The sequence below is a fragment of the Mandrillus leucophaeus genome, unplaced genomic scaffold (assembly GCF_000951045.1).
Source record: "Mandrillus leucophaeus isolate KB7577 unplaced genomic scaffold, Mleu.le_1.0 Scaffold255, whole genome shotgun sequence".
Classification (NCBI taxonomy): domain Eukaryota; kingdom Metazoa; phylum Chordata; class Mammalia; order Primates; family Cercopithecidae; genus Mandrillus; species Mandrillus leucophaeus.
The window spans coordinates 2510325-2580433 of NW_012102643.1; the positions used below are offsets into that span (position 1 = coordinate 2510325).

At 39.2% G+C, this 70109-nt stretch overlaps 3 protein-coding genes across 5 annotated transcripts in view; 2 read left to right on the forward strand and 1 right to left on the reverse strand.

Moving 5' to 3' along the window:
• Window positions 1-10963, forward strand: part of WFDC11 (WAP four-disulfide core domain 11) — a 17169-nt gene extending 6206 nt beyond the window's left edge. For both annotated transcript variants that reach the window (XM_011983809.1, XM_011983808.1), the window contains exons 3-5: window positions 8784-8934; window positions 10119-10261; window positions 10788-10963. In XM_011983809.1, the coding sequence (XP_011839199.1) occupies window positions 8835-8934; window positions 10119-10261; window positions 10788-10808 (264 nt within the window). In that variant the 5' untranslated portion in view covers window positions 8784-8834 and the 3' untranslated portion in view covers window positions 10809-10963. The remainder of the gene's footprint in view (window positions 1-8783; window positions 8935-10118; window positions 10262-10787) is intronic.
• A 13426-nt stretch (window positions 10964-24389) lies between these two features.
• WFDC9 (WAP four-disulfide core domain 9) lies at window positions 24390-47776 on the forward strand. 2 transcript variants are annotated; one of them, XR_001006449.1, is made up of 5 exons: window positions 24390-24455; window positions 41003-41096; window positions 45464-45612; window positions 46907-47054; window positions 47576-47776. XR_001006449.1 is itself a non-coding variant. In XM_011983810.1 (4 exons), exons 2-4 carry the CDS (start codon window positions 45522-45524, stop codon window positions 47619-47621), a joined length of 285 nt encoding a protein of 94 aa, XP_011839200.1. In that variant the 5' UTR covers window positions 41052-41096; window positions 45464-45521; the 3' UTR covers window positions 47622-47776. The 2 variants fall into 2 exon arrangements, 1 of the variants encoding a protein (XP_011839200.1); XM_011983810.1 differs by lacking the exon at window positions 24390-24455 and having other exon boundaries at window positions 41052-41096.
• On the reverse strand, window positions 24470-25898 carry WFDC10A (WAP four-disulfide core domain 10A). Its single transcript, XM_011983812.1, has 2 exons — window positions 25748-25898; window positions 24470-24788 (listed from the first exon to the last, which is right to left on the reverse strand). Exons 1-2 carry the CDS (start codon window positions 25836-25838, stop codon window positions 24640-24642), a joined length of 240 nt encoding a protein of 79 aa, XP_011839202.1. The 5' UTR covers window positions 25839-25898; the 3' UTR covers window positions 24470-24639.
• Window positions 47777-70109: the final 22333 nt, after the last annotated feature.

The following is a 70109-nucleotide window of genomic DNA, read 5'->3' on the forward strand; positions in this document are numbered from 1 at the left end:
AAAGACTTAAATGTTAGACCTAAAACCATAAAACCCTAGAAGAAAACCCAGGCAATACCATTCAAGACACAGGCATGGGCAAGGACTTCATGACTAAAACACGAAAAGCAATGGCAATGAAAGCCAAAATTGACAAATGGGATCTAATTAATCTAAAGAGCTTCTGCACAGCAAAGGAAACTACCATCAGGGTAAACAGGCAACCTACAGAATTGGAGAAAATTTTTGCAATCTGCCCATCTGACAAAGGGCTAATATCCAGAATCTACAAAGAACTCAAACAAATTTATAAGAAAAAAGTAAACAACCCCATGAAAAAGAGGGCAAAGAATATGAACAGACACTTCTCAAAAAAAGACATTTATGCAGCCAACAGACACATGAAAAAATGCTCATCATCATTAGTCATCAGGGAAATGCAAATCAAAACCACAATGAGATACCATCTCACACCACTTAGAATGGAGATCATTAAAATATTAGGAAACAACAGATGCTGGAGAGGATGAGGAGAAATAGGAATGCTTTTACACTATTGGTGGGAGTGTAAATTAGTTCAACCATTGTGGAAGACAGTGTGACGATTCCTCAAGGATCCAGAACTAGCAATGCCATTTGACCCAGCAATCCCATTACTAGGTATATACCCAAAGTATTATAAATCATGCTACTATAAAGACACATGCACATGTATGTTTATTGTGGCATTATTCATAATAGCAAAGACTTGGAACCAACCCAAATATCCCTCAATGATAGACTTGATTAAGAAAATGTGGCACATATACACTATGGAGTACTATGCAGCCATAAAAAAGGATGAATTCATGTCCTTTGTAGGGTCATGGATGAAGCTGGAAACCATAATTCTCAGCAAACTATCACAAGGACAGAAAACCAAACACCGCATGTTATCACTCATAGGTGGGAATTGAACAATGAGAACACTAGGAGACAGGGCGGGGAGCATCACACACTGGAGCCTGTCGGGGGTGGGGAGCTGGGGGAGGGATAGCATTAGGAGAAATACCTAATGTAAATGACGAGTTGATGGGTGCAGCAAACCAACATATCTCATGTATACCTATGTATTAAACCAGCACATTGTGCACATGTACCCTAGAACTTAAAGTATTAAAAAAAATACTCACGGAAGTATTTAAAAATGAGGGCCATGACAAATGAAACTTGCTCTCAAATTGCTCAAAAAATAAGAGAAGGAGAGAGAGGGAGAGAGAAAGTGAGGGAGAGAGGGAGAGAGGGAAAGGAAATAGGTGAATCTGGGTAAACGGTATGCAGATGATCTTTGTACTATTCTTACCCCTGTAAGTTTGAAATTATTTCCAAATAATAGCTTAAAGTGAGTTAAAGGCAACCCATTTTATGGCCCATGTGCCTCAATTTTTTTATTTTTCTGTTTTATAATTTTTCATATGTGCCAAGAGGAGAATAAATTTAGTCCTTCTCAAAGGCTTTGTACCTTTTAAAATGTCTGTAGGTACTATTCCTAATTTTGAGCCTTTGAAGGATTTCAACTGATTCATGCATATTTTCTTCTGCTTGGTTGAAAACATTGAAGCAAAAATGGGACTTTCAGGGAAAATTGGTTACTTGCAGGAAAGGGTCAATATCTCCCCCATGATGGTGCAATTCATAGTATCCTATCCAGACTTCTCCTTTGTATCTGTTTCTCTCCTCTTTCTTTTTGTTTGGATTCAGGAGAGTGAAGGAGCAGGCTGGGAGTGAGAAAGGAGTGAAGAAAAAATTGATGAATTTTTTTTTTGAACAGTACTTAACCCCCTCTTTCCAAGCCCTAACTCCCATCACCAATGAGCTGCCTGAAATAATAGCCAGCACTTACTTTGCATTTTTTGTGTTCTGAGTCCTAGAACCTTAAAAAATTTATTTTGTTCTCCTTTACACCAATCTCTGTATAGCATATTGTATCTTTCTTTTATATACCTTATTTATTGCCTCTCCCTTGACTATAAAGCAAACTTTATGAGGGCAGGGATTTTTGTCAGCTTTGTCCTCTACTGTATCCTCATTGCTTATAATAGTGCCAGGCTTACAGTAGTCATTTAATATTTGTGGGATGAATGAATTTATGACAGATGAATGAAGGCTAGGACTTCAGTCAATCAGTAGAATTAATTCCAAGTAGGTTAAATAATTGAAAGTTTTAAGAAGACCACTACGAAGTCAATGAAATTAAATAACTTCCACCCCTCTGGAGGAGAAAAGAGAGTTTAATAATAATAATAATAATAGCCAACATTTATTTGCATGATCTGTGTGCCAGGCCCTATGCTCAGGGCTTCATGCATTCACAATGTGAATGTGATACTAATATAACTCTCATATTATATATTGGAAACTGAGGCCCTAAACTAAATGTGTTGGGATTGGGATTCATTTGGGCCCAGGTCTCTCTGATTCTAGTGTTCAGGATTTGTTCTCTGTTCCATGCTATGCCAACAATTTTGTGTGGTGACAAATGAGGGATAATTTATCTCTTATAGTAAGACAACACGTGTATTCTATTGGTAAAATAAACCAATCCTGGTGGAGAAAAAGATAGAAACAACTATCCAGGTTATAAAATAGACAGTATACTTTACCTAGAATCTACAAATTTTAGATCTATAAATTTGTGATCTGAAGTTAATAATGAATTTAATAAAATTCCAATTGAAAGAATATCATCAATGACACTTTTTTCTAAAGAGAAGAAATTACAAATATTCAGCTGTCTTATGATGAATAGGAGCCCAGAGCCTGGTAGACTTGCTGGGTGACTATTCCCAGAGGACAGATAACAATCACTACACCTCAGCTCTCAGGAAGCCATATCCATAAGAAAAGGGGAAGAGTACTACATCAAAGGAACACCTGGTGAGACAAAAGAATCTGAACAACAGCCTTCAGCTCTAGACCTTCCTTCTGACAGAGCCTACCCAAATGAGAAGGAACCAGAAAACCAACTCTGGTAATATGATGAAACAAGGTTCTTTAACACCCCCCCCCCCAAATCACACTAGATCACCAGCAATGGATCCAAACCAAGAAGAAATTCCTGATTTACCTGAAGAAGAATTCGGGAGGTTAGTTATCAAGCTAATCAGGAAGGCACCAGAGAAAGGTAAAACCCAACGCAAGGAAAAAAAAAAAAAAAAGGAAAAAAAAAAAAAAAAAAAAAAAGAAATATTCAAGGAAATAGAAAGCATAAAGAAAAAACAACACAAACTTTAGAAAACTTTGGACACACTTACAGAAATGCAAAATACTCTAGAAAGTCTCAGCAATAGAATTGAACAAGTAGAAGAAAAATTCAGAGCTTGAAGACAAGGTTTAATTAACCCAATCCAACAAAGACAAAGAAAAAAGAATAAGAAAATATGAACAAAGGCTCCAAGAAATCTGGGATTGTGTTAAACAACCAAACCTAAAATAATCAGTGTTCCTGAGGAAGAAGAGAAATCAAAGTTTGGAAAACATATGTGGGGGAATAATTGAGGAAAACTTCCCCAGCCTTGCTAGAGACCTAGACATCCAAATACAAGAAACACAAAGAACACCTGGGAAATTAATCACAAAAAGATCATTGCTTAGGCACATTGTCATCAGGTTATCTAAAGTTAAGATGAAGGAAAGAATCTTAAGAGCTGTGAACAAAAGCACCAGGTAGCATATATAGGAAAACCTATCAGATTAATAGGAGATTTCTCAGTAGAAACCCTACAAGCTAGAAGGGATTGGGGCCATATCTTCAGCCTTCTCAAATAAAACAATTATCAGTCAAGAGTTTTGTATCCAGTGAAACTAAGCATCATATATGAAGGAAAGATAGTCTTTTTCAGACAAATGAATGCTGAGAGAATTCACCCCTATCAAACCACCACTACAAGAACTGCTAAAAGGAGCACTAAATCTTGCAACAAATTCTGGAAACACATGTAAATGGCCTAAGTGCTCTACTGAAAAGATACAGACTGCAGAATGGAAAAATAATTCACAAACCAACTATCTGCTGACTTCAAGAGACTCACCTAACACATAAGGATTCACAACAAATTAAAGGGGTAGAAAGGGCATTTCATGCAAATGAACACCAAAAGTGAGCAGGGGTAGCTATTCTTATATCAGGCAAAATAAACTTTAAAGCAATGACAGTTAAAAAAGACAAAGAGGGACATTATGTAATGGTAAAAGACCTTGTCCAACAGGAAAATATCACAATCCTAAACAAATATGCACCTGACACTGAAGCTCCCAAATTTATAAAACAATTACTAATAGACATAAGAAATGAGATAGACAGCAACACAAAATAGTGGGGGACTTCAATATTCCACTGAAAGCACTAGACAGATCATCAAGACAGAAAGTCGGCAAATAAACAATGGATTAAAACTATATCTTGGAACAAATGGACTTAACAGATAGATACAGAACATTCTATCCAATAACCGGATAATACGCATTCTATTCAACAATGCATGGAACTTTCTGCAAGATAGATCATATGATAGGGCACAAAACGAGCCTCAATAAATTTAAGAAAATTGGTCCAGGCGTGGTGGCTCATGCCTGTAATCCCAGCACTTTGGGAGGCTGAGGGGGGTGGATCACCTGAGGTCAAGAGTTCAAGACCAGCCTGGCCAACATGGTGGGACTCCATCTCTATTAAAAATATAAAAATTAGCCAGGAAAGGCCTGTAGTCCCAGCTACTCAGGAGGCTGAGGCATGATAATTGCTTGAACCTGGGAGGCAGAGGTTGTAGTGAGTCGAGATTGCACCACTGCACTCCAGCCTGGGTGACAGAGTGAGACTCTGTTTCCAAAAATTAAAAATAAAAAAAAAAAATGAATTTAAGAAAATTGAAATGATATCAAGCACTCTCTTATACCACAGTGGAATAAAACTGGAAATCAATTCCAAAAAGAGCTACAAAACCATGCAATTATATGGAAATTAAATAACCTGCTCCTGAATGATCATTGGGTCAAAAATGAAATCAAGATGGAAATTAAAAAATTATTTGAACTGAACAACAATAGTGACACAACCTATCAAAACCTCTGGGATAAAGCAAAGGCGGTGCTAAGAGGAAAGCTCATACCCCTAAATGCCTACATCAAAAAGACTGAAAGAGCCCAAATTGACATGCTAATGTCACACTTCAAGGGACTACAGAAACAAGAACAAACCAAATCCAAACCCAGCAGAAGAAACCTCAGAAATAACATCACACATCTACAACCATCTGATCTTTGACAAACCTGAAAAAAGCAACCAATGGGGAAAGGATTCCCTGTTTAATAAATGGTGTTGGGAAAACTGGCTAGCCATATGCAGAAAGTTGAAACTGGATCCCGTCCTTAACCTTATACAGAAATCAACTCAAGATGGATTAAAGACTTAAACACAAGACGTAAAACCATAAAAACCCTAGAAGAAAACCTACGCAATACCATTCAGGAAATAGGAATGAGCAAAGGTTTCATGACTAAAACACCAAAAGCAATGGCAACAAAAGCCAAAATTGACAAATGGAATCTCATTAAACTAAAGAGCTTCTGCACAGCAAAAGAAACTGTCATCAGAGTGAACAGGCAACCTACAGAATCAGAGAAAATGTTTGCAATCTATCCATCTGGCAAAGGGCTAATATCCAGAATCTACAAAGAACTTAAACACATTTACAAGAAAACGCCAAACAACCCCATCAAAAAGTGGGCAAAGGATGTGAACAAACACTTCTTAGAAGAAGACATTTATGCAGCCAACAAACATATGAAAAAAAGCTCATCATCACTGGTCATTAGAGAAATGCAAATCAAAACCACAATGAGATACCATCTCACACCAGTTAGAATGGCGATCATTAAAAAGTCAGGAAACGACAGGTGCTAGAGAGGATGTGGAGAAATAGGAACACTTTTACAGTGTTGGTGGGACTGTAAACTAGTTCAACTATTGTGGAAGACAGTGTGGTGATTCCTCAAGGATCTAGAACTAGAAATACTATTTGACCCAGCGATCCCATTACTGGGTATATACCCAAAGGATTATAACTCATGCTGCTATAAAGATGCATGCACACATATGTTTATTGCACCCCTATTAACAATAGCAAAGACTTGGAACTGACCCAAATGTCCATCAATGATAGATTGGATTAAGAAAGTGTGGCACATATACACCATGGAGTACTATGCAGCCATAAAAAAGGATGAGTTCATGTCCTTTGTAGGAACATGGATGAAGCTGGAAACCATCATTCTCAGCAAACTAACACAAGAACAGAAAACCAAACACCGCATGTTCTCATAAGTGGAAGTTGAACAATGAGAACACATGGACACAGGGGGCGGGCATCACACACCAGGGCCTGTTGAGGGGGTGAGGGGCTGGGGGCGGGATAGCATTAGGAGAAATACGGGTATCGCAAACTACCATGGCACGTGTATACCTATGTAACAAACTTGCATGTTTTGCACATGTACTCCAGAACTTAAAGTGTAATAAAAAAAGAAAATAGCTAAGATCAGAGCAGAATTAAATGAAATTGAAACAAAAAAAATACAAAACATAAATGAAACAAAAAGCTGGTTCTTTGAAAAGATAAATAAAATTGATATACCATTGGCCAGATTAACCAAGAAAATAAGAGAGAAAATCCAAATAAGCTCATTAAGAAATGAAACGGGAGATATTACAACTGACACCACAGAAATACAAACGATCATGTAAGGCTACTATGAACACCTTTACACATATACACTAGAAAACCTAGAAGAGATGGATAAATTCCTGGAAAAATAGAACTCTCCTAACTTAAATCAGGAAGAATTAGATACCCTGGACAGACCAAATAACAAGCAGAGAGATTGGAGATATTAGTCAAAGGGCACAAAGTTTCAGTTATACAAGATGGATACATCTCAGAGACCTGTTGTACAGCATAGTGTCCATAGTTAGCAATACTGTATTGCAAAGTTAAAAATTTGTTAAGATGACAGATCTTATTTTTACCGCAGACACACACACCAAATAATAAGTAAGGAGGCCAGTGGAAACTTTTGGAGGCGATGGATATGTTTATGGCCTAGATTGTGGTGATGATTACATGGGTGTATACTTGTCTTCAAACTCATTATAGTTGTATACACTAAAGATGTCTTTTTTTTTTTGAGACGGAGTCTTGCTCTGTCGCCCAGGCTGGAGTGCAGTGGCCGGATCTCAGCTCACTGCAAAACGCCATTCTCCTGCCTCAGCCTCCCGAGTAGCTGGGACTACAGGCACCGGCCACTTCGCCCGGCTAGGTTTTTTTTTTTTGTATTTTTTAGTAGAGACGGGGTTTCACCGTGTTAGCCAAGATGGTCTTGATCTCCTGACCTCGTGATCCGCCCGTCTGGGCCTCCCAAAGTGCTGGAATTACAGGCTTGAGCCACCGCGCCCGGCCAAGATGTCTTATAAATAGCTTTTTATATGTCAGTTATATCTTAATGAAGTAGTTTTTAAAAAGTCATTATATAACAGCAAGCTTATATAATTTTGTTTTATAAAAAATCTATATATCTATGCAAATATGAAAGAATATTGTACATCGATATAGTGGAATAACTAGAAATATTTTCACTTTCTTCTATGTGTTTTTTTATGTTTTAAGAATTTTGTAAGCTAACACTTTAAATGTGCTCAGAACACTTAACATTAGCTTACTGTTGGGCAAAATTATCTAATACAAAGCTTATTTTATAATAAAGTGTTGAATAGCTCATGTAATGTATTTAATACTGTGCTGAAAATAAAAAAACATTAAAGAGAAAAATTAAGCATGGATGGAAAGGGGAAAAATTCTCATTCATGTGTAGGAGAATAGTATATTTGTTCATGACTGCTTTAGTTTTATGGTTTCAACAGTGAAACCACTGCAGACAACCTGAATGTTCATTTTCATGAAGATGAATACATATTGTGTGACATATTCACAGAATGGAATATTATGTAACAGCAAAAACAAAAGCAAAAACAAAAACAAAAAAAACAAGCAAAAAACCTCCAGAATGGTTGATGGGTACTTAAAGTACGATTTCTACTGGATGTATATTGCTTTTGCACCATCATAAAGTTGAAAAGTTGTATGTCAAACCGTCACAAGTTAAGGATCCTCTCTCTATGTATGGTGTATAATAGTACCTGTCACACAGTAGGTGTCCAATAAATGTTGAACACATTTTCAAAAAGAATTTGTTCAAACCAAATACTACATATTCTCACTTATAAGTGGGAGCTAAATGATGAGAACTCATGAACACAAAGAAGGAACAATAGACACTGGGGTCTACTTGAGGGTGAAGGGTGGGAGGAGGGAGAGGAGCAGAAAAGATGGCTGTTGGGTACTGGGCTTAGTACCTGGGTGATGAAGTAATCTGCACAACAAACTCTCACGACGTGAGTTTTCCTATGTAACAAACCTTCACATGGAGCCCAAACCTAAAACAAAAGATCAAAATTTTTTTCTGTAAGCTGAATTTGAATTATGTTTTAATCAAAATAAGGCAACACATTACATTTTTTTCCAGTAAAAGGAAAACATGAGGTGTGAGACGGAGAGATTCGTTTTGGCAAAGCTAACGCTCAGCTTAGGTGTGCCAGTTGTTGGGTAGGCAGAGGGCAAGGGGGAATAGTGAGAAGATAGAGAATGAAGAAATTCGACAAGCACTTTCTCTTGCTTCACACCTCTCTTTCCCTATTTATATGTCTTGATCTCTAGCAGCAGCTGGGAAGAAAACCAATCCTTCCAACAACATATATTCAGACACATATGGTCAGCCTCATGAAGCTGTGGATACTCATGCTTATGACATTCGTCTGTACGGTGCTACTGTCTGTGCTGGGAGAAATGAGGAAGAAAAAATATTCCAGTAGGTGGTGAGGCTGGATTAAGGGCCACAGGAGTGGGATGAGCTTGTTTCTGAACAAGGGAGGGGGTTTCATGTCTGCTGTATCTGACTCAGGACCCACCTTCATAGGATCACCCATCAGAGAATCAGACAACTTTGTATGCACAGAGATTCAAGAAATCCCTAAGCTGAGGTCCTTTAATGCTTCCTCTTTTAACCTTGAAAATAGCAATATCTGTCTATCTCTCTCTCTCTCCATCTCTCTCTCTATCTATGTATCTATCTATCTATATTTAAATATATATGAATATTTACATATATTCATATATATGAATATATATCATATATAAGATATATATTTAAATATATATATATTTACACACACATATGTGTGTGTATATATACCATAAGCTATAAACATAAAAACATTTTCCAATGTTAGACTGTCTTTGAGGGTGAGATGTCAGTATAGAGCTAATTCTGCGGCTCTATACTGGTATCTCTGTGAGCTAGCTGCGTATACTTTGTCACATGAGTACCAAATGGGCATTTCTTAATACATATCCTTAGTTTCAGTGGCAAGGCTTTCAGAATGTGAAAAGTTAGGAAAGAGGCTTGAGATAGGTTCTCAGTGGGGCAACCTCTCATATGATGAGAAAATGGGATGAATGGAGGGGCTAAGAAAACTGAGTGAGAGAGATAAGAATTTGAAGAGAGGCTGAGTTATTAAACACAGAGTCAGCAAGTAGGGAAAGAAAAAGGGACAGAATCTGTTTCTTACTTGACCTGGCCTAGCTTCCCACACTGTGAAATTAGGCATTGCAATGAGGCTACAAGATATGCCAGGCCCTGAGATCTCCTGTTATGTAAATGTAGATTTCATAGGAGGGCACATGAATGCTGGGGATTGACTGAATTGTATCGTTGAGATGCTCAGAGAGGACCCAGAGGCCTGCAACACTGGTAAAGCCTGCAGAGGTCGAGAAGGAAAAGAGGTCAGTGAAGACGCAATGGGGTCAGTGAAGGTATAATGACAGGAATTTGAGGAGGCTCATGAAGGCAATTCCCTTAAAAGGCAAATAGATACCTTGGTTGGGATTTGGGGCCCAGATTCCAGGAGGAACTGTTAAACATATGAAGGGCTTTTCTTTCCATGCTTGGCTGAAACGTACTATCAACCTTTGACCATCTCATCTAAATTTCAGGGAAGGAATTGTTACTTGAAGAGTGCTGGGGAAAGCCAAAGGTCAAAGAATGTACCAAGAAGTGTTCTAAAGCCTTTAGATGTAAAGACAAAAATTACACCTGCTGCTGGACCTATTGTGGAAACATCTGCTGGATAAACGTCGTGAGTTGGGAGATGTTTACTTGGGTGTATATCTTCACTGATTCTCATTCCCTTCCCAGAGGCTATTATTCCTAAACGGAAGACTGAGGTACCCCAAATTCTAGGTACAAAAATAACGGAAGACAATGTCCCTTTAACTTGGAAAGCAATTCACTGGCAAGTAAATCAAGACACCAGGTTAGACCCCATTGCTTCTTTTATTATATAATCAATACCTGTCTGTGTTGTCTTCTTTGTATTACACCATAGTTTCCTATTTTTTCCTAAATTTGTCCAGATTTCTAACCACTGCTTCCATAGTCAGACTTCTCCATGGGCCATTTGGCTCAGCCAGGCCCAAAGTCTCCACCTTTTTTTGTTCAATAGACCAATACCTCACCTACTCAGAAGTGGGCAACTCCTGTTGTTACGTTGAAGTATTCTTGTCCCATTGTCTGGTGAACATGGATACTATTAAGCGGGGGGAATGAATGCTTGTTTCTCAGAGTTCTCTAGCTTCTAAAAATCTAATCTTTTTCTTTTACAGAAAACCGATGAATATTACTAAAACCCTAGCTTCCCACCAGGCTGCCACCTGTGTGGGCGGGAAATGTTTAAGAGGTCTCATAGTAGTACCATGTGGCTACTTTTAGGAACACCAGTCTATTTTTACTGACAGCTGGACAAGAGCAAACACTTGACGAATAAACTCATTTACCAGTAGTGGCCTTGCCTTTTTTCAGATCATCCCACCACCCGTGAGTACCCTTATTACAAATCCCCAGTATTGTTCCTCTCCTACATTGTAGACGAGCTTCCAACTTTTGCCGTCCCATCTGATAAGCTTAGAACTGATAGGCTAATTTCATGGGCTTCACAGAACAGAATTTTATTTCTGTCCCATTTTTAATGTGGGGAATTTTCAGTAGCACTTTCACTCAGTTGGTTAGAGAGCAGGTCTTTGGTAAATGGTTTCTCACAGAGATATGGATAAACACATCTTTCCATATATATGGAAAACTACTTTCCATATATACAAGTTTAAACAAATAAGTAAATAACTGGAAGATAATTTGAGTAAGGTTTCTAATTGTCAGACAAAAGAAATTACAAATAGGCTGAACTCAGCAGCCCCAGGCTCCAGGTCTGCCTAGCAGACTTGATCTCTGGGTCTGCTCTAGTGCCAGGTCAACTCTAGCGGCCCCAGTGGCAGACAGGCCCCAGCAGTCCTAGCTTCAGGCTAACCCCAACAGAATCATGTTCCAAGCCCATCCCAGGGCCAGGCAGACCCCAAGGCCCTAGTCTCTGGACCTTCTCCAGCACTGGGCTGGCCCTCATAGCTTCAGTCTTCAAGTCTACCTCAGCACCAGGTTGATTCCCACAGCCCTACTCCTCAGACCAGCACGTGCAGACTCAGCCTCCAGGCCAGGCCCTACAAATACAAGATCCAGGACCACTCAGTACTAAGTCAACCCCCGTGGCCTCAGGCTTCCCACCCATTCCAGTGCCAGATCAGCATCCCTGGCCTTAAACACCAGGAATATACTCACAGACACAAGCTCAGGCCTGCACAGTGCCAGGCCAGTCTTCATAGCACCACCCCCCACACTTGACTGGAGGTTCGAGAGTCTCAGCAGACTTCAGAACTGGACCAGCCTTCCTGGCTCTAGGCTCCAGGACAGCTCCAGTGACTCTAGGCACCAGGTCAGTGCCCATGATCTGAGGCTCCAGACCAGCCCTTGTGGACCAAACTTCACACTAGCCCTAGTACCAGGCTGGCTGTAGGCTCCAGGCCAGTCCATGTGCACCCAAGCTCCAGTGAACCCAGAGTCCAGACCTGATACAGCAGATCCAGGGTCCAGGCCCACCCCAGTAGAATTCAGTTCTAGGCCAGATCCCATAGACTAGGCTCCAAGAATACCCCTGCAGACATAAGCTCCAGGACAGCCCTGATGTACTCAGGCTCCGGACCCATCTCAATAGTCCCAGGTGCCATCTCCCTCCCAGAACTTGGCCAGACTGTGTAGATTCAGGCTTATGGCCCACCCCAGAGCCAGGTTAGCTCCTGTGTACCCAGGCATGAGGCTGGCCTTCAATGATACAAGGTCCAGGCCTGCCTTCATGAACCCTGGCTCCAACACCATTCCTGCAGACCCAATCAACAAATTCACCCCAGTGGATCCAGGCTTCAGGCCCAACCCTGTGGACTCAAGCACCAGGCCCACCCATCTCCTGACCCAGGAACCAGGCCAGCCTGCCTGAGGACTCCAGCAGCAAGTATGACCTTGGATCATGCCAGATGGCCTCTCCTGAACCTCTAGATGACTGATGAAGCGCTTCCCCAGAAAAGAACTAGTCTTCAAAGACTGAAATGTCCTTATTTCTTCAGATGCACACACATTAATGTAAGGCAATAAGAAAAAAACCAAAAAACCAAAAAAGCCAAAAACACAAGGAGAACACCAAAAGAATACAGTGATCTCTTAGTAGCTGATACCAAAGGAATGGAGATACATGAACTACCTGACAGACAATTCAAAATAATTGTTTTAAGGAAACTCAGTGAACTTCAAGAAAATACAGAGAAACAATTCAATCAAATCAAGCAAACAAAAATGACCAAAATGATAAATTTAATGAGAGATTGAAATTATAAAACATATCAAACAGAAATCAAATATCAATCAAACTGGAGCTAAAAAATACAATGAAATGAAAAATGGAATAGATGAGAAATTGAGCAGAAGAAAACACTTGTGAACTTGAAGATAGGTTATTTGAAAATATACAGTCAGAGAAGAAAAAGAGAATGAAAGGAATAAAGAAAACTTACAAGATTGCTGGGTGTAGTGGCCCATACCTGTAATCCCAGCACTTTGTGAGGCTGAGGTGGGAGTATCACTTGAGCCCAGGAGTTTGAGACTAGCCTGGGCAACAAATTAAGACCCCTACCCTCTACAAAAAAAATTAGCTGGGCATGGTGGCATGCATCTGTAGTCCCAGCTTCAGCTACATGGGGGGCTGAGGTGGGAGTGTCACTTGAGCTTGGGAGGTCAAGGGTGCAGTGAGCCATGATTGTGCCACTGCACTCCACCCTGGGTGACAGAACTGAGGCCCTGTCTCAAAAACAAGCAAGTCCCAAGCAAACAAACAAGCAAACAAACAAATAAACATAAAACTCAACAACAACAAAAAAGAAAGCTTACAGGGTTTGTGGAACAGCATCAAAAGATCAAATATTCAAGTTATGGGAGTTCATGAAGGAGAAGAGAAAGACAAAGGGGTAGAAAGTTAGTTAAAGAAATATTAGCAGAAAAATTTCCAAATTGGGAGACAAATATAAATATCCAGGTACAGGAAGGTCAAAATTGTCCGATGAAATTCAATCTAAACGAGACTACACCAGGACACATGATAACCAAACTGTCAAAAATTAAGGAGAAAGAGAGGATCCTGAAAGCAGCAAGAGAAAATAAACAAATCTCATATAATAAAGTTCCAATAAGGTTAGTAGCAGATTTCTTGGCAGATACTTTACACGCCAGGAGCGAGAGAGATGATATATTATATTTAAAATGTTGGAGGAAAAAAACTATCAAGACCAAATACTATACCCTGCAAAGCTGTCCTTCAGAAATGAAGGAGAGATAAAGACTTTCCCAGACAAACAAAAGCTGAGGGAGTTCACCATCACCAGACTGATTTTACAAGAAATACTAAAGGGAATATTCAAGCTTAATGTAAAATATACTAATTAGCAACACAAAACATATAAAACTCAATGGTCAAAGTAAGCACACAGTCAAATTCAGAATACTCTAATACTGAATGGTGGTATGCAAATCACAAATATCTTTAGTATGAAGGTTGAAAGACAAAGTTATTAAAATTAATAGCCATAATAATTTTTCAGGGACACACAATATAAAAAGATGTAAATTGTGATACCAAAAATTTAAAATGCAGGGCATGGTGGCAGCAGAGAAAAAGTGTATAGTTTTTTTTTTTTGAGACAGAGTCTTGCTCTGCTGCCCAGGCTGGAGCGCAGTGGAATGATCTCAGCTCACTGCCACCTCTGCCTTCTGGTTTCCAGTGATTCTTGTGTACCTCAACCTCCTGAGTAGCTGGGATTACAGGCGTGTGCAACCATGCCCAACTAACTTTTTGTATTTTTAGTAGAGGTTTTGCTATGTTGGCCAGACTGGCCTCAAGTGATCCACCTGCCTTGGCCTCCAAAGTGCTGGGATTACAGGCATAAGCCACTGCACCCAGCGCCTCCCACTGCCTCCAAAAAGAAAAAAAGCTTATAGTTTTTTATGTTATCAAAGTTAAATTGTTATCAGTTTAAAATAGTCTATTATAACTCTAAGATTTTTTTGAAAGCCTCATGGTAAACACAAAGTGAAAACCAATAGCCGACATACATAAGATTGAAAGAACAGATTCAAATCACACCACTACAGAAAACCATCAAACCACAATGGAAGACAGTAAGAGAGGAAGAACAAAGGATCTGCAAAATAACCAGAAAACAACTAACAAAATGGCAGTAGGAAGCCCTTCCTTCTCAACAATTGCTTTGAATGTAATAGATTAAATTCTCCAATCAAAAGGCATGGAGTGACTGAATACATAAAAAACAAGGCCCAATTATATGAAAGAGACTCACTTCACCTTTAAGGACACACATAGACTGAAGGTAAAGAGGTGGAAAAAGGTATTCTTTTTCCTTTTTCCAAAAGAGAAAACAAAAGAGCTCAAGGGTAGCTATGTTTATATTGACAAAATAAACTTTAAGTCAAAAACTGTAATACAGGACAAAGAAAATGATTGTACAATGATAAAGAGGTCAATTCATCAAGAAAATATACCAATGATAAATATCTATTCATCCAAGATTGAAGCATCTTAATATAAAGGAAACATTAAAAGATCTGAAGGGAGAGTTACACTATAATGTACAATAAAAAGGGACTTTAATATCCCAGTTTCAGCAATGAGCAGATCATGTAGACAGAAAATCAACAAGAAAACAACATAGTTGAACTAGATTTTAAACCAAATGGGCTAACAAACATATACAGAACATTCCATCCAACAGCAGCTAAATATATTTTCTTCTCAAGTGCACATGGAACAACTTCCAGGATAGATAATATATTTGGCCATAAAATAAGTTTCTACAAATTTACAAAGACTGAAGTCATATCAACTATATTTTCTGACCACAATGGTATAAAACTAGAAATCAATAAGAGGAGGAATTTCTGAAAATTCACAAACACATGGAAATTGAACAACATGCTCCTGAATAACCAGTGGGTCAATGAAGAAATTAAAAGAGAAATTACAAAATATCTTGAGACAAACAAAACTGGAAACACAGCATACTAAAACTTAGGGGATGCAGCAAAAGCAATTCTAAGAGGAAAGTTTAGATAAGCAATAAATGTCCACATTAAGAAAGAAGAAAGATCTCAAGTAAACAATCTAATGTTATACATCAAGAAAGTAGAAAAATAAGAACAAACAAGTCCAACTTTAGCAGAAGGAAAAAAATAATAAAGATCAGAGCAAAAATAGATGTAATAGATAAATAAAATAGAAAAATAATAGAAAAGATCAGTGAAACTAAGAGTCAGGTGTTTGAAAAGCTAAATAAAATTGGCAAAACTTTAGGTAGACTATGAAAAATAAAGGGAAAAGACTAAAATAAATGAAATCAGAAAGAAAAAAGATACAACAACTGATACCAGATAAACAACAATGTACTGTAAGAGACTACTATAAACAATTATATACCAAAAAATTATATAAGCAAGAAGAAATGGGTAAATTCCTAGACACATAAACCTATCAAAACTGAATCATGAAGAAACTGGAAATCTGAAAAGACCAATAAAGAGTAAGGAGACTGAATCAATAATAAAACCTCCTATAAAAAAAAAAGAGCCCAGGATTTGAAGACTTTACTGCTGAATTCTACCAAACATTTATAAAGAATTAATATTGATCCTTCTAAAATCTTACAAAAAATGGAAGAAGAGGAAATACATCCAAACTCATTTTACAAGGTTAGCACTACCTTGATACTAAATCCAGACAAGGACACTACAAGAAAAGAAATTTATAGGCCAATACCCATAGCAAACATATATAATATGGCTTGAATATTTGTTCCAACCAATTCTCATGTTGAAATGTTATCCCTAGTGTTGGAGGTGGGGCCTGATGGGAAGTGTTTGGGTCATGGGGGCAGATCCCTCATGGCTTGGTGCTGTCCTCATGATGGTGAGTTCTCATGAGGTCTGGTTGTTTAAAAGTGTGTGGTACCTCCCTGCCCAATCTCTCTCTCTTGCCCCAGCTCTGGCCATATGAAGTGCCTGCTCCTGCTTTGCCTTCTGCTATGAGTAAAAGCTCCCTGAGGCCTCCCCAGAATCCAAACACATTCTGGCACTATGCTTGCACAGCCTGCAGAACCGTGAGCCAAGTAAGCCTCTTTTCTTTATAAATTACCCAATCTTGAGTATTCCTTTTTGCAATGCAAGAACAGCCTAATAGAACAAATATAAGAATCTTTAACAAAGTCCTAGCCAACCTAATTCAATAACACATTAAACATATTATGTACCAAAATCAAGTGGGATTTATCTCTAGGATCCAATGATGATACAACATATACAAATCTATAAATGTGATACATCGCATTAATATAATGAAGGACAAAAACCATATGATCATCTCCTCAGATGCAGAAAAAACATTTGACAAAATTCAACATGCTGTCATGATAAGAACTTTCAATAAATTAGGTAGAGAAGAAACGCACCTCAATTCAATGAAGGCGATATATGAAAAGTCTACAACTTATATCAGGCTCAATGGTGGAAAGTTGAAAACTTTTCCTCTAATGTCAGGAATAAGGCAAGGATGCCCACTCTTTCTTGTCACTTCTGTTCAACATAGTACTGAAAGTGCTAACTGGAACAATTAGGCAGAGAAAGAAATAAAAGGCATCCAGACTGAAAAGTAAGAGGTTAATTTGTCCTTGTTTTCAGATGACATGCTCTGATATACAGAAAACCCTAAAACAACTGTTTAGAAATAATGTACAAATTTGATAAAGCTGTAGGGCATAAAATCAACATATGAAAAATCAGTAGCATTTCTATACAGTAAAAATGAACTATCAAAAGGGGAGTCTAGGAAACAATCCATTTACAATAGCTACCAGAAAAAAAAAAGATACTTACAAATAAATTTAAACAAGGAGATTAAAAACTTGTATACTGGACACTGAAACATTGGTGAAAGAAATGGAAGAAGACACAAATAAGTGGAGATATTCTGTTTTCACAGATTGGAAGAATTAATAATGTTAAAATGTGCATACTACTCAAAGTGATCTACAGATGCAATGCGATCATGTCAAAATTCCAATGACATTTTTCACAGAAATAGGAAAATAAACCTTGAAATTTATATGGAATCACAAAGACCCCAAACTGCTAGAACTATCTTGGGCAAAAGCAAGAAAGCTGAACATATCACAATACCTGGTTTTAAAGTATATTACAAAGTTATAATAATCAAAACAATATAATGCTGGCATTTAAAGCAGAAACATAGATGAAAGGAATATGACAGAGAACCTAGAAACAAACACAATCATTTATGGTCAATTGATTTTGACAAAGATACCAAGAAAACTCAATTGGCAAAGGATAGCCTCTTCAATAAAAGGGGTTAGCAAAACTGGATGCTCACATGCAGAAGAATGAAATTGGACCCTTATTTCACATCATATACAAAAATCAACTCTAAATGGATTAAATAATTAAATGTAAAACCTAAAACTGTAAAAGTACTAGAATAAAACATAGAAGAAAAGCTCCATTACATTGGTCTGGGCAATAAGAACCAAAAATAGACAAGTGGGATAATATCAAACCACAAAGAAAACAACTAACAGAGTTAAGAGACAACCTATGGAATGGGAGAAAAGACTTAGAAACTATGTATCTGGTAAGGGCTAATATCCAAAATATGTAAGGAACTCAAACAACTCAACAGAAACCAAACAACCTGATTAAAAAATTGGCAAAGGACCAAAAGAAGACATATAGATAGCCAATAGGTAGATGAAAAAAAATGCTCAGCATCACTAATCATCAGAGACATGCAGATTAAAACCATGATGAGTTATCACCTCACACCTACCTGTTAGAATGGTTGTTATCAATTAAACAAAATATCCTAGGGGCTGGCAAGGATATGAAGAAAAGGGAATTCTTGCACACTGTTGGTGTGAATGCAAATTAGTATACCCATATGGAAAATAGTATGGAAGTTCCTAAAAAAAACCTAAAAATAGAATTACCATATTATCCAGCAATTAGACTATTGGGTATACATCTAAAGAACATAAAATCAGTATGCCAAAGAGAATGTATGTTTAATGGCAGAGTTATAAGAGACTTCCCCTGGATAGAAGACTGTCCTTGAATGCTTCATGTCATAGTTATTTTAACTATATTTTTGGCTAATGGACTTTTCTTGGTGATAGATATTGCACTCAGCACCTAAACCCAACCCTTGCATTTCAGATAACTTTCTGTACTGCATGATATAGGCATCCTGGGTTTGTTAGGATGAACTAGAGATTGGGGTGGGGCACATATTGCTGATGACAGCATCAGTATGGACTCACTGTGAGCATCAGCTGTGGCCAAAGTATGGAAATGAGGCAGGAGCTGCCCAACATCATGATATTTGAGGTGGGGAGTATCCTTTTAGGATGATCCCATCTGCATTGACATCTTGAAGGAGCATGTCTGGAGCATAGGAAGGGAACAAATAATGTAAAAGCAGTGGAAACCATAATGCCATGCATTTGGTCACCAACAGGCCAGACCTCATCTGTGATTCTCTGATGACTAGGACTTAACATTTTGGAGACCCAGATCTTGGCAGAATATGCATTTGATTCCTCCTATATCTCCATGAAGTTCAAGGTCTTCCAGGAGTCCTCACCACCCTACTGTAAATAATATGGAGGTATGCAGATGCTTCCATATAAGACAGAGCACACCGTCATAACCAAATGGGCACCTTTTCCAGCTGCAATATTCTAGGTGTAGCCTCTGAGTTCCCTGGGGCAGGGTAGGCTGTCCAGAGAACTCTCTGGAACATAGGTCAGGACACCAGTGATTGGAGCAACTGCTTCTAGTAAAATTCATGGTTCATGGCACTTGCACCAGTGACAGGGAATAGAGCAGTTAGACACCTATAGTGTGTTTACATGGCAAAGTGCACTGGATTTGGACATGGAAGGTTACTCTCCATGTGGCCCCTGGCAGGTAACTTTGCCTCTTATTGTTTCTCTGTTTGTTTACTTGTTTATTTTGAGATGGAGTCTCACACTGTCACTCAGGCTAGAGTGCAATGGTGCAATCTTGGCTTACTGCAACCTCTGAATTCCAGGTTCAAGCGATTCTCCTGCCTCAGCCTCCTGAGTAGCTGAGACTACAGGTGTGTGCCGCTACGCCTGGCTAATTTTTGTATTTTCAGTAGAGACGAGGTTTCACCACATTGGGTAGGTCTCGAACTCCTGACCTCAGGTAATCCACCTGCCTCGGTCTCCCAAAATGCTGGAATTACAGGCATGAGCCACCGTGCCTGGCTAATTTTGCCTCTCTTAATGCAGACATACCTTGGAGATCAAGTTCGGATCCAACTGCCACAATAAAGAGAATCACACATATTTTTGGTTTCCTGCTGCATATAAAAGTTATGTTTACACTATACCATAATCTATTAAGTGTGCAATAGCATTATATTTTAAAAATAATGTATATAATTAAAAGTATTTTACTGCTAAAAATGCTAGTGATCATCTGACCTTCAGTGAGTCATAATTGTTTTGCTGGTAGAGAGTCTTGCCTCAATGTTGACGGCTACTGACTAACCAGGGTGGTGGTTACTAAAGTGACTATGGAAATTTCTTAAAATAAGACAACAATAAAGTTTGCTGCATCAGTTGACTATTTCTTTCATGAAAGACTTCTGTGTAGCATGTGATGTTGTTTGAATTTCTTTCCATGGAAGAATTTCTTTCAAAATTGGAGTCAATCTTCTCAAATCCCGCTACTGCTTTATCATAAGTTTATGTAATATTTTAAATCCATTGTTGTCATTTCAACAGTATAATGATACAACTTTCATGGATGAGGAGTTGCTATTTTTTTTTAAGAGACAGGGTCTTGCCCTACCACCCAGGCTAGAGTGCAGTGGTAAGGATCATAGCTCACTGTAGCCTCAAACTCCTGGGTTCAAGTGATCCTCCTGCCCCAGCCTCCCAAGTAGCAAAAATGTTTTCAGCATCCTTACCAGGAGAAGTTTCTAATTCAAGAAGCCACTTTCATTGCTCATCCATTAGAAGCAACTCCTTGTCTGGGTGCCATGGCTCATGCCTATAATCTCAGCACATCGGGAGGCCCAGGTAGGAGGATCACTTGAGGCCAGGAACTTGAGACCAGCCTGGGGAACTTAGGGAGACCTTGTCTTTACAAAAAAAAAAAAAAAAGAAAAAAAAGAAAAAAAAGCCAAGGGCAGTAGTGCATGCCTGTAGTTCTAGCTGCCAGGGAAGCTGAGGTGGGAGCGTAGCTCGAGCTGAGGAGTTCAAGACTGCAGTGAGCTCTGATCATGCCACTGTACTCCAGCCTGAGCAACTGAGTGAGATCCTATCTCTTAAAAAAAAAAAAGTAACCCTTCATCCATTCAAGTTTTATCATGAGATTACAGCCATTCAATCACATTTTCAGGCTCAACTTCTAACTCTAGTTCTCTTGCTATTTCTATCACATCTGCAGTGACTTCCTCCATGAAGTCTTGAAATTCTCAAAATCAGCCACGAGAGTTGGAATCAGTTTCTTTCGAACTCCTGTTAGTGTTGATATTTTCACCTCTTGCTGTCGATCATGAATGTTCTTAATGGCATCTATCATGGTGAATCATTTTCAGAAGGTTTTCAATTTATTTTGCCCAGATCCATCAGAAGAATCACTATCTATGTCATCTATAGCCTTATAAAATGTATTTCTTAAACAATAAGACTTGAAAGTCAAAATCGCTTCTTGATCCATGGGCTGCAGAATTTATATATTGTGTTAGCAGGCATGAAAACAATATTAGTCTCCTTGTACATCTCCACTGGAGCTCTTGGGTGACCAGGCACGTCGTCAATGAACAGTAGTATTTTGAAACAAATCTTTTTTTAGTAATTGAGCAGTAGGTGTCTAGGTGTCAAAAGTAGACTCAAAATATTCAGTGAACCATGTTGTAAATAGATGTGCTATCATCAAGATGGTGTCTCCTTTATAGAGCACAGAGTAGATTTAGCAGAATTCTGAAGGGACCTGGGATTTTCAGATTGGTAAATGATCATCATTACCTTTAACTCGAAGTCACCAGCTGCATCAGCCCCTAACAAGAGAGTCAGCCTATCCTTTCAAGCTTCGAAGCCAGGCATTGACTTTTGCTCTCTAGTTATGCAAGTCTTAGATGACATCTTCCTACAGAAGGCTGCTTTTTCCACACTGAACATCTGTTATTTAGTGTAGACATCTTCATCACTTTGCAAGATCTTCTGGGTAACTTGCTGCAACTTCTACATTAGCACTTGCTGCTTCACTTTGCACTTTTATATTATGTAGATGGCTTCTTTAAACCTCATGAAATAATCTCTGCTAACTTTCAACTTTTCTTCTGCAGCTTTCTCACCTCTTTCACCTTCTGATATTGGAGAGAGCTAGGGCCTTTCTTTGGTTAGGTTTCTGGCTTAGGGGAATGTGGTGGCTAGTTTGATCTTCTGCCCAGACCACTAAAATTTTCTCCATATCAGCAATAAGGTTGTTTTGCTTTCTTATCATCCATGTGTTCACTGGAGTAGCACTTTTAATTTCCTTCAACAACTTTTCCTTTGCATTCATATCTTGGCTAACTGGCACAAGAGGCCTAGCTTCTGGCATATCTTGGCTGCTGACATGCCTTCCTCACTAACTGTAATTATTTCCAGCTTTTCATTTAAAGTGAGAGACATAGAACCCTTCCTATCACTTGAACACTTAGAGACCATTGTGGAGTTATTAATTGGCCTAATTTTAATATTATTTTGTTTCAGGAAATAGAGAGGCCTAAGGAGAGGGAGAGAGATGGAGAAATGCCCAGTTGTTGGAGCAGTCAGAATACAAACAACATTTATCCATTAAATTCATTGTTTTTTAGGGGCGCAGTTCATAGTGCCCCAAAACAATTACGATAGTAATAACCAAGATTATGGATGACAGATCATCACAACAGATATGATAATAAAACAAGTTTGAAATTTTTGTTTTTTGAGATGGAGTTTCGCTCTTGTTGCCCAGGCTGCAGTGCAAAGACGAGATCTCAGCTCACTACAACCTTCACCTCCCAGGTTCAAGCAATTCTCTTGCCTCAGCCTCCCAAGTAACTGGGATTACAGGCATGCGCCACCACACTCAGCTAATTTTGTATTTTTATTAAAGACGGAATTTCACCATGTTGGTCAGGCTGGTCTCGAATTCCTGATCTCAGGTGATTCACCTGCCTCGGCCCCCCAAAGTGCTGGGATTGCAGGCGTGAGTCACTGCACCCAGCAAGTTTGAAATATTTTGAGAATTACCAAAATGTGACACAGAGACATGAAGTAAGCACATGCTGTTGGAAAAACGGTGCCAGGCGACTTGTTCGATGCAGAATTGCCACAAACCTTCAATTTGTATGAAACACTATAGCTGTGAAGTGCAATAGAGCAAGGCTCAATAAAAGCAGACATGCCTGTAGTGTCTAGGAGGCATGTTTGGAGATGGCTTGAGAGGATGCTTGGTAAGGGAGGCTATCCGAGGAAATACCAAATAAGGTCTCTTGGAGATCATGCTCTTACAGCCCACCGACTACATTTGATGTCTGTTGGTGGGTGATGATGATCTCTTTCCTAAGACATCCTTGTCCAAGGGAAGCTCTTGAGAAAGGTGAAAACAAACCTGAGATACCCAAAGCCTGGTGATGCCTCAGAGGTGGCTCACAGCCTCTGGTCTGATGCGGGAAATTTTCTTCTCTGATGTCTATTTCATTGAATGGCCCAGCAAGAAGCACTAGACTGGAGCATAACACTGCACACCTGCCTCTGGGCATGGCTTGTCCTCCTGAAACCTCTTCACGTTTGGCTTCATGTCCCAGTTAGCTACATGTGACCCAACCCTGGATCTAACCCCAGGATCATTTCAGAGGAGTTGCAATTACATAGAGTAGGAGATTCTGTACCACACTGATTAATTTCCACTAACTCACAACAGGATGACAGGGAAGACCCATAGCCACTCTGTGCCAATTACTCCTTAGCAACAGCAGCATGAACCACCTGTTCCACTTCCCTTAGTGTTCCTCTTGATCTAAAGAAAAGAGAATGAACTGGCCCCTAAGGAAGAGGGCTTGGGAAAGATAGGGACTATTCAGTTAATGGAAGGTACTGGAGTGTCAGATCCTGAGGCCTAAAATGGGTCCCATCAGAGGAGTAGCCATATTGGTGCGTGCTGGATAGGAGGAGCTTTGGGGTTGGTGCAGGCACTCACTCTCACTAGGATGCCTCTGGTCTCAGGTAATGGAGAGATGTGAGGAAAAAGTCAGCCTAGAAGGAACACCCTCTTCTGGCCACATCATATCCTCTCACTCTCTTGTGGCCTTGGGCTTGCTGGGCTTCTGGGACTCATTATCCTAATGATAAATAGACAGTAATGTGAACCTTACAGAGAGATTGGGGAGTATGGGATGGGGGTGCACCAAGGCTAAGGAGACCAAAGCAGTGCTTGGGGGTCTCCCACTCTTTACCTCGGGTTCTAACTACCACCCATCTCATGCTTAAGGGTCCTTCTGACTCCAGAGTGAGAAATGTTCTTAGCATCAGGAGATGCTGCACATGAGCAGTTCCTCCCCCTGGGAGTACTGGTTCAGTGAGCAAAACAGCAAGGGGCTGGGCCTCCTGAGGGCTGGTAGGGATATATGGGCCAAAGAGGGAGAGGGAGGGTAGAGAAGCATAGCCAGGGAGAGAAATCGAACACCAGGACACAAGACGAGTGGGGCGTCTGTGGGGGCTACAGTGGGCTCTCAATGATCACCTGTAGTGGCAGCGAAAGAGGCAGGATCCCTGAACATTTGTTCTGGTTTATTTGACAGGGACAAGGAGTTCAGACAGTAGGGAGGGCGGCATTCCTGTTGATGTTCTTATGCTGGTGACTTGAAGTCCTTGTGCTTCAGATGTGGGCACAGTCTTGGATAGAGGAGTTGGGAAGCAGGATGCACATCCCAGCCCAGTCTCCCACTCACAGGATGCTCATGCAAACATTCCCACAGTAGGTAGAACAGCATATGTTATTTGCTTGACAGTCTCGGTGAGATTCACAGAAGCGTTTGCATAGATATAGTTTAGGCCGTTCCTGGCAGACTTTAATTTCTGGGGATAGCTGTGTTTCTGAAAAGGAGGATAGAGGGGTAAATAAATGCAGCTTCCTAGAGAACATTTTTCTCAAGCTAAAGCTTCCTCCAAGACCCTTGAACCCAGGTCTCACTCATGACACTCCTGGATTCCTTCTTCATAGAACTACCTTCCTGCCCATCACCAAATCCTAGTGATTGGTCATATTTTAAATCCTGTCTCTCCACTGTACATCTTACCCCAATAGACCACAATGCCTGGACTTCCTGGACCTTCCCCATACACCAGCAATCAGAACTCCATCTCCCTTACTAGCCATGGCCTTGGTGAAGTCACCACCATAGAATCTATAGTCTGATCCTGAGAGCTCAAAGAAGCATGAGACGTCTTTCAAACCCTCTCCTAGTCTCTGAGTAGTAGAACTCAGAGATGAGGATCAACTTGCCTCTTTTCTCTCCTTCTCTTCTGCTCACTGTCACTGTCTCTAGTCTTCTTGCCCCTTCTTTAGTTTCGTTTCCACCACCACTCTCCTTGTCCGTTTGATGATAACCTTAACTTGGGTCTGTGTACCCCAACTTTTGCTTGTCTTATGTCCTATTTCCCTACACTTATATCCATTCTACACCTACACCTACTGTCATAACCACTTCTGAATCTTTACTCCTCACAAATGTGCGTAAATCAACTAATCGTCTTCTTTCCCACTGGATTCTCAGCCCTGGTGTACCTTTCACTATGGTATGTGCCATTTATCTCTAAGTATTGAGAAGGAACAGCAAAATATGTAGGTTTCTTCTTCATTCCCATTACTATACCCAGGGCCAGCTAAGGGGCTGGAGGGCCATGATTTGGGACAGTCCAGAGTCTACACAACATTGTGGTCAGAGCTGGATATGCAGAGAGTTTTCAACTCCTAGGTCCTACTCAGACTGGACACAGGCCCTCCATTCCCCCTACCCAATTCCCCCTCACCCATCCAGCGGCCCATCACCTACTCTGCATCCTCTTCTTGTCACGGTATCCTCCCCGGGCCTGAAGCAGCAACACACAGAGGACCAGGACAGGCAGCAGAGTCTGGGATGGCATGACTCTGACCAGAGCGTGGGCCTTAAGTCTGACCAGGTTGTCACAGACTTCCCTGCAGAGCTGCCTGTGGAGAGTGAAGGAAAGAAAGAAGGAATGATCTTTAGCTCCTCACTGCCTCCACTGGCCAAGTCGGGGCAGAGCAAGAGAGTCTTGGCTTCCTCCTTTTGTTTGCCCCTAGCCCTGTCCTTCTTCACCTGGGATAGGGCTTCTGCAGGAATGATGCCTCCTCCTCTCACATTACCAGTCTTGTGTTCTTGCTGATAGAATGAAAGATATCATTTATTTCTGCTTCCTAACTACAAAATGTTTTATGGAAAAAAGAAAAGAAAAAATATATTTTTAGAAAGAGTTGCTTGGAATTAACTGATGTTTCATTGCATTATCTTTTAGTTGCCCTCCATATTTAATATAAACAATCCTTTTAATATAAACATCTTTTGTTACCTATTTTTGCCAGCCTTATTTAATCATGTAAGTATTTCTCAAAATGTGGATTTTCATAAGTGCACAGCTCTCACTTAAATGCTAATAATCAAGTATTTGTATTGTACTAATTACTAATAATCTAAAGAATGTCATATTGAACATCTTTATTTATAAATCTTTTATTTCTGTAGACTAAGAGAACTAGAATTCCTGAGTGAAAGAGTATCTGTTTCATATATAAACATATATAAACACATACACACATATACATATACAAATTTAAATACACATATACACACAGAAAGAGAGACTATTGTAGGGCATGGGACAGAAGGGCTAATGGGGAGACATAGTAAATATCTTAGAGCTCAGACGGGGGAGAGACCTATCAGTCAAAGGCTTGGCAGGCTGTCCAGGAGGAGGTGGTCACTGACCTTGAATATCATAAAGAAAATGAACTCTCAGAAGTGAAGATGTTTCTTCTTCCCTAATAGGAGAGAGAGGGGACAACCTGAGGTCACTGGACTCCCAATAGGCATGGAAGCTGGGAAGAAATCACCCTCTTCCTCTGATGATGATAATCTTCTAAGGATTTGAACCTCATTCTGACATTCTGAACTCCTAATGCAGTCTCCTTCAGTCCACAGTTGTAATTTACATTCAAAGGAAGCTCTGTAGCCTTTCCCCATATCTCACCTTATGCACCTCTTCCTCTGTATCCTTTGCGATATCCTTTATAATTCAAAAATTCTGATATTTGTACCTATAGTTTAGAGAGTAGTGTTTGAGTGTTTGACCCTTCCCAAAGGCTCCCCCTTTCCTAGTTTTTCTTTTTGTCCACTCATAAATGAACAATTTAGAGACTGGACGCCATCATAATTATCCTAGCAAAGAGGGATTATGTAGAGGAGAATCATCATCTCAGACAGAAGCTGCATTTTCCTTACCCAACCACCTTGCAGCCAGTGCCACATTGTAAATATTTCGGCTAACAGACTTGTCACTACTAGATCAAGACCCTAAGAAGATGGGCAAGTCTCTTTCACACTCTTTTTCTTTTCCACCAGCTCAGTATAGATGAAAACAAGGTTCTAGATTCTAGTGAAGCCAAAAGATGAAAGGAGCCTGGGTCCTTGACTCCTTTTATCACATGAAAAAAGGGATACCCATTGTTTTAGAATACTCATCTTGAATTATTATTTGAGCAAGAAATAAAAAAGTATATTGTATTTCAGCCATTATGTGATGGAGGCTTTCTGTTAAAGCAGTCTAGTCAACATTGTGGCAGGCTCAAGTACTGACAAATTTATAAGGGGAAGGATTTATGGGTATATAGAAGGACTTTATACTTTCAAATTATTGATAGAGTAGTATTTAGTAAAGAGATGGGTAATTTGAACATTATGATTAATAAGCTTGACTTAATTAAAATATACAGAAGTCTGCATAGAAAAAGTAAAGGAATACATTTTTCTCCAGCACAAATAAAACATGTACAAAAGTGACTATATATTAAGCTATAAAAAAGTCTGAACAAAATTTTAAATAATTATATCACAAAGGACAGTTTCAGACTATAATGGAAATATTTAGAAATTAGTCTAAAAAAAGACAATTACTCGAAACTGAACAGAAATTTCAAAGTAAAATTTATAAGTCAGAGCTTCCAGATGACTACCACTGAACACTTAGAGGTTGTTGGAGAGCAGCATGCTCATGGAGGGCATGGAAGCTCTCTAGCCTTTCCCCCATATCTCACCTTATGCACCTCTTCCTCTGTATCCTTTGTGATATTCTTTATAATTCAAAAACCTAGAGGAAATGGATAAATTCTTGGACACATACAACCTACCAACACTGAACCAAAAAGAAATAGAAGAACCTGAACAGACGAATAACAAGTAAGGAGACTGAATCTGTGATAAAAAGTCTCCCCCAAAACAAAAGTCCAGAACCATATGGCTTTACCACCAAATTCTATGACCCTTTAAATATAAATTAATACCAATTCTTCTCAAACTATTCCAAAAAATTGATGCAGAGGGAATTCTTCTTAGCTCACTTTTATGAGGCCTGCATAACCTAAATACCAAAACAAACCAGACAACAACAAGACAACATAAAGAAACCCACAGGCCAATATTCCTGATGAAAATAGGTGCAAAAATCCTCAACAAAATACTAACAAACCCAATTCAACAACACAAAAAAAAGATAATGTAGCATGATCAAGTGGGATTTATCATAGGAATGCAAGAATGGCTCAATGTAGACAAATCAATAAATGTGATACTTCACATCAACAGAATCAGGGACAAAACCATATGGTAATCTCAGTAGATACAGAAAAAGCATTTGATAAAATTCAACACCACTTTATGATAAAAACTTTCAATAAACTATGTATGAAAGGAAAGCACCTCCACATAATAAATATCATATATGACAAACCCATAGCTAACAATGCACTTAATGGGGAAAAGCTGAAAACTTTTCCTCTAAGAACTGAAAGAAGATATGGGGGAAAGGCTAGGGAGCTTCCATCCGCCTCCATGAGCATGCTGCTCACTTTACCCACTCTTACTCAACATAGTACTGGAAGTCCTAGTTAGATCAATCAGGAAAGAGAAAACAATGAAGGACATTACATTTGGAAAAGAGGAAGTCATATTTACCCTATTTGCAGACGAGCTCTTATGTAGAGAAAAACTTAAAGACTCTACCAAGAAACTTGAAGAACTCATAAACAAATTCAGTAAAGTTGCAGAATACAAAATAAACATACAAGTCAGTGGTGTTTCTGTGCACAATAAGCCAGCTAAAAAAAGAGACAAAGAGGGCAATCCCATTTATAACAGCTACAAACAAATACTTAGGAATAAATTTAACCAAGTAGATAAAAGACTTCTACATTGAAAACTACAAAACACTGATAAAAGAAATTGAAGAGGATAAAACAAATGGAAAAACTTCCCATGCTTATGGATGGAAAGAATTAATATTGTTAAAATTACCACACTACCCCAAACCATCTACAGAGTCAATGCAATCCCTATTAAAATACCAGTGACATTCTTCACAGTAATATAAAATAAATCCTAAAATATGTATGGAACCACAAACATCCCAGAATAGCCAAAGCAATCTTTAACAAAAAGAACAAAGCTGGAGGGAACAGGCTTCAAGACTTCTAAATATACTACCAAGCTGTACTAACGAAAATAACATGGCACTGGCATAAAAACAGACACATAGACTAATGGAATAGAATAGATAACTTAGGACCAGGTGCAGTGGCTCAAGCCTGTAATCCCAGCACTTTGGGAGACCGAGGCAGGTGGATCACGTGAGGTCAGGTGTTCGAGATCAGCCTGGCCAACATAGCAAAACCCTGTCTCTACTAAAAGTACAAAAATTAGACGAACATGGTGGTGCACGCCTGTAGTCCCAGTTACTCGACTCCAGAGGCTGAGGCAGGAGAATCACTTGAACCTGGGAGGCAGAGGTTCCAGTGAGCTGAGATTGTGCCACTGTACTCCAGCCTGGGCAACAAGAGCAAGACTCTGTCTCAAAAAAAAAAAAAAAAAAAAAAAAGAGAGAGAATAAAGAACCTAGAAATAACTCCATGCGTCTATAGCCAACTGATTTTTGACAAAGATGCCAAGAACACTCACTGGGGAAAGGATGGTCTCTTCAGTAAATGGTGCTAGGAAAACTGGATATCCATATGCAGACTAATGAAATTAGACCTTCACCTCTCACTCTATACAAAAATCAGCTAAAAATGGATCAAAGGTCTAAAGGTAAAACCTGAAACTGTAAAACTACTAGAAGAAAACATAGGGGAAACACTGTAAGATATTTCATGATCTTACAAAAAGATTTTTAATGTAAGATCTCAAGACCATGGGCAACAAAAGCAAAAATAGGTAAATTGGATTATATCAAACTAAAAAGCTGCTGCACAGCAAAGGAAACAATCAACAGATTGAAAAGACAATCTACAGAATGAGAGAAAATATTTTCAAAGTATTTGATATGGTTTGGCTGTGTCTCCACCCAAATCTCATCTCGAACTCTAATCCCCATGTGTGGAGGGAGAGGGATCTGGTAGGAGGTAATTGGATCATAAGGGCAGTTTCCCCCATGCTGTTCTTGTGATAGTGAGGGAGTTGTCATGAGATCTGATTGTTTAAAAGGTGCAGTTTCCCCCGCATGAGCTCTCTCTCCTGCCACCATGTAAGATGTGCCTTGCTTCCCCTTCGCCTTCTGACATGATTTTACGTTTCCTGAGGCCTCCCCAGCCATGTGGAACTGTGAGTAAATTAAACCTCTTTTGTTTATAAATTACCCAGTCTCAGGTAAAATCTTTATAGCAATGTGAGAATAAACTAATACACTATTCATTTGACAGGGGATTAATATCCAGAATATACAAGAAACTCAAACATCTCAACAGCAAAAACACAAACAATCCAATTTAAAAAATGGGCAAATGATCTGAACAGACAATTCACAAAAGAAGACATATAAATGACCAACAAATGTATGAAAAAAATGACTTTTCATTGTTCTCTCAACATCACTAATCATCAGGCAAATGCAAGTGAAAACTATAATGAGGTATCATCTCACACCAGTCAGGATTGCTCCAATAATAACAAAGTGACAAAAAATAACAAGTGCTGTTGACCATGTGGAGAAAGGGGAACTGTTATACACTGTTGGTGGAAATATAAATTAGTACAGTCACTATGGAGAATGGTATCTCAATTTCTCAAAAGCCTACACATAGAACTCCATTACCTTATGACCCAGAAATCCCACTACTAGGCATTTATCCAAAGGAAAGGAAATCAGCATATCAACATATGTACCCCCATGTTTATTGCAGCACTATTCACAATAGCCAAGATACAGACTCAACTTAGGTGTCTAATAACAGAGGAATGGAGAAAGAAAATATGATATATATACACAATAAAATCCTATTCAACCATAAAAAGGAATAAAATCCTGTTGTTCATGGCACCATGGCTGAAACTGGAGGACTTTATGTTCTGTGAAATAGCCAGGAACAGAAAATTAAACAACACATATTCTCACTCACATCTGGAAAAATGTCGATCTCATGGAAGTAAAAAGTAGAACAGCAGGTACCGGGAGCTGGGAAGCATAGTGGGAAGGGGAAGATTGGGAGAGATTTTTTTTTTTTTTTGAGATAGAGTCTCGCTCTGTTGCTCAGGCTGGAGTGGAGTGGGGCGATCTCGGCTCACTGCAACTTCTACCTCCCAGGTTCAAGCGATTCTCCTGCCTCAGCCTCTCGAGTAGCTGGGACTACAGGCATACGCCACCATGCCTGGCTAATTTTTGTATTTTTTGTAGAGACGGGTGTGTCACCATGCTGGTCAGGCTGGTCTCGAACTCCTGACCTTGTGATCCGCCTGCCTCAGCCTTCCAACGTGCTGGGATTACAGGTGTGAGCCACTGCACCCAGTGGGAGAGATTTGTTAAAGGATACAATGTCATAGCTGGACAGGAGGAATAAGTTCTAGTGTTCTATAGCACTGTAGGATGAGCATATGTAAGAATAATATATTATATAATTTCAAATAGCTAGAAGGAAGATATTGAACGTTCCTAACACAAAGAAATGATAAATGTTAGAGATGATGGGTATGCTAATTACCTTGATCTGATCAATATACATTATACATATTGAAACATCACTATGTGTCATATAAATATGTAAAATTACTACTTGTCAATTTGAAAACTTTTTTTTTTTTTTGAGAGGGAGTTTCACTCTTCTTGCCCAGGCTGGAGTGAAGTGGCACAATCTCGGCTCACTGCAGCCTCTGCCCCCTGAGTTAAAGTGATTCTCCTGCCTCAACCTTCTGAGCAGCTGGGATTATAGGTGCCCGCCACCACACCTGGCTAACTTTTGCATTTTTAGTAGAGATGGGTTTTCACCATGTTGGCCAGGCTGGTCCCGAACTCCTGATCTCAGGTGGTCCACCTTCCTCGGCCTCCCAGAGTGTTAGGATTACAGGCATGAGCCACCACGCCTGGCCTAAAAATATTCAAAACCTATGCCACAGATCTGATTTTTCTGCTTAAACAGAAAAGAATAAGAGGAGTTGCTTGATGTGCCATCTGAAATAAAGATGCAAGAAAATCCAGATTAATTTTGGGATCTTTGTAACAATCCCCAAATCCTTGAAGCTTCTATCTGTTTGCCATTTTCCTGGCCTAATTTTGTCTTTCTTGGCGAATAATTGTATGATCATTAAAATGAAATGTGTCAGCTCGGGCTCCTCTGAATTTCTCTCTGAGTGTTTTACCCAGATCTTCACAGTTAGATTGTCAGCTGGTCCCATCCATTGGTTTCCCCCTCACTCCTGAGCTCTTTCTCAAACATGCACACTCAGCTTAACTTAACCGAAACTGTTTTAGGTTTGACAAGCCAAATCTGTGTAGGTTTGTATCACCTCCCCCATCAAGTTGAGCTGGTTAATGGAATGAGAGTAACAAACCTATGCTTCCTTTTGGCCTTCAGATCAAACCTAGCAGTGAACATCACATTTACATGAAATGTTTCTGCCCTCACACTGAATGACTGATAGCAAATAATACAGAATTAATTAAAATGATGCATAAAATAGACATAATTAATATATTTAAATAGATTAGTGTAGATATTGGCATCATTTATTTCTGAATTTTGATAGCTGTGTTGTGTTTATGTAGAAGAACTTATCTTTCTAGAAAATGTATATGACAGCATTGGGGGTGATTGGGCACCAGTAAGCAACTTACTCTCAAATGTTTCAGGGAAAAGAAAAGTTATTTTTACTGTACTTTCAGCTTTTCTCCTACTTTAAGATTGTTTCAAAATAAAAAAGAAGATTAAGGTATGTGGAAGTGAGAGGTGTAAGTGTAAACATCCAAATAGTAGTTCTAAAAGAAAAAGATTTAGCAGGTTAAAAAATATTTAATGAAACAATGCATTAAAGTTGCCCCAAATTAAAGAACTATTAAAGAGCTCAGACTGGAAATGATCATAAAGGAACAGAGTAAGAAAACTGGCATATCTAACTACATTATAAAATGTATGAACATCAAATACAAAGAAATTTTAAAATATCCTATAGAGAAAGAATAGATCATCCAAAGAAGAAAAATAATCAGACTGAGATTACACTTTCAAATAGTGACAATAGGACAGTAAATCAATAGAGTAGCATTTTCAAGATGTTTAAGGTAAAAACTTTGCGAGTGAAAATTTATATCCTGAACTTTTAAAATATGAGAGCACAATAAAATTGTTCTAAGATATACAAAGCATCAGAATGCTTACCACACAAAGACCCTTTTTGAAAGCCTGCTTGAAGGATGTGCTCCACTAGGAAAATAAATCTAGAATGATTGTACAAAAGTATATGGGCAAAATGAGTGAATACACTGGAGTTCCCAAGGCTATCCCTAGGTTCAGTGCTTTGCTAGGAGGACTCACAGGACTCAGCATATAGTTTTTCTTGCAGCTATGATTTATTACAGTGAAAGGCTACAAAGCAAAGTCAACAAAGGGAAAAGGTGCAAGGGGCAAAGTCCAGAGGAAATCAGGTGCATGCTTCCAAGTGTCTTCTCCCATTGACCGGTGGAGTCACATAGGGCATGCTGAATTCCCCCATCCATCAGTTGTGACAACGTGTGTGAAGTGTTGTCTACCAGGGGAGCTCATGAGAGACAAACACAATGTCCAGGGTTTCTACTAAGGGCTGGTCATATAGCAGCTTCTGCCTAGCATATACCAAAATTCCAGTCTCCCAAAGTAAAAGCAGATATCTACCATAAACCGTGTTTTTTGTACAAACGGTTGAGGCACAGAGAGCCATACTTGTTTGTTCTGAGAACAATGGGAATTTTCTCAAAATTCAGGCTTATGGATGCCAACCAAGAGCCAACCTTGTAAGCAGGATTTGTAAAGATAGCAACTGCAGACCTGCCATGTCAGCAGTTTTGCACAGTGAGACGTCAATTCATAAAGTTTGGTGTTGTCTAAAAATTTAGGGATTAAGAACAAAGTGGAAGGAAGAGATAGAAAGAATAAGAGAATAAAACACCAATATCCATTATAATCATGAACTAAAAACTGTCTAGAAAATATCAACAAGGTCAGAAGGTAAACTAAATGGAACAGTTAGCATACTGAAAGAGCTGTCTTATTTTAGGAAAACTTACAAATTTTGGAAATCTTTAAGACTATATGGAAAAGTAATGTGGGCTTAAATAAAAAATCCTCTGAGGAATCAGAATACAATAATGGCTTTTAAAATAGTAGAAGATATTTCATCCATCCAATAGATGTCTGAAGAGAGAAATAAAAACAAATATTTAAAAAGCATGATGAATAAAAAATATGAAATAAGATGCCAGAGATAGGCCCTAACATAAGATTGTTTTCTATAAGAATATTTATTAAAGGTAAATGGGTTAGAGACATTTATTAAAAGACAGAGACTCTCAGATTAAAATTTTTAAATGATTTAACAATGTGTGGTTTCCCAAAAGTAAAGAAGTAATTTAAAATAAAGGAATAAAAAAGGATGCTCCACCAAATATGAATTAAAAAGAAAGATGATATAACAATTTAAATATCATACAATATAATTAACGTTCAACATAGAGGACACTACACAATTTAGACAAGAATATTTTATATTGGTAAAGAAAAAACAGATCAAGAAACCTTAACATATGTGTACACACACACACATGCACACAAAATGGCCTCAATAAATAAAAATAAATTATCTATACAAAGTTGTAGACTGAGCAGGTTGTTTTGTTTGAGACAGAGTATCACTCTGTCACCCAGGCTGGAGTGCAGTGGTGCTATCTTGGCTCACTGCAACCTCTGTCTCCTGGGTTCAAGTGATTCTCGTGCCTCAGCCTCCCGAATAGCTGGGATTACAGGTGTACACCACCGCACCCAGCTAATTTTTGTAATTTTAGTGGAGACGGGGTTTCTCCATGTTGGCCAGCCTGGTCTCAAACTCCTTGCCTCAAGCAATCCACCCACCTCGGCCTCCAAAAGTACTGGTGTGAGCCACCGCACCTGGCCCAATTGAGCAGGTTTGAGTGCTTAGTTACAATGACCTAGATTTCAAAGAAAGTCTCAAAAATTCCAAATGATTAATGCCATACAATATTTTCTTTTGAAAATGTGGGAAAATAGAAAATCAATACCAAAAGCAAATCCTATATGTATGAAAAATAAATAATGCTACTTAATAATCCATGGCTCTCATACTTAAAAATACAAAGTCTTTAAACTGGATGATCATAACTATACTTACATGCCTGCCTTCTTTCCTCTTTTGTGCTGTTTTTCTTTTCTTTTCTTTTTTTTTTTTTTTTTTGAGACAGAAGCTCTGTGGCCCAGGCTGGAGTGCAATGGTGCGATCTTGACTCACCGCAACCTCCACCTCCTGGGTTCGAGTAATTCTCCTTCCTCAGCCTCCCGAGTAGCTGGGATTATAGGCGCCTACCACCACACCAGGCTAATTTTCTGTATTTTTAGTAGAGACAAGGTTTCACCATGTTGGTCAGGCTGTTTTCGAACTCCTGACCTCAGGTAATCCAACCGCCTCAGCCTCCCAAAGTGCTGGGATTACAAGCATGAGCCACCACACCCAGCTGTGCTATTTTTCATGTATATTACATGTTTATGTTTTAAGCCTAACAATACAATTGAATGATTATTATCATTGTTTTAAACAGTTGTCACTCCAATCTGTTAAAAAATATTAATATCAGATTTTATATTTACCTACATAATTACTTTTGTCTGTTCTCTTTGTTTCTTAATATAGATCTCATTACTACCTGATGTCTTTTCTTTTTAGCTTTAGGATTTTCCCTAGTATTTCTTGAAAGGCAGACCTGCTAGCAACAAATTCTCTCAGTCTTTGTTTTTCTGGGAATGTCTTTATTTTACTTTCATCAGGAAAGGATAGTTTTGCTGGATATAGAATTATTGGATACAGTATTTCAGATATTGCACTGGGAAACTCTCAACTAAAATAGAAGAGTGTACAGATTGTCCTAAATTCTGCATAGCTTGATCCAGAATCATGAGTGGCAGGAGTCCGTGGCACTCCTCAGCTACTCATTAGTGACCGTGCTCCTCAGACAGACCATCAAGGATCTACAGCATCTGGGCCACACAGAGCAAAAGACTATGATTGTCATGCATGGAACATCATTTTCCTGCCGTATAAATAAATGTCTTAGAAATCCATAATTCAATCACTCTAGGTTTGGCACCATTTTCAGTCCCTGTCAAAATTTCCTTCAGTTTGTTCCCATACCTTTTTACCTTGGTTCCAAAGCTCTTTGCCTCTGTACTGGTCCACCTTCCTCAGCCAAGTCCCTGGAGTCCAGGCATGTATTTCCTGCCCCTCAGTGCACTCAACATACAGGCATACCTCATTTTATTACACTTTGCTTTATTAATTTATTTTTGCTTTATGGATGTTGCATGTTTTACAAATTGAAGGTTTGCAGCAACCCTGCATTGAGCAAGTCTTTTGGCACATTTTTCCAACAGCATGCTCACTTATGTCTTTGTGTCACATTTTAGTAATTCTCAAAGTGTTTCAAACTTTATTATTATTATTCTTATCATTATATCTGTAAGGTGATCTGTGATCAATGATTTTTGTTGTTACTATTGTAATTGCTTTGGAATGCCACCAGCTGTGCCCATAGAACACGGTGAACAATAAATGTGTGTGTGTTCTGACTGCTCCGCTGACTGGTCATTTGCCAGTCTTGCTCCCTCTTCTCAGGCCTCTTTATTCCCTGAGACACAACAATATTGAAATTAGGCCAATTAATAACTCCACAATGGACTCTAAGTGTTCAAGTGAAAGGAAGAGTCCCACATTTCTCACTTTAAATAAAAAACTAGAAAAACAATTAATCTTAGTGAAGAAGGCATGTTAAACAACTGAGACAGGCTGAAAGCTAGGCCTCTTGTACCAAACAGCCACATTGTGAACGCAAAGGAAAAGTTATTGAAGGAAATTAAAAAGGCTACTCCGTGAACACAGGAATGATAAAAAAAGCAAAACAGCCCTATTGCTGATATGGAGAAGGTTTTAGTGATCTGGACAGAAGATCAAACCAGCCACAACATTCCCTTAAGCCAAAACCTCATCCAGAGAAAGACCCCAACTCTTCAATTTTATGAAGGCTGAGAGAGGTGAGGAAGTTGCAGCAGAAAAGTTTGAATCTAGCAGAGGTTGATTCATGAGGGTTACGGAAAGAAGGCCTCTCTATAACACAAAGGGGCAATGTGAAGCAGTAAGTGCTGATGCAGAAGATGCAGCAAATTATCCAGAAGATCTAGCTAAGATACAGTTGACCCTTGAACAACACAGGCTTGAACTGTGTGGGTTCATTTGCACATCCTCAAGGACCTTTATGATGATCCACTTCCATTTAATAAGTAGTAAATACATTTTTTCTTCCTCATGATTTTCTTAATAACATTTTCCTCTAGCTTACTTTCTTGTAAGAGTAAATATTATACAAAATACGTATAGCATACAAAATATGTATTAATCAAATATTTATGTTATTAGTAAGGCTTCTGGTCAACAGTAGGCTATTAGTCAGGCATGATGGTGCACATCTATAATTTCAGTTACTCAGGAGGTTGAGCGAAGGAAGATTGCTTGAGCCAGTAGTTTGAGACCAGCCTGGGGAACATAGTGAGACCCCATCTCAATAAAAAGAACATTTCAGGCATGGTGGTGTGTGTCTGTAGTCCTAGCTACTCTGGAGGATGAGGAAGGAGGATTGCTTGAAGCCAGGAGTTTGAGATAAGCCTAGGGAACATAGCAAGACCGTGTCTCTAAAATTAACAATAAAACAGTGGGCTATTAGTAGTTAGGTTTTTGAGGAGTCAAAAGTTATACATGAATTTTCTTTTTCTTTTTCTTTTTTTTTTTGAGATGGAGTCTCACTCTGTCACCTAGGCTAGAGTACAGTGGCATGATCTCCGCTCACTGCAACCTCCGCCTCCCGGGTTCAAGTGATTCTCCTGCCTCAGCCTCCTGAGTAGCTGGGACTACAGGCGCCCACCACCATGCCCAGCTAATTTTTGTGTTTTTAGTAGAGATGGGGTTTCACTGTATTGGCCAGGCTAGTCTCGAACTTCTGACCTTGTGATTTGCCTGCTTTGGCCTCCCAAAGTGCTGGAATTACAGGCGTGAGCCACTGCACTCGGCCTATACATGGGTTTTCAACTGTGCAGGATTTCAGTACCCCTAATTCCCATTTTGTTCAAGGGTCAACTGTAATTGATGAAGGTGGCTACAACAGACCTCAGATTTTCAGTGAAGATACAACAGCTTTATATTGGAAGAAGATGCCATCTAGCACCTTCATAGATGGAAGTCAATGCCTGGCTTCAAAACTTCAAAAGACAGGCTGACTTTCTTGCTAGGGGCCAATACAGCTGGAGACTTAAAGTTGAGGCCAAAGCTCATTTATCATTTCAAAAATCTTAGAGCCCTTGCAAACTATGCTAACTCTGCTCTTGCTCTGTTCTATAAATGAAACAGCAAAGCCTGGGTGACAGCATGGTATACTGAATATTTTAAGCCCACTGTTGAGGCCTACTGCTCAGAAAAAAAGATTTTGGTCACCCAAGAGCTCTGATGGAGCTATATGAAGATATTAATGTTTTCAAGCCTGCTAACAACATTCATTCTTCAGCCCATGGACTTGAAAGTCAAAATTATTAAGACATACATTTTGTAAGGCTATAGCTACCACAGATAGTAATTTCCCTGATGGATCTGGGCAAAGTAAATTTAAAAATTCCTGGAAAGGATTCACTATTCTAGATACCATGATTCATGGAAGGAGGTCAGCATGGCAGTATTAACAGGAATTTGGAAGAAGTTGATTCCAACCCTTATAAAGGACTTTGAGAGTTTTAAAACTTCAGTGGAGGAAGTCACTGCAAATGTGATGAAAATAGCAACAGAATGAGAATCAGAAGTGCAGCCTGAAGATGTGACTGAATTGCTGCAATCTCATGAGAAAACTTGAGTGGATGAGGAGTTGCTTCTTATAGATGAGCAAAGAAAGTGGTTTCTTTGAATGGAATCTGCTCCTGGTGAAGATGCTGTGAACATTGTTGGAATGATGACAAAGGATTCAGAATATTGCATAAACTTAGATAAACCAGCAGCACAGTTTGAGAGGACTGACCGAAATTTTGAAAGAAGTTCTATTGCGTGTGAAATGCTATGAAACAGCATTGCATGCTATGGAGAAATCTTTCTTGAGAGGATCAATCAGTTGATGTGGCAAACATCACTGTTGTCTTATTTTAATAAATTGCCACAGCCACCCCAACCCTCAGCAACCACTACCCTGATCAGTCAACAACCATCAACATTGAGGGAAGACCCTCCACCAGCAAAAAGACGATGACTTGTTGAAGGCTCAGATAATCACTCACAACTTTAGTAATAAAGTATTTTAAAATTATGGTATGCACATTATTTTTTATACATAATGCTTTTGAACACTTGACAGACTAGAGCATAGTGTAAACATACCTTTTTAATATTTTAATAAGTAATAATGAAATTCATCATAAGAAAACCATAGAAACTGTTTAGAATATGAGAGGTACAGTTGTATACTAAAACAAATACAGATATTGTATCAGAAGTTTGCATATTTTACTAGCTGTTTCAGAGAAACAACTTTCAACTATTAAATATTTCATTTTCTAGTTTAAATACATTTATAAATAAAAGACTTCAGGAAAACATACTCTTTATGTGCACTGGGAAACCAAAAAGTGTACGTGGCTCACTTTATTGCAATATTATCTCTATTGTGGTAGCCTGAAACTGAACCTGCAATATCTCCGAGGTATGCCTGTATCCTGGGAAGAATTTTGTATTGACATCTCCTGTCACTGTATATAATATTCCTGCAGACAGGCTTTGAGAGAAGGTTTACCCCTTGGAAGTCCCTGCCTCCTGCCCACTTGACTGTTCTGTTTTCTAATGAGCTAGTGATCTCCAAATCATGTGTATTTTGTGCCCAATATAATGCCCTTCCCTGACATTTGGTGAGCAAATCCCTCTGCACCTCAACCAACAAGCTCATGGCAAGAACTTGGTGCTGGATTTGGTCACGTCACTTCCTTCATTTGCTAGGTGGTCATCTACTTTTTCTAAAATTCTTCTTATTCAGTCTCTTTTTAGCTACATAAAAGTCAGAGGGCATTTGCTGGGAGATCATGGTATGATTTTATTGGTAAGAGAAAATCAATACTGAGAAAGATGGAATGTTAAATAGGACAGACAAGATGTCAAAGGTCAATGTAGACTGTTCCCAACTTCCTACGTATGAATGGACTGAGAAGTATTTGCGAAAGACCTTGGGAACATGTACTTTGGGTCTTCTGGGGGTGGCCTGAGCTGCAATCCAGGTACACAATGTTCTTCCCAGCTTATCAGAAGATCCCACCTGCACCTAAGAAAATTGAGTACGTCTGGATGGGTGAATATCAAAGGAAAGAATCTGTGATACAGCCAACATGTAGTTTCTGGGTAGAAATTAAAAATCGGTCACAACCAAAATCACCATTAAGTTCCTGGCCTTTGAACATTGTTTTTCTGCTCTTCTGCCCCCAGTTTGAGCCCCACTTCAAACAACTTCATAATAAGAGGCCAGACAAAAGAGCTGTCAGTCAGTTACTACAGACGCTCAACTCAGACACCTTCAGAGGTAGGTGAGGATAAAGGTCTTGATACATGAGCTTCTGTTTGTGGCTTGCTTGGAATAATTCCTAGCCCAGATGGTGTTACTATTCCTGTGAGGTAGGGATTATTGTCGGTTTTGTTCAAATAAGAAAATTGAGAGGGGGTGACATGAGCTGTCTGAGGTTCCATAGGTAAAAGGGACAGAAACAAAACAAGATTTCAGCATTCCTGACACTAAATCAACACACTCTCCTCTTTAACATTATCTGGAAAGCCCAGGATTCCACATTTGGTGGAGAGAAGTAGTTCTGTGTCTTTCTGATCCTGAGGGTCTTTGAATTGTCCTGCAGTTTGTCTTAGGATGACCAAAGAATTCACAGCACTCTGTATATGAGAAGTTGAGAAGTACCCAGCCTGGGCATAATGATGTTTCTCTTGTCTGGGATCATTTAGTACACTTGGGGGTGTGCAAAAAGGGGACTAGGCATCCTCAGATTCCTGAATACCTTTAAGGGGCAAGGGGCAAGTAAGAAATTAAGAAAACTAGAGTAAGAATGAGGCCGTGTGAATGAACAGATTTCAAAGCTCTGGAAAACTTGGGTCTGGGGTGGTATTTTGGAATACAAAGAAACAGCCTCACGGAACCCAATGCTTTGGATTTATGGTGTTCCTGTCACTGTATATCAGTATTCCTCCTTCTTTATGCAAAGGGCTGGTACCAGGAATCCAGAGGCCTACTGAAATCCATGCCCACTTTCACCCAGTTACCTCATCCCTCACATCCCCGGCTGTAAGCAGATAACAGAGTATCTCCATGGTTCACCAGTCTTGCCATGTGCTGGTATATTCACATAATCAGAAGAACACTCTGAGGTTCTCAAGGACTCAGGCTCGAGGAATGGGTATCTTACCATTGCTAGCTAGCAAGAGCAGGAGACTAGGGAGAGAAAGGAAAGGAGAAGTAGAAGCCCTGAAATTGCAGAAGATCAGATATTTGGGGTGGGCAGGGGGAGGGGTGGTTCTACTCTTAGATGCTTATTCCTGCTCTTCAAGCTTCTCCATTAAGAACCTGTGTCTCTACCAGCTTACCTAAGCATGACTCAATGAAGTTGCCAAGTTAAGTTGTTGCTCTTGCCTCTGCTCAAATCTCTTAAAAACAATTGCCTAAAAGTCAATACATCTAATGACATGTGCCTAAAACTTGTATTTTTCAGCTTCCAAATTTCACAGAAGCTAAGAGGAGAATACATTTTCAAAGCCTCCTTTGAAAAATTCGGCATGTTTAAAATTTTTCTAGTATTACCCCTGCTTTTGAGCAGAGGCATTTTGGTGGATTCATCTAGAGCAGCATTGTTCAGTAGAACTTTCTGTGATGATGGAAGTGCTCCCGTCCCTGAGAAATAAGGAATATTAAATAGGACACACAAGAAATCAAAGGTTGATGTAAACTGTTCCCATTGTCCCATGTATGAATGGATTGAGATGCATCAGAGAAAGACTTTGGGGACAATAGCCACTAACTAAATGTGGCCACTGAATACTTGAAACGACTGGAAACTGAATTTTGATTTAATTTAATGAGTTTAAATAGTCATATGTGGCCAGTGGCTACCACACTGGACAGCACAGAGAAATCTCTTTTGCTTCACTGAAAACTTCTGAACAAATATAAAGACTTTCAGGCAGAGGGAAAATCACTGCCTTGTTACATGCAATTCATGTCAGAATTTTATTCTTTTCTTTGACTCTTGTTTCCCTTCCTATTTGGTTCTACAAAGGTAGAGCAACAGATAGAGAATGAGGGGGGTAGATGGGAGAAGGCTGGGAAGTTTCAGTTGTAATTAGGCTCCTCTTCCACTCTTCTATTATTTATAGTTCAAATTTTTCTCTTTTCTAATTATAGTGGCTTAAACACTTGAAAATAATGTTAAAAAGTAGGCCTAATAGTGCATATCTTTTTTTCCTATTTCTAATTTTAATGGGAGTACTTTCAGTTTTATAATGTGGAATGCTGGCTTTTGGATTGCAATAGTTACATTGTTAACAGTGTTAAGAAAATGTCTATCTATTCCATTTTATTAAGATTTTTCTGCTGTTCCCATACTCCAGTTCCCCTTACCCCTCAGCTGTCACTCAGCTGCAGGCTATTTTATTTTCTTCCGTTTCCTTATTTTTCTCCTTACCACTGATTACCATCTATGCATTTCCTTATCTTGTTTAACTAGAATGCCAGCTGTATGAATGGGGGGATTTTCGTCTGTTTTGTTCACCACTATATTCTAATACCTAGAACTTGGAATATAGTTAGGCACTTAAAAAGTACTTACTGAGTGAATGAACTTCCCCCTTCTCCCTCCACACACAGAGGCATAGATTCTAAGCAGATTAAAATGTTAAGTGTAAAAAAAAGTAAAAAGAAAACAATTGTAATTGAAAATAGTTTTCGAATATCTAGAGGAGGATATTCTGAGCTTAATGCTAACAGTTAACATTTATGAAGTGTATACTATATTCCAGGTCCTATGCTTAGTGTTTCATACATATTCTTTAATCTTCCCAGTGACCCTATGAGATGAGTATTGATATTTTTTCTATACTATGGATGGGGAAAACCAGGCTCTGGGGATTATGTGTCTGGCCCAGGCTCCACAGCTAGAAGTTGGTGGGGTTGGGATTCTAGTTCAAGCCTATCTGACTCCGGAGCCCATGTTCTTTCCTCTGTAAAATATCTATCAGCAAATAGTGTGGTGATGGAAAAATTACTTTTGTATAGCCTAGAGTAGAACAAGGGGTGGAGGGACATGCATTTGATAACCAGTAGGTGGAAATGTAACCTAACCCTTAGTGAGAAAAATGTGGCGGCAAGTATCCAAAGTCTGGGAAATACAATGTCTTTTGCCTAGAAATCTTTCTTCATTAACTCATGCTATAAAAATAACAATATATGTACCAAAGCTTTAACTATAAGGAGGTTCATCAGAACATTTTTATAAGAAGAAATTGACACTATTCAGGTCTTGATGATATGAGGAAACGATAATATTTACGGCTGAATTCTTGTCACGACTTATATGATGTGAGCATATTTTTGCCTCCCTGTATATTTTATTCAGAATTGTTAGTTTATTTCCTTGCTTCTTCAGGAAAATTTAGGTAGGTCTCCGCAAATTTTATGTGATTCTCCAGTCATGAAACATCTTCTCAATATAATAAGTTAAATGTCCAGGTCCATGAAATTAGTCACGACTCCATAAATTGTTCAGAACTATGGATTCCTCCCTCCTTCAGAAGCTCCAGTTATGGAACACGATGTGGTGAATCTCTTTCCCCCGCCGCCCGCCCCCTGCTCTGGTTCTTTGTAATTCTATTCCTTTCCTCCACCCACTTCGGACTAAAGCAAGTTTCTGTCTCCTAGGGATAGAGGGAGGACGAACCAATAAGAGGAGTAGGAAAGTTCTTGTATAATAGATATTATCATGAGCTGGTTCTGTGCTTCTGGTCTTGACTCTTTCATGGGAGATTTCAAGGGTTCATTGGAGACATCAAATGTCATCTGGCTATTTACAGTTCAGATACTTGGTAAATTAGAGCCCTCTTCTCTGCTACTACAGGCCACTTTGGCCAGATTTAAAGTCACCCTTTAAAGTCTTCAGTCATGATTCAAACACAAGTCTACTGTGTTCCCACAGACTTCTGGGATCACATAGCAAGCTCAATGAGTAGTATCATAAAACCTTTTTTTTCAACTTGGAATTAGAAGGCAGCATTCCGGGTTTCATGAGCAAAGCTTTTTACCAATAAAATCTTTGAAATCTTCTCTACAATTCCTCCAACTTTGGACCATCTTAGTGCATTAAAGTTTTGAGTCCCCTAACAGTTCTCAGCCATCATCTTTTCTCAAGTCCTGTTATCTGTCTGTAATTCCTTCTTAAATTGCTTTAGTGCCTTTTGTCTTAGGATCTTCACTAAAACTTCTTTATATCATCATGTTCCATATGCTTTAAAATAAAATATCAGGACACTGATGTGTCCAATTTCATAAAAATAATGACAACGATATAAAAGTATAGACATATATTGATTATCTGTAGATGGTGGAATTACTAATGCTTATTTATTTCCTCTTTGTATTTTTTGTTTTAAAAATTGTATAATCTGAAGATTTATTGTTTTTAATCAGAAAGGAGCAATTCATTTTAAAAAGAAGTAATTTTGCAAAGGAAGGGGTATGTAATATGAGATGAGAAGAAACCTGGGGAAGTCACTGGCTAGCCTGGGAATTAGTTGGTATGCTACTGGGTACTGGAAAGGGAAAGAATAACATGATAGTCATAAGCACTTTCCCCCTGTTGCTTATCCTATTCTCCTCAATCCATTTTCTACCTCTAGCAGCACTGGGAAAAGACTTGTCTTCTGCCAGAACGTAACCCAAACACACACAGAGACCACCATGAAGCCCTGGATTCTTCCACTCATCATGTTCATCTCTGGAGTTGTGATGCTTCTGCCTGTGTTGGGAAGCCTCTGGACCAGAGATCCCCGTGGGTGGTGTGAAAAGGGAGGTGGTGCTCTGCCCAGTTCTGGGATGTCTATCGTAGCTGATTCAGGGTCTGCATTTCAAGAATCAGCCTTTAAAGGATCTCTCCTTAAGTAGAGATATTCAAGCAAGATTAGGTTAGATATTCCCAATGCCTTTAAGTTTTCTCTCTCAGCTCTGAAAGCAACACTAGGTATGTGAAAAGGGAACATATCTTTTGTCTATATTACATCAGTTAGCAGGAAATAATATTTTCCAATGTCAGACCAGTAGAGGAAAAACCAACACAGAGCTTCCCTCCAAGCCCATATTTTCAGAACCTTTGTGCCTCAGTTGGGTGAGCCTTTGATGAATGACAAAAGGGTAATATTTAACACGTTAATTTAGTTGGAGGGGAAGAGTCTTTTAGAACATGAAAAATGGAAAAGACAAATAAAGGATCCTTAGTGGGTCAAAGTTTGGGTTCATACGATAAGAAAATGTGGACAACAAAGACACTGAGCAGGAGGGTTGTGGGCCAGGAAAAAAACTGAAATTTATGGAGAGACTGATGGCTTAGGTGGCATCATCAGGGAAACAATAGAAGGGGAGAAAAATGGCCGGGCGCAGTGGCTCAGACCTGTAATCCCAGCACTTTGGGAGGCCGAGGTGGGCAGATCACAAGGTCAGGGGTTCGAGACTGCCCAGCCAACATGGTGAAACCCCGTCTCTATTAAGATAGAAAAAATTAGCCAGGCATGATGGCATGCTCCTGTAATCCCAGCTACTTGGGAGGCTGAGGCAGGAGAATCGCTTGATCCTGGGAAGTGGAGGTTGCAGTGAGCCGAGATTGTGCCATTGCACCCCAGCCTGGGCAACAGGGCAAGACTCTGTCTCAAAAAAAGAAAAAAAAAGAAAAAAAAGAAGGGGAGAAAAACAAGTTTCTATTCTCCCTTGGTTCAGTTTCCCATTCTGCAAATTGGCTATGGAAATTGGAGTTAGAGGATATTGCAGGCCCTGAAATCTAAGGTTACATGAGAATAAATTTGGTGGTTGGTGTCATGTATGGTCAGGGTGTCCCAGGCCCTATCTTTAGAGTCTGAAATACTGTAGGGACATGTAGATGGAGGAACACAGGCCATGCAAGGATGGTGTTGTGACAAGACACTGGTTATATACTTTGAGGAAGGGATTTTCTTGGTAGGCAGAGAAATACTTTGTGACTTGGAGCTCAAGTTTCAGAAGGGATTGCTAAGCTTAAAAAGGGTTTCTTGTCTGAGTTGTGAATAGATGGACCCTGCTAACTTCTTCCATCTCAGTTCTAGACCTGATACAACAAACTGAGCAGTGCTGGGTACAGCCTCCATATAAGTACTGTGAGAAAAGGTGTACTAAAATAAGGACCTGTATACGTCCAAATCATACATGCTGCTGGACCTACTGTGGAAACATCTGCTTAGATAATGAGTGAGTTGCTTGGGGTGGGAAGGCTAGGGCCTTGGCATGCTTCATCACTGCTCCTTACGCACTATTCCAAAGACTGCAGCCACCCAAATCCTGATTAAAGAAACAGGCAGCAAAAGACAATGTCCTCCTTTCTCCAAACCTAGGCTGCTCCTCACTGCAAAATAAACCAAGACACCGACATGAGGTCCTCTACTTTTTTCTTCACTCTTATTCAGTTCCCTTTGCTTCCCTCAAAGCATCACCCATCAGTTCATACATCCCTCCTTTATCCAAAGTTCCAATTATTGACTACTTAGTTGGGCCTCTCCACAGGCTGTCTACTCTCAGCCAGGCCCAAGAAGACCTAGTATTTATCTGTCTGTTCAGTTGGCAAACTTCTTGGGGGAAATTGCTTAAAAGTGGGTAACTTCTGATTTAACAGAAAAATTGCTGTCCTTTTTATCTGGGGCCCAGGGTGCTATTAATTTTAGAAATGGATTTCTCCCAGGATTCCTGACTTTTGATTAACTTTTCTCTTCTAGAGAGCCCCTTAAATCAATGCTAGACCCCCTAGATTCTATTGGTTGATCACTACTGTGGGCTGAAGGATGAACATCTGGTCTAAGAAGAGTGCTGCCTAATTCCTTCTTGGGACACCCACTGGTTCTAGCTAGTAACCTTTCTGCTATTTCCTTGACCTCTTTACCCTGAAGCTTTTGTCAAATAAATTGCTACAGCAACCTCAGGGCTCTGCGTATTTTTTAAAAAATTCCTCCCTATGACTTAATTTCTCTCATTGTAATCCTCAGCAGTCCCAACAGTTGTTCCCATTCAATCATGAGCAGAGGTGCCCAGTTCTGCCTTCCCAGTTAGACCCATGAATGAACCAGTTTGGTTAATTGCTGGAGCAAATATTCGAGCAGATTTATACAAATCTCATGGGGTTAATACAGTTAACCCATGAGAGGTTATTCTCATTCACAATGCATTTCACTAAGGGTGGTCAGTGGGCAGTTATCCCTGCCATGATTCAAGGAATGTAGCTCCTTAAATCTGTAGCTCTGTCATCTCCCAGGGGCTTCTCTACTGGTTCCTCTATATCCAACTAGCAGTAGGGAAAGAAAGGCATCATGGGGGCTCATACAGAAGCTTTTAAAGGGCTAGGCCTAGAAGCAAAGTTTATTGTTTTAATCTATATTCCATTGACCATAATATAGTCACATGGTCCCACATATTTGCAAAGGAGATTGGGAAACGTAATCTAGCTGTTTTCTCAAGAAGAACAGAAAATGGGATTTGGCAAGTACTTGGCAATCTGTGACCTGTCTACTCATGCAAAGCCAGACTGCTCAACACAGACCCAAGACCTTGGCCTCCATATCACCCTGTCCAATGAAACAAGTATCACTCCAGTAAGAAGATAATGTATGCTGTCATTAGAGAAAGCATTTATGCCTTCCAGGTTGGTACCATGAGCTTCCAGAATGGACTCTGCCTTCTGTCATACCTAATCCCCTCTTATTCCTGCCAGGTCAGTTCTGTTTGCCTGGAAATTTTACCTGAGTAATATTACTCATAGCCTGTGATTTCAGGTAATGCAAGGAAGACTTTCTTGCCCATATTGTTTCCCCAGATTATGTGAAATTTTTCACCATTTTTCATTAGTCTCTTGATCATTTTTAAAATGTAACTTCCCCTGAATGAGGAGATCACAGTGCTCTCACTATACTTCCAGTCATGTGTTTCTCCCTGGGGCAGAGGACCAAATATGCTTACCTAGACAGATGGGTCAGAATGTCACATCTGTCAACTTTGTAGCCCAAGGAAAGGCTATACAGCTTTAGAGAATATGATACAGCAATGACTAAGGCCAGGCAAGGGACTAGGGCCTAATAGATTGTTAGGTAGGACCTTAGAGCTCTGTGGAATGAAAAGGGACAATAGTTCAGGATCTAAGGGCTCAGGTGAACATCTTTCACAAGTGGAGCTTTGTCCTGATATTGAGAAAGAGATTGGACTTAGAGCTCTTTAGAGTAAAGAAGTTTATTCCTTCCTGACAAAAAGTAGAGACAAACAAAAGGTTAGGGAATCCCCAAATGAAGGGCTAGGAAAAGAACCAGTTATCCTCTTGGATAACCTACTTAGACCTTATGTCTCTTTCATACATTCATCTGCCAAGCCTGGGTCATGAGGGGAGGAAGGGAGAGAAGTTGCTTGACCAACATTAGCAAAAGAGTAATTGTCACAGATAAGCGGAAGGAGATCAAAGGGATCAGTAAAATGCAGCCATACGAAGAGCACAACTACATAGACATATACACAATGGCTGTGGATTATATACACTGAGAGCCAACTAAGCTTTCAGCCATGCCACTGAAGAAGATATGAAGCCCAAATTGCTTTTCCTTGTCAGGGTGGCTAATGTTAATAAATGTCAGATAGAATTTTTGGGGAAAGAATATCAGAATCCTTGTTATTAAAACTGAAGTGGTTATAAATCCTGAAACTGTCACCTGTGACTATAACCCATCGCTTCTGTCTAGTGGCATAAAGTATATATGCCAATGAGTCATTATAGAAGACACCTCTTAGTAACCTACCCAAATTCCCTTTACTGGTATGTGCACTCATCTCAGAGCTCCTGCAAGTGTTGTGGTTAATAACGTACATCGGGAACCTTCTCCAGAGAATAGTCTTTGGTTGATGGGAGTTATCTCAGCCAGAAATGCCTGCCTCTGGGGGCATTGTATGCCTAATACAGAGAAACAGAAACTGGCACCCTGTCCAATATTCTGACTTTTTTCAGGGCTGCCTAAGGGACTGGTTTTTGTCTCACCTGGCTGAAAGCACTGATGGAAGAATCAGCAAATTCAAAGAACACATCATGACTTGTTCTATAGCTAGTCAAAGGTGAATACAGAAAAAAAGAATGAAAAAGAGTGAAGAAAGACTAAGGGCTTTATGGGGCACAATCAAATAGACCAATATATGTATTATGGGAATACCAGAATAAGGAGAGAGAGATAAAAGAGTATAAAGCTTACTTCAAAAAATAATGTCTGAGGCCGGGCACAGTGGCAATGTCTGAGGCTGGGCATGGTGTCTCACGCCTGTAATCCAAGCACTTTGGGAGGCCAAGGTGGGTGGATCACAAGGTCAAGAGATCGAGACCATCCTCACCAACATGGTGACACCCTATCTCTACTAAAAATACAAAAATTAGCTGGGTGTGGTGGTGCGTGCCTGCAGTCCCAGCTACCTGGGAGGCTGAGGCAGGAGAATCACTTGAACCCAGGAGGCGGAGGTTGCAGTGAGCCAAGATCACGACACTGCACTCCAGCCTGGTGACAGAGTGAGACTCTGCCTCAAGATAACAACAACAACAACGACAACAACAACAACAACAATAATAATGTCTGAAAACTTCCCAGATGTTCATAAGTCAACATCTGAATTTATGAAGCTCAAAAGTTCCCAAATATGATCAATCCAAAGAAGGCTACAATGAAATACATTTAATCAAATTGTTAAAAGCATGGGTTAAGGAAGGAATTCTGAAAGCAGCAAGAGAAAAGCAACTCATCACGTATAAGGGAACCCCCATACAATTAACAGCGGATTTCTCAGCAGATAACTTGCAAGCCAGGAGGGAGTGAGATGACATAATCAAAGTAGTGTGAGAAAAAACTTGCCAACTAAGATTACTATACCTAGCAAAATTATCTTTTAAAAATAAACTACTGATAAAACATTTCCTAGACAAAAACTGAGGGAGTTTGTCACCACTAGCTTGCCTTATAAGAAATCTTTAGGGGGTTCTTCAAATTGAAATGAAAGGTTGGGCACAGTGGCTCACACCTGTAATCCCAGCACTTTGGGAGGCTGAGGTGGGAGGATTATTTTAGGTCAGGAGTTTGAGACCAGCCTGGCTAACATGGTGAAACCTCATCTGTACTAAAAAAAAAAATACAAAAATTAGCTAGGTATGATGGTGTGTGCCTGTAATCTCAGCTACTCTGGAGGCTGAGGCAGGAGAATTGCTTGAACCCAGGAAGCGGAGTTTGCAGTAAGCTGAGATCGCACCACTGCACTCCAGCCTGGGCAACAGAGCAAGACTATGTCTCAGAAAACAAACAAACAAACAAACAAATGAACAAAAACAAATTAAATGGAAAAGCACTGAATAGCAATGCAAAAGCATAAGGAAGCATAAACCTCACTGAGAAAGGTAAATGTATAAATACAGAATAATGTAAAACTGTAAAAGTGATGCATGAATTACTTTGAACCTTAATATGAAAGTAAAAGATAAAAACTTGTTAATAAACACACAATATAAAAAGAAGCAAACTCTGACTACAGGTACTCAAAGTGGGTGGTTATGAGAGGAGTCAAAGTAAAGTTTTTGTTTGTAGTTGAAGTTACCAACTTAAAATAGGTGGTTATAACTACAATGATGAAAGGGTCAATTCAATAGGAATAAACAATTGTTAGGTCATGTGCACTCAACATTAGCTTAAATATGAATATGTAAATATATAAAGCAGATATTGACAGATTTCAAAGGAGAAATTGATAGCAATCCTGTAATAGGAGACTTCAATGCCCACTTTCAATAATGGATAGGATTTCCAGGCAGATAATCAATAAAGAAAGAGCTAACTGGAGCAACACTGTTTACCAGATGGACCTAACAGACATATACAGAACATTCCACCCAACAGCAGCAGAATACATATTCTTCTCAAGAGCATACAGATTTTTCTCCAAGACTGATTACGTGTTAGATTAGAAAACAAATTTTGACAAATTTAAGATTTAAATTATGCCAAGTGTCTTTTCAGACCACAGTAGAATGAAACTAGAAACCAACAGCAGAAACAAAACTAGAAAACATTTAAGGCTGTGAAAATTAAATAACATTCTCTTGAACAACCATTGCTTCAAGGAGGAATAATAAATACAATTAGAAAATACCTTAAGACAAATGAAAAGGAAAACACAGCATACCAAAACTTATGGAATGCAGCAAAAGCAGTACCAAGAGGGAAATTCATAGTAATAAACATCTACATTTTAAAAAGTACAAAGAGCTCGAATCAATAACCTAACTTTATACCCTAAGGAACTAGAAAAAGAAGAAAAATTAAGCCCACAGTTAGCAAAAATGATAAAATCAGAACAGACATAAACAAAATAGAGAATAGAAAAATAGTAAACATAAAGTCAATAAAACTAAGAATTGGATTTTTGAAAAGATAAACAAAATGGATAAATCCTTGTCCAGACTGAAAAAGAAAAAAGTAGAGAACATTCAAATAGGTGAGAAATGAAAGAGGAGACATTACAACTGGTGCCACAGAAATTTTTATTTAAATTGGCTAACCTAGAAGAAATGAATACATTCCTAGAAATATACAATCTCTCAACAAACAAAAAAAATTCTCAACAAAGAAAAACTCAGGACCAGATGGCTTTACTGAATAATCTTACCAAACATTTCAAGAATAATGAATATGAATCCTTCTCAATTTCTTCCAAAAAAATGGAATCAGAGAAAACTTCCAAATTCATTATATGAGGCCAGCATTACCCTGATACCAATACCAGACAAAGATACTACAAGAAAAGAAGACTACAACCCATATCCCTAGTGAGTACTGATATAAACGTCCTTACCAAAATACTAGTAAACCGATTTTAACAGCACATTAAAAGGATTATATGCCACGATCAAGTGGGATTTATCACTGGGTTGCAAAGAGAGTTCAATACAGACAAGTCAATAAATGTAATGCACCGTATTAATAGAATGAAGAAAAAAATCATGTGACTATCATAATAGACATAGGAAAAGTATTTGACAAAATTAAATAACCTTTCCATGATAAAAACATTCAACAATATATTAATAAGAATAGAAAGAAATTTCCTCAACATAATAAATTTCATACATGAAAAGCCATAACTAATATCATATGCCATAGTGAAAAACTGAAAGGTTTTTTTTCTAAGATCAGGAATAAGGCAAGGATGTCCAAACTCAGCACTTTTATTCTACATAGTACTGGAAGTCTTATCCAGAGTAATTAGACAAACAAAAGAAATAGAATGCATCTGAATTGGAAAAGAAGAAGAAGTAAAATTATCTCTGCAGATGACATGGTCTTATATGTAGAAAACTGTATATAAAAAGACTCCATCAGAAAACTATTAGACTAGTAAATTCAGTAAAGTTGCAGGATAGAACAAAATCAACACTCAAAAGTCAGTTGCATTTATATAGTAACAATGAACAATCCAAATAAATCTGTTTTAAATCGCATTTACAATAGTTTGGAATAAACTTAATCAATGACTTGTACACTGAAAACTACAAAACATTGCTGAAGGAAATTAAGACAAAAACAATCGGAAAGATATCTTGTGTTCAAGGATTGGTAGACTTAATATTGTTAAAAATATTTACACTACCCAAAATAATATATGAACTTAATACAAACCCTATCAAAATCCAAATGGCATTTATTGTAGAAATACAAAAAAATTCTAAAGTTCATATGAAGTCTTAAAAGACTCCAAATAGCCAAAACAATCTTGAGAAAGAAGAATAAAGCTAGAGGCATCACACTTCTTGATTTCAAAACATGTTTCCAAAGTTATAGTAATCAAAACAGTATAACACTGACATAAAAACAGACATGTAGACTGATAGAACAAAATATAGAGTCCAGAAATAAGCCCTCATATACAAGGTCTAATGATCTTTAATAAGAGTTTCAAAACTACACATTGGGGAAAGGGTAGTTTATTCAATAAATGTTGTTAGTATGGACCCTTATCTTATACCATACACAAAAATGAACCCAAAACGAAGTTAATTTTTTATAAACATCTATAAAACTCCCAGAAGAAAACAATTAAAAAGCATGACATTGAAAAGGGAAATGATTTTTTAGATATGATACCAAAACACAGGCAACAAAAGCAGAAATAGAGAAATAGGGTGACGTCAAACTAAAAAACTTATGAAATTGGAGAAAATATTTGCAAGGCAGATATTGGATAAGAGATTAATATCTAGAATATACTTTAAAACTCCTTTAACTCAATAACAGCCCCCTCAATAATAATCAAATTTTTAAAATGAGCAAAGGGTTAAACAGACATTTCTCCAAAGAAGATATACAAATGGCCAACATTTATTTGGAAAAATGCTTAAAATTATTAATCATCAGGAAAGTGCTAATCATAACCACCATGAGATATCACCTCATACATTAGGACTACCACTATTTAACACACACACACACACACACACACACACACACCTCCCATAAAACATAAACAAAACAGAAGATAACAAGTTGGTAAGGACATGGGAAAACGGGAACCCTGTGCACTGCTGGTGGGAATGAAAATGGTGTAGTGGCTCTGGAAAACAGCATGGATATTCCAAACAAAATTAAACGTAGAACTACCATGTGGTTTAGCAGTCCTACTTCTTGATATATATCGATGAGAATTGAAAACAGGATCTTGAAGAGATATTTGCATGCCCATGCTCATTTAAGCATTATGCAGAAACGCTAAGATGTGGAAGCAAGCTAAATGTCCATTGATGGATGAATGGATTTAAAAAAATGTGGTAAACACACACCCATGTACATACACACTAGACTATTATTCAGCTTTCACCAAGATAGAAATAACAGCTCCATCAGCTGACACAACAAGAATGAACCCGGAGGACATCGTGCTAAGTAAAATAAACCAGATGCAGAAAGACAAATGCTGCATGATCTCACTTATTTGTGGAATCTAATACAGTCAAACCCGTAGACATGGAGAGTAAAGTGGTGATAACCAAGAGCTAGAGGGAGGAAGAAGTGGGGAGATGTTGTCAAAGGGGTACAAAGTTTTAGTTGTGCATAATCAATATTTTTTTTGAGATCTAATGAATACCAATGTGACTATAATTAACAATACTTTATTGTATAGTTGAAATTTGGTAAGATAATGTATCTTAAGCATTCTCACCAAAAAAAAAAAAAAAAAAAAAAAAAAAAAAAACCAAGAAAGGAAAAAAGGGGAGAAAGAAAATGGTAACTATTTGAGGTGATAGAAAAATTATCTTGATTGTGCTGATTATTCCACAGTGTATATGCATATTAAATCATCAAATTGTGTACCTTAAATATATATATTTAAAATATATACATTTAAATAGATACATTTTAAAAAGTCAAATGTGCCTCAATACATTTAAAAAATATATGTGAGGCAGAAACTGATGGAACTGCAAGGAGAAATAGATGAATCCATTACTGTAGTTGGAGACTTCAACATCCCTCTCTTATGAATGGGATCCAGCAGGCAGAAAATTAGTAAGGACATGGTTGAACTCAACAGCATCATAAATCAGTCGGATATACAGGCATACCTCGTTTATTGCACCTTGTTTTATTATGCTTCACAGATATTGCATTTTTACAAATTGAAGGTTTGTGGCAACATGCATTGAACAAGTCTACCTGTGCCATTTTGCCAATAGCATGTACTCACTTCATGTTTCTGTGTCACATTTTGGTAATTCTCACAACAGTTCAAACATATCCATGGTAGTTTTAATAATCTTCCTACAGGGTGAATTCATTTGCAGGACATTGCACATAAACCCAGGACACAGGTACAATCAGTGTATACATAATGTCTCATGTCAGAGATGTTTATAATTGTCATTGTTTTGGTCATTTGAGCACTAGCATCCTGCCCTTCTCAGAGCCCAGAAAGTGTAAGACATATTAAAAGTCGCACTTGGGACAGCCTTGGACTCTGAGAGTGGAAATACACTTGTCTTTTCTTCAATTATAGCAAATGAGGTGCATCTCATAACCGCTTATGCTAGTGAGAAACAAACATGGTAAACCCATTCTTTTCTCTTGTTACCAGAGAAGGAGACCCTAGAGAGAGGTTCTGAACCTGGTTAGGAGCACTGTAGGGATGAAACATGAGTATGGGCCTGATACTGACGGTAAAAATATCATTAGGAAACCAGATGGGAGATTCCATAATTCCAACTGCTTGCTTAACCTTTGTGAATAAGTTAGCATAGGATGGGAGCAAGACGGTGAAAGGAGGAGCTTGTCTGTAAATCTGAAAACATATTGCCCACTCCTCTTTGCAGAAGAACACAGAGTGTTTCCCAAGGAAATTGTGAAACAGCGTGAACTGAGCTCCACTCCCAGGAATATACCAGGGGAGCAGCTGGTATGATGGGCTGGATTTGGCTAAATATAGAAACTTTAGTGTAGCTGAGTATAGTATACAAGTATACAAGTTGAGGGTGTTTAGAAAGGCCAGGTTCAAGGGGAGAAAGAGAAAGAGAGAGAAAGACAGAGAGAGAGAGAGAGAGAGAGAGAGAGAGAAACTGAGACTGCTTTTACCAGAAGGAGAGCAAAGAGAGAGGCTTGGTGAAAGAAGAGAGAGAGGTATAGCAGTCAAAGAACAGTGGAATATTTAGGAGAGATAAAGAGATGATTTTTAAGGGAATGTTACCATATGATAGTGATGTAACCTCCTCCTCATGTTTTCATTTTACCATCAGTAAAATTCCCAATATTTATAGAATTGGATTTATGTTTCTTTGTGAGTACAGTGATGTTTAACGGCGGGCCCATAAAAGATATTGATTGTTCAGCACCACTGGGGAATGTCTAGTTGTATGTAGGTCTCATACACATACACATGCAGACACACACACAGATACACGGACACACACACACACAGGCACACACACACATGCACACACACACACCCCCCCATGCAGATGTACCTACATGGAGCATATACATTAAAATGGTAACATGATAGTTTCAGGGTCATTAAATTGTTGGTAATTTTCTATTTGCTTCTTATTGTTTTTCAGTTTTTGAAAAATTTTCTACAATAAATATGGATTGCTTTTGTAATCATAAAAAGAAAATAATGAGGAGTACATGGAGGAATGAGTAGAAAGCTCAGTCTAGTAGACACAAAAACCCACAATTCTAAGCTTTCTTCACATGTACCTGCAAACTGTTGCCCCTTGGCCAATGCTTGGGTTCAGGGATATGCACGTCAATGACAAGGTCCATTTTTAGGAAGCTATATCTTAGGAAAAGCCCGCACAGGTCTGGAGATGGGCTTAGAGCTATTTGGAAAAGGTGTTCTTGGGTACTTGCTACTCATAGTAATCTAGAAGTGGCAGTACAGTCTCCAGGTGAGCATCTCCTCTTGGTTCCATAAGCTTTTTGCTCTATGGGGAAAAGACAGAGCTAGAGGAGGGTCCCCTCAAAGAGAGGACCTTCTTGTTTTGGTCTATGTGTGGCACAGCCTTCTCCATTTTCCTCCCTTCTTCCTCAATATTCCAAAAGGCACCCATCACTAAGAGATGCATACATACTTAATATCATAAACCTCTAACTTCTATGATCCCTGGTTTGCTGTGATTCATACTAGATGACCCAAGTCCTGAGACCACATGGGTGGTAAGGATAGGACTGAAGAGGGGAGAGAAGCTGGTACCTTCAATCTGCCTGGTGCTGAACTCACTGCTTTGATGAGTATTGCACCCTTTTCAAGCTTCATCCAAAGACTTCCTTACAGGCTACCTTCCAGACCACCTTCCAGACCTGTAAGAATTAACTGAGAAAGTTCCAGGAACTTTTGCTTACATTTCCCCCAAAAACCAAAAGAAAACGTCTGGTCATCTGGAGTTGGGAAGCCTTTGGCGTGGTGGGTACTGCCACTCAACTGATGTGTCAAGAGTTTAAGAACCACGAGCGGGCAGATCACTTGAGATCAGGAGTTCAAGACCAGCCTGGCCAACATGGTGAAATGCCATCTCTACTAAAAATACAAAAATTAGCCAGGCATGGTGGTGCACGCCTGTAATCCCAGCTACTTGGGAGGCTAAGACAGGAGAATTGCTTGAGCCCGGGAGGTGGAGGTTGCAGTGAGTCAAGATCGAGTCATTGCACTCCAACCTGGGTGACAGAGCAAGACTCTATCTAAAAAAAAAAAAAAAAAAAAGACTTTGAGAACCAGTTGTATGTAACTTTGATCAATTCCAAGGGAGAAAAAATTTTTTACTTACTTCCTAATGCATTCACTTTGTGCTGAAGAAAAGGGAGAAGAAGGTGGAGTGAAATCTGGATACTTATGAGCTATGATACTAGCAATAGTAGAACGGTCAAGAGGTTGGAAAGAAGGTTAAAGAAGGACTCTAGAAAGACTACTGGAGTGAGTGATTGACAGTGGGGAGAGAATAAGAGTCAGGGAGAGATAAGATATGGGCGAGAGTCTAGAGGAACTCTCAGGTTCTTTTGGGATCTGGAGTTCTATGAGTATGGATTTCACTGGATGACTTCATTAGAGTTTGGGGTGATAAAAATAGATTTCATTTTGGCCAAGGGGAAATAGGGAAGCTCCAGAGGTCAGCACGCTGTGGAGCCTGTGGGAGGCTGCAGGAGCAGATCGGGCAAAGGGAATGAGTTTAAGCAAACACAGGACTTGGAGAGTACAAAGAGGATGCTTTCTGAAGAAGCAGTTAAATCCATGGAGTCTGGAGTCTAGAAGGGTTGTTAAGTTTGAAAAGGGTAGATTCTCAGGATTCCTAAGCCTGTTGTACATATGTACCTGCCCTGACACAATCCCAATAGGTGGATTATTATTGAGGCACTTCCAAATGGATTCATATATGGATTTCTACATTGACCAGAGAGAGATATGCCTGGACCGACAAACAAATGGCCAAGGTTACCTGACCTTCTGATCCATCAGTGGGAGATGGGAAAGGAAGAGAGGGAGACAGAGGGTTACCTCCTTGCCTCACCTGGACCCATTTCCATGGGAGAGAATTTCCCAGCCTTGACTTCCAATCAAGCAGACCTAGGATTTCTACTTCTACTACTCCATCTCCAGTACCCTTAGCTTCCCTCATTAAAGCCATGTACCTGACTCTTCTTTCTGTCCAAGAGCTCTGACTTCTTCACTGGCTTCCCATCCCTGCCACTCATCACATAGCCACTTTTTCTCAACCAGGTCCCCACAGACCTCTCTCTTCTAAACGTACCCAATATCTGTAGAAAGCAACCACCCATATATGGGCATATCCCCATAACTGATCCATGGGTGCCCTCAACTTGCTTCTCCATTTATCCTTTCCTTCTTTTTTCCTTTCTTAAGACTCTTCCTCTGTTTCCTCTGTTGTCTTTAATTTCCTTCATGGAAGGATAGCCTTCAAAGTAGCAGTACACAAAGGTATTATTACCTATTCCTCAGTTTGAGAAGGATTAGATTTGTCCTTTTTGCCTAGTGGATTTCATTTCCACCAGTGGTCATTTACTCTTTCAGGATCCACATAACCTCTAATAGGCTCATTTTAAAATTTAATAACTTCCAGTAAGTAATCAACAGGAGGTTATAAAATTGCTACTGTGTGCCAGGGTTGATACCTCTCTATAGGAAAAGGGACTAGGTATTCATGCACAGAGGGATAAGGTAGCTACATGCCTTTCAGCATTATAAGCTAAGTTTTGTAATATAGATAAGTCGAGTCCAGAGCACAGCATGATAACAAAGCATAAGGGGACTCACAGTCAGTACCTCTGAGTTAAGGGGAGGGGGTAGAGAGGAAGTTGATGGCGAGAAGTTCAGAGTAGGGTCCCTGGGGCATGCTAGACGTCAACATGGCCTTGAGAAATAGGAAAGGATTGGGGCGTGATGCGGTGGCTCACATCTGTAATCCCAGCACCGTGGGAGGCTGAGACGGGCAGACCACCTGAGGCCAGGAGTTCGAGACCAGCCTGACCAACATGGCGAAACCTCATCTTTACTAAAATATAAAAAGTAGCCAGGCGTGGTGGTGCATGCCTGTAATCCCAGCTACTTGGGAGGCTGAGTCAGGGGAATCACTTGAACCTGGGAGGCGGAGGTTGCAGTGAGACGAGATTGCAACACTGCATTCCAGCCTGGGTAACAGAACGAGACTCCATCTCAAAAAAAAAAAAAAAAAAAAAAAAAAAAAAAAGAAGAAGAAGGAATCGGTACGTTTTTGAGTGTATATATATTTTTATTCTGGAGAAAATAGACTCAGCCCAGGCTCTCTCTGGACACTGACAGAGAGGGAAGAAGAGAAGGAATGAAATCCTGTTTTTCTACTTTGATATCATGTACCTTCCCTGGCCCCCAGTTCTGACATCAGCACTGGGCTGTGAACTTGTTGTTCAACTCGGAATCCCTGTACTTTCTTTTTTCCTTTTGCTCCCTCTTATAATGGATATAAAGTGTCTGGATTCTTTTCTGGAGTCTGTAATTTCCCCATAGGTTCTTGCTCTGTCTCAAGTCAGAGGGTCTCTTCTATTTTCACATAGTGCCCTGAAGAATCTTTTAAAATCTAGGAGCCCTCCATCTGCAGTTCTGTGGATTTTATCAAGAGCATTCCCCAGAGGGGCAAAAATCTGTTTTGACTTCTGTGGGAACACAGGAGTTTTTTTGTAATGGACAGATGAAGGTGAGGTGGGGTGTATCCCATGGGTATAGTAGGGGCAAGTAATAGATTTATTAGTTACAACTAACAACTAATAGTTGTTCCAAGTAACAGCCACTATTAATAGTTGTTCAAAGAAATATTAATCTAGGCTGGTGTGTTTCAACCCAGATAAGCAGCAGCATGGGACCTGTCTCCTGGAACTATTTTGTTCCTTGTCAGTCTGCTCCAGACACTCTTCCTTTGTGCTAAGTGCAGAGGCCAAGAATCCAGGGCATCACTCCATGCCCTATTCCTACCCTCACTCGGATCAACCTCTGCCTAACTTATTGCTTTTGCTACCTGGGACACTGCATCATCGGAATGTCACTAATGTCCCATCTGCATGGTTTGTGCCCAAACCAAGATGAGAACAGATCAGCAGTATCTCAGATATGAGACATCCAGTGATGCTGTTGCATCAACAGAATAGTTAGGGAGCTGATCTCTGTGCCTAGACCCTGCTGCTGGGCTTTATGCCAAGCAAAGGCAAGGTTGCTTGTGTCAACAGGAACAAAATGAGAAGGATTTTCAGAAGTCCCCCTAACTAAGGACAATTTTCCATTATCTGAATGCCCCACAATTAAAGTTTTATTCATTAGGGTTAATTTTCTTTTCTTTTTTTTTTTTGAGACAGAGTCTCACTCTGTCTTCCAGTTTGGAGTGCAGTGGTGTGATCTTCTCAGCTTACTGCAATCTCCACCTCCCAGGTTCAAGCATTCTCATGCCTCAGCCTCCCAAGTAGCTGGGATTACAGGTGCATGCCACTGCACCTGGCTAATTTTGGTATATTTAGTAGAGATGGGGTTTTGCCATGTTAGCCAAGTTAGTCTTCAACTGCTGACCTCAAGTGATCTGCCCGCCTCGGCCTCCCAAAGTGCTGGGTGGGGCCTCCCAGTGGGAATCTCAGTATCCCCAGCCAGGGGTTTATGGATAGGACACTGGATAACCTTGAGAGGAGCTCCTAGGAGGAGGGACAGAGGTGGTATTGTGAATCAATGATTTTAGTCTTTTCTGCCTACTGGCTCTGGAGAGTCAGGGCAGCCCAGATGAGGGCGATTCCCCCCAGTGTGGCACACCCACCCCTTCAAGGGAGAAATATTGCTTATTTAAGTGGGTTTCTGACCCTACTCCTCCTAAGTGAGACCTCTTAACAGAAGTCTCCACACATCTCATACAGGAGTGTTTCAGCTGGCATCAGGCCAGTGCCCCTCTAAGACAGAGCTCTCAGAGGAAGGAGCAGCTTGGCATCTTTGCTGGTCTGCAGCCTCCACTGGTGATAACTCCAGGGATGGGAGGGACCCAGGCAAATAGGGACTGGAGTGGATAACAAGAAAACTGCAGCAGTCCTACAGAAGAGGAGCCTGACTGCTAAAAGAAAAGCAAACAGAATACAACAGCATCAAGAAAAAGGCACCACAAAAAACTCCATTCAAATGTCAGCAGCCTCAAAGATCAAAGGTAGATAAACCCATGAAGATGAGAAAGAATCAATGCAAAAATACTGAAACCTCAAAAAGCCAAAGTGCCTCTTCTCCTTCAGAGAGTTGCAACATGTCTCTAGCAAGGGCACAGAACTGGGCTGAGACTGAGATGGATGAATTGACAGAAGTAGGCTTAGGAAGATGGGTAATAACAAACTTCACTGAGCGAAAGGATTATGTTCTAACTCACAGCAAAGAAGCTAAGAACCATAATAAAACATCACAGGTGCTGTTAATCAGAATAAGAACTTTAGAGAGGAACATAAGTGATCTGATGGAGCTGAAAAACACAACATGAGAATTTCATAATGCAAACACAAGTATCAATAGCTGAGTAGACCAAGTGGAAGAAAGGATATCAGAGCTTGAAGACTATCTTGCTGAAATAAGTTAGGCAGACAAGATTAGAGAAAAAAGAATGAAAAGGAATGAACAAAACCTCCAAGAATTATGGGACTATGTTAAAAAACTGAACCTACGAATGATAGGGGTACCTGAAAGAGACTGGGAGAATGAAACTAAGTAGGAAAATACACTTCAGGATATCATCCAGGAAAACTTCCCCAACCTAGCAAGACAGGCCAACATTCAAATTCAGGAAATCCAGAGAACCCCAGTAAAATACTCCACGAGAAGATCAGCCCTGACACATAATCATCAGATTCTCCAACGTCAAAATGAAAACAAAAATGGTAAGGGCAACCAGAGAGAAGGACCAGGTTACCTATAAAGGGAAGCCCATCAGACTAACAGCAGACATCTCAGCAGAAACCCTACAAGCCAGAAGAGATCGGGGGCCAATTTTAAACACCCTTAAAGCAAATAATTTCCAACCTAGAATTTAATATCCGGCCAAGTTGAGCTTCCTAAGTGAAGGAGAAATAAAATCTTTTTCAGACAAGCAAATGCTGAGGGAATTTGTCACCACCAGGTCTGCCTTGCAAGAACTTCTGAAGGAAGCACTAAATATGGAAGGAAAAACCAATATCAGCCACTACAAAAAACACACTGAAATACACAGTGGAGTGACACTATGAAGCAAATGCCTAAACAAGTTTGCAAAATAACCAACAGGCATCATGATGCCAGGATCAAATTCACACATAACAATATTAACTTTAAATGTAAATGGGCTAAATGCCCCCAGTTAAAAGACACAGAGTGGCAAGCTGGATAAAGAGTCAAAATCCACCTGTGTGCTGTATTCAAGAGATGCATTATAATAAAAAAGAAAATAATCAAAATTCTAAAAATAAAAGTACAATGACAAAAATAAAATAATCAGTGTATGGTATTTAGAGAAGACTGGACCCAGCTGAAGAGAGGTTGATCAAACCGAAAGATAAGTTAGCAGAACATATCCAGACTAAAACAGGGAGAGGAAAATAATACTAAAAAATATAGAAAAGAGTGAATGTGACAGATAGCATATAGTGAGAGAACTAACATATGTGTAATTGGAGATCCAGAAGGAGAAGAAAGACAGAATAGAGCAAAGAAATGGAAAATGGCTGAGAATTTGGTAAACTGATATAAGACATCAAGCTACATATTAAAGTAGCCCTCTGAGACCAGTGAACACCTAGGCACATCACAGTAAAACCATATTTAGGTATATCTGTTTTAATTTTACTTGAAGCCAAAGCAAAGAGAAAAATCTTAAAATCTAGCAGAAAAAAAAGACATGCCTTTAAAGAATAACAGTAAGACTGATAGCTGTCTTCCCAATGGCAACAATGAAAGGGAGAAGACAATGGAATGATATCTTTAACATGCTGACAGAAAATAATGCTAACCTAGAATTCTATACCTAAGAAAAAAATCTTCCAAAAATAAGATCAGAACTAAGGTATTTTCAGACAAAGACAGAAAATTCATCACAAGCACTTTCACATGGAAAGAAATATCAGGCCAGGCACAGTGGCTCAAACCTGCAATCCCAGCACTTTGGGAGGCCGAGGTGGGTATATCACTTGAGGTCAGGAGTTCAAGACAAGCCTGGCTAACATGGTGAAACCTCATCTCTACTAAAAATACAAAAATTAGCTGGGTGTGGTGGCACATGCTTGTAGTCCCAGCTACATGGGAGGATGAGGCAGGAGAATTGCTTGAACCCAGGAGGTGGAGGCTGCAGTGAGCCAAGATCACGCCACTGCACTCCAGCCTGGGTGACAGAGTGAGACTCTGTCTCAAAAAAAAAAAAGAAATGAGATGAAATATCAGAGATTTATGTAGGCAAATGAAAGATTATCCTAGATATAAACAAGATAATGAAAGAAGGAATGAAGAAAAACAGAAAGGGAAAATATGTACGTAAATCTAATCAGTGGTTCCCAAGTCAGGGCAATTGTGCCCACTAGGGGATATCTGGCAATGTTTGAAGACATTTTTAATTGTCACATCTTGGGGGTTGGTGCTACTGACATCTAGTGGATAGAGACCAAGGATGCTGCTAAACATCCGTAATACATGGAACTGCCTTTTACAACAAATAAGTGTATGGCACAAAACATCGACAGAGCCAAAATTGAGATATCTTTACTTAAGTTACTATTGATTATACAGCCCAATAATAGTAATTTCCATGAAATTTAGATTTATGTAGAATTATAGTACATTAAGAAAAACACAAAAGATGTGAGTACTTGGAGGTAAAATGTTTGAAAATTTTTGCATTGCCTGGGATGCAAATTTTATTTTATACCCTAATAAGTCCCAGATGAATTTTGTAATGTAAAAGAATAAATAACTAACAAGTCAATGAGGGGGGCAGTGTTAATGAAATTATAGGAAAAAAACTTGATTAATCCAAAGTGGAAGAAGGATAAAAAGAAAAATAGAACAGCTGTCGGACAACAGAAATTGCATAGTAATTGGTTGATACAAACCCAAATATATCATTTATTGCATTAAACACAAACAGACCTAATATTCCAAATAAGAGACAAAGACTGTCAGAGTGAATGAATAAAAACTAATGCAGTTTAAGACATCTATCTTAAATATAAGGTTTGAAAGATCTAACTTAAAGTTTGAAAGTTGAAGGATGTAAGCAAGTATACCATGCAAATGCTAACCAAATACTGCGAGTATGAATATGTTAATATCAAAGTAGCCTTTAAAGCAAGAAGCATTATTAGAGATAAAGCCGGACATTTCATGATGATGAAATTGTCAATCCACTACAAACATATAGTAGTTTAAAATGTGATTTATCTAGCAATATGGCATCAAATATATTAAGCAAAAATTGGCAGAACAAAAAATAAAAATAAAAATCACAGTGGAAGTTAGAAGGAAGAAAATAAAAAGGAAAAAGTGAATGAAGTAAAAACACACATTTAAAGTATATATTTAAATTTGTAAGTTACACTATAGATTTAAATGTCAAAAATATAACATAAGATGCTAGAAGATAACACAGAAGTATATCTTCATAACTTGGGGGCAGGAAATACTTCTTAAATGGGAAACAAAAATACTAACCATAGGGGAAAAGATGGATAAACTGAACTACATTAAAATAAGAATTTCTGTTTATTGGAAGATAAATAAAAGAGAGTGAAAAAGCAAACTACAGAGTGAGAGAAGATATTTGCAATATGCATATCTATCAAGGGACACATATCCAGTGTATGTAAAGAATGCATAATAAATAGGAAAAGGGCATAAAATTGAAAAATGAGCAAAAAGATTCAACCAGGCAATTTATAAAAGACAGTATCCAAATGTTCAATAAAAGGTAATAAAAAGGTGGCCAACTTGATTAGTTATCAGGAAAATGTAAATTCAAATCACAAGACACACACATAACAGAAGGGCTAAAATGAAAAAGATTTTTTAAGAAACCTAAATGTTGCAGAAAAATCAGCATCACTGGTAGTCTCATATTCTGCTGATGAGAATGTACACTGATATAACCAATTTGGAAAATTGTTTGGCAGATCTTCTAAAGTTGAACATATGCATATCCTACGACCCAACAATTCCACTTCTAGGTATATATCCAACAGGAATATCTATATGTATGCCCACTGCCATATATAAAAGTGGTCATAGAAACTTTCATAAGACTCTAACTTGGAGACAATCCAAATATCTATCAAAAGTGGAATGGATTAAATATTATATTCATTTGATGGAGTATTACATAACAATGAAATTGAATGAACAATATCCACAATATAGATGGACTTTCGAAACACGATGTTGAGCAAAAGAAGCCAGACACAAAATAATACACACTGTATTATTCCATTTACATAAAGTTTAAAATAGGCAAGTCTAATTGATGGTGATAAAATTTAAAATAGTGATGACCTTTTCTTGGATGAGAGAAGAGGAATATTATGTGATGATCTCTTTCTTGATCTGGGTGGTGTCTAGATGGGTATGTTTATGTAGTAAAAATCCACTAATGATTTATGTATTTATGTGCAGTATATATAAAGAAAACAGTACTTGCTCCCAAAATCATTTTATAGAAAATAAATTATTTCTGCAATATTTGATTAAATGAAAAAAGTTAAAAAATGCATGCATAATCTGAGGCAAATTTAATGAAAAACACATATATAGATATAGATTATATATGAGTAGAGGTAAAGATTAGATATAAATTCAGATGATATGTGTATTGATACAGTAAAAAAAACTGGACACATGTACTACATTATCAACAGTTATTATCTCTAGGTAAGGAAGAACTACTATCTCATTACTTCTCTTTGTTCTTTTCTGTTTTTCAAATGTATTTTTTTCAAATTTCTAAAATTAAAAAAAAGCTGTGGAGAATTTATTTCTGCAATGAGAGGAGTATGAGCTATAAGAGAAGGGAAGTACTTTGTGAGAAGCCAGTGCCCACCCCGGGAGTGATGGCCAGAGGAGGGGAGGAGGCAGAACCAGATAAGGTAGTGAGAGTCAAGTCACACGTTCTCGAAACTCCTCATCTGGAACCCTTTTCTACTCCCAGCAGAGCCTGGTAAAATCCTGAGTCTCCTGCCAGCTTTACTCAGATGTCCAATTGCTGATACTCCTCTGCATCATGGTTCTGCCAGTGTCAGGAGAATGCAAAGAAATAGTTTTTTCCTGTAATGGAATTTTCAGATTACTGTATGTGTTCTGGCTGGGCTTCAAAATGAAGAGTGGGTGAAAAACAAAAAGACTTTTCCCAGTCCTATTGCAGAGAGGTGCCAGGGGCTGGCAACATACAAAAACATGGCTTTTTAGAAAGTCAGAATCCCTGAAGAAAACTAAATGTTTAGTTTTCAAGCTTGAAGATCTCCTGATGCTGCAAGTAATGCGATGTTTTTATGTGTGTTTGGGGGACTGTGGTGCCCTCACTGAGTTTTTGTATAGGAGGACACTTACCAAGGAAGAGCACCACCAGGTTCAGAGCCTGCATGGAGGGTTCCTAGCTCATAAACTGAGGAGGATATAAACTGAGGAGTTTATGTCCTCAGTTAAGAGCTCCAAAGATGAACACCAAATTGGGAAAGGACTACTAATTATTTCTTGAAAGATGCCCTTTTATTAGGATTGAATATTTCAAAATGTTGGGCATAAAAAGGAGAAATAAAATGCATGCTCGATGGAGAGAAGGTTGGAGCCACTGGGATAACAAAAGTGAAATCTTCAGAAGAATTGAGGGTAAGGTGGTGAGTAGATATCGAGTGATAAATATGGGTAGGGAAGAGCTGAGTCTTTTGGGGCCATTTCAGCCAGAAGTGGAGAGGTGAAGGTGGAAGGCAAGTTTTTTCCTACTTTGAGATTCAATTCCTCCCACCCTGTAAAATGGGAGACTAGAAAGTGCCTCAGAACTAGTTGCTCTAAGCATTGAACTCAGGTTCTGTGAGTTTATTCCACGGGGGTGACCTCATAGCGGCTGGGTTGTTGAAGGGAGGATGACTGGGGACTGAAGCTTTACTCCAGAAGCCAACAACAACAACAACAACAACAACAACACACACATCAAAAAAAAAAAAAAAAAAAAAAAAAAAGCAAAGCAAAGCAAAGCAAACCAAACCACCCAGATCCTTGAGCTGGGGAGACAAAGAAGGGAAATAGGGAAATCAATGGAGTGGGTCCTGTAGCATTGGAGGGGCTGATAATAGTGAGAAATACCCTCCTGGGTGTTACTGCTCATGTACTCCTTCTCAGTTTTATCAAAGCCAAAACTGAAATGCTGCACAAAGATTCTCACTGATAGGCAGAACCTTCTGCAAGTTGCACTCAGAATCTCAAATTCGTCATTAATGCAGCAAAGTCTTCTGCGGAAATATCTGCATGCTTCTTGAAGACTGGTAAGATCTAAGAAGCACCTTTTCCTCTTCATCCGGTTTTCAAAAATTATGGACTCTTAGGTTGTGGGGAGACAGACAGCAGAACGCTATGCCTCCTCAGTCCCAGCACCCAATCCAATCTGGGGCCTCTGCTTCTTCATCCTATCCCCAGACTCCCCACATTCCTCTTGTAGGTCTGCTTGATTTAGCCAAACCCTAGGAGGTCTGGCATTTGTGTCTCTGCTCATTGAACTTAAAACATCCTGGGAGAATCCTTGTGTGGGCATCTCTTAAGCCCCAGAAAAACATCCCTGCCCACAGGGTTTGGGAGGATTAGTTATGCTTAAATGGATATGTTTTCACCAGATTGTGTAGCTACTGAATTCCTACCCCTTCTGCCTTCTAGAGAGCAGAAGGTTGGATAGAAAATCAGCAATACGATTTCCTGTGTTGAGCCCCAAAACCACCAGTTAGAGTTGGAGGATACCTTGGAGATCTTGGAAGAACCCTGCATGATCTCCTGTACTACCATTGTCTTGCCCAGTTGTGGATGGGGGAGTGGGCTCAGAGCAATGTCTCTTCTGCCTGCCAACTCACCTCGCTGAGCTATTACATGAACAGCCTCAAGTTCTTGCCAAATAAGCTGTGATATTAATTCATGATCTCTGTTTCTCCTTCTGTAGTCCCACAACAAATTTGCTACCCCAAATATTTGCTCTCACTGCACTTTTTCCCTAAGTCCCTAGGTCCCACCTCCTAGTTTGGATCTCCCTGCCTTCTTACTCTTTAGAAGCTTGGCCTCCTTAGCTAAGACTTCTGGACTCTACTTACCATTTTTCATTTCATTGACTAACATCCCTGGGGAAAACAGCTTATAGGTGGGATGTTCTTATGGTTACACAAAACACTATCCCTCTGAGTTCCTCAAACCTGGGTGCAGTCTTTCTCACATTATTTCAGGCCTATGATTCTGGTAGGTCCCCACAAGCTATCTCCCCTTCTAACAAATCCACGGAGATACAATCTTACATTAAAATGACAGCACGAATGGTCTGGAGTTGAAAGGAGATGCTGTTGGCCTCTCCACCCAAATTCTCTTCCTAGACAATGCATCGTTTGTTACTATTGTTTATTTAACCATTTGGGATCTACAGGGATCTTTTCAAAGGCAAATACTGCTAGAAAGAATAAGCAACTTTCAGGTGGTTAAGAGAGCCTGCCATGTGTTCAGATTGCGGCAAGGGCCACTTTGCATGAGTGGGGGTATCACTAATTATATCTCTTGGCTTAGAGCCCAAGGAAAGGGTACGTCATGTGATCCAAACAAAGCCAGCATTCCTTCTTCCAGGAAGCCAGAGAGGGGCATGACAAGAAAGGAGCAATGGGACATATAATCCGTTCCTTGAAGTACGGAGAGAGGGGTTGCTGTGGGTTGTGGTATCAGGGCAGGCTTCCTGGAAGAAGGAGTGCTTCCTTTTACCTTGAGGGATGGAGAGAAATTGATATGCCTCAGAGTGAAAGGTATGTTTTCCTCCCTGACAGGATTAAACATAGAATGGGGGGAGAAGCAAGGGAATTTGGTTGAAATGAAAGGCTAGTATCCCCCAACTTGACAAAAACAGATGAAGCTACAGACAAGTTTGGATCACGAACTTGGTAGTAAGCTGTCTGATTCTAGCTCATTCTGACTTGCCAGCTTTTCTTTTTTGGCCTCTATTGTTACACCCATGAAACCTGAAGA

Coding starts and splice junctions, on each gene's coding strand:
- WFDC10A (XM_011983812.1), bottom strand. CDS start 25,838: ATGCCATCCCAGACTCTGCTGCCTGTCCTGGTCCTCTGTGTGTTGCTG. Junction 24,789..25,747: donor TGACAAGAAGAGGATGCAGA/GTAGGTGATGGG, acceptor CCTCCTTTTCAG/AAACACAGCTATCCCCAGAA.
- WFDC9 (XM_011983810.1), top strand. CDS start 45,522: ATGAAGCCCTGGATTCTTCCACTCATCATGTTCATCTCTGGAGTTGTG. Junction 45,613..46,906: donor CCTCTGGACCAGAGATCCCC/GTGGGTGGTGTG, acceptor CTTCCATCTCAG/TTCTAGACCTGATACAACAA. Junction 47,055..47,575: donor AACATCTGCTTAGATAATGA/GTGAGTTGCTTG, acceptor TTTCTCTTCTAG/AGAGCCCCTTAAATCAATGC.